Source organism: Crocodylus siamensis, chromosome 2, assembly GCF_052110815.1.
Source record: "Crocodylus siamensis isolate JL-2025a chromosome 2, ASM5211081v1, whole genome shotgun sequence".
In the NCBI taxonomy this organism is placed as follows: Eukaryota; Metazoa; Chordata; order Crocodylia; family Crocodylidae; genus Crocodylus; species Crocodylus siamensis.
Window position 1 is genome coordinate 240,146,029 of NC_143396.1, and position 72,089 is coordinate 240,218,117.

At 42.3% G+C, this 72,089-nt stretch overlaps 2 protein-coding genes across 3 annotated transcripts; both read left to right on the top strand.

Annotated features, from left to right (window-relative positions):
- Nucleotides 1-24,313: 24,313 nt before the first annotated feature.
- Nucleotides 24,314-29,654, top strand: ACTC1 (actin alpha cardiac muscle 1). Its single transcript, XM_090033523.1, has 7 exons — nt 24,314-24,465; nt 24,545-24,703; nt 25,553-25,877; nt 26,437-26,598; nt 26,719-26,910; nt 28,770-28,951; nt 29,318-29,654. The coding sequence occupies exons 2-7, from the start codon at nt 24,575-24,577 to the stop codon at nt 29,459-29,461; spliced, it is 1,134 nt and encodes a 377-aa protein (XP_089889649.1). The 5' UTR covers nt 24,314-24,465; nt 24,545-24,574; the 3' UTR covers nt 29,462-29,654.
- A 34,382-nt stretch (nt 29,655-64,036) lies between these two features.
- On the top strand, nt 64,037-66,900 carry GJD2 (gap junction protein delta 2). 2 transcript variants are annotated; one of them, XM_090034974.1, is made up of 2 exons: nt 64,037-64,708; nt 65,023-66,900. In XM_090034974.1, exons 1-2 carry the CDS (start codon nt 64,638-64,640, stop codon nt 65,864-65,866), a joined length of 915 nt encoding a protein of 304 aa, XP_089891100.1. In that variant the 5' UTR covers nt 64,037-64,637; the 3' UTR covers nt 65,867-66,900. The 2 variants fall into 2 exon arrangements, with proteins under 2 accessions (XP_089891100.1, XP_089891101.1); XM_090034975.1 differs by having other exon boundaries at nt 65,182-66,900.
- The last annotated feature ends 5,189 nt before the right edge of the window (nt 66,901-72,089 follow it).

Here is a 72,089-nt window from a genome sequence, read left to right on the forward strand (position 1 = left end):
CACTTGTTTCGAAAGCTACCTTTGAAAAATCAGTCACTTGGTAATTATTTTTCAGAAAGCAATAAGCCTCTAAAAACCAGTGTGTAATGAAATTCCCTCCTAGTCAGAATCCCAGAAAAACTATTGGCCACATGCACTTACTGTGCGATAGCCATGTAAAAAGCGCTTTACATGGTATTGAAGTTTTAGTGCTGTAGGTTAAAGTGATGCAATAAACACCTGTACAGATCCCATCATGACTCATGTTAGGTTGGATTCCTCTGGCAACCCATGGGACTTTAGCACCTTGCTCACCCTTCCTCCTCCGCCCTGCTCCAGCGTGGTGCTCTAAGCTTAGCCAGAGCTGGTGTGGTCTGCTTGAGCACCAGGCTGGTTCCGATCCTGGGATGCTAGTGATCTGACGGGGCCAAGCCCCTTTTTCCACCCCTCCCCGCTTTCTGTCTTGTTCCCTCCTGCCAGCAATGAGGCATGGTATTATTGCTCAGTGTGCAGATTCCATGCACCCCATATGGATATTTGGAAAAACTGCAGCTTTTTATTAAGTGCTGTGCTGTTTGCTGGACACTGCATTCACACAGGGCGCTGTCCAAGATATTCTTCTTGTGACATGTTGTTTTGAATAATCCACATCCAGATCTTGGTCTGTTAAGCTTGACCCGCGCTTCTCTGTCAAGGTCGTGCCCAGTGGGGTACTTGTTTGATGTTGGTATAAAATGCTGTAGGAATAGATTTCAGATCAGATTACTCTGAAAGATCATGTCATTGCCATTCACCCCACCCCTTATCTAAATTTAGTACAGCACCCAAGGCCACAATACCCAGCCTGCTGGACCCTCCATGAGCCCAGGAATTTGGCAGCAGGGGAGTAGTTAGGGTTTATCTTCCTATGTCACTTGGTCTAATGCCTGAGAGTACAGGGAACACATCTGCATGTGTGTAAGTTGTGCAGACTTATGAGTCTCTGCAAACTTAAGTACAGTGTCGAGATATTTGCTGTGACAACTTCTGGAGCATACAGGATCACAATCATCTGCTGAGGCATATATGATTGCAGGTGCGGTGGTTCCGTGTACTTTGAAGTTCTCACCTTATGTCATGATGGCTACACGTATTAGGAGAGTTATCCATACAGAGACTTTACTGGTGACCTTTTGAATGTGATGTTTATAGGTGAGGGAATGGTCTAATGTGACTCTTTGGTAAATTGGGATATGCTCATGTGGAAAGATATAGTTGCCTACTCTGATATTCGGTGTGCTTTTGGCTCGACAATTGTCCATATGCAGGACTGATGATACTGATTTATTGATGCTCCCCACTGACCTCGTGCGTCTCAAACACCCCCCCCCTCCTAACTCCCATACCACTGGCCTGGAATGAAGCAGAGGCACCAGGACTGGTACCCCCTATTGGTGTTGGGAGCTAATCAATTTGTGTTGAACTGAGTGGCCATAAATCATAATTGTCAACTGGCTGCCTCATCCCTCAAGGTCACATTGTTGACATGGAACCACTTCATGCAAAATAGTGTCCAAACAGACTGTGAAAGACACTGAAAGCTTTTTTTTTTCAAGCTGCAGAGCTAAGGTGTAATCAACAGTCACACCTGTGGGTTTTCACTGGTGCATCTTTGGGTGCTGTTTGGCAGAGTACCTACTTATGAGCACTACTTCAGGGAAGGCACAGCAGGAAACAGGAATTCCTGTTAACAACCCTGCTCCCATTGCCTCCCTCCCTCCCCTCCTGGAGACCCAGGGAAGGTTCATCCCTCTGGGCCCAGGTTCTTTGGTTCCAGTTCCCGCAGCAGGGAGATGGAGCACAGGCATCTGGGTTTTCCCAGCTGGGAGGTGGGATGTAGGCATTTCATGGCACGGTTGGCGCCAGGTTGTGAGCAGGTGTGCAGCTGCTGGCCCCAGGTGGGGGAAAAGTTCTGAACAGGGAACTCACAGTATGTCCCTCAATGTTTCCTTTGTCTGCAGACTCCACAACTGAGTATGGGAGGCCTGGTCGTGGAGCTCAAGATGTTGGATTCAGGATAGTAGGCCAGACACCTGCAGAGCCCTGGAGACATGTGTAGACCGTGCTGGCAAAATGAGGACCAAAGGGGACGCTTGATGTGGCCAGTTGGCCTGGACAGGTTGATGAACCCAGGCATCCAGGACATGCACATGCATCCATGCACATAGAACCCAAGCACTTGCCGTCCCTCCCACCCCCACTCAGACTTGGCCTTTTGTCTCTGGAGCCTTTGGGGGCCTAGGAAGCCCATAAGGCATGCTGGGAGGCTTGCAGGTCCCCCTGCCTGCTGGGGTCAGGCCATGCAGGCAAACTTTTGGCCTCCCACGAGGACTAACGTGTGTTCTGCTTGCTCCCGACCTAACCTTGGGCACTTAGAGTAAAGCTTGAAAGTTGGAGTGCTTATGCCTCAGGCTTCTTGAATGCCTGTCCTTAGCCATTATGTGTATGTTCTAGTAATAGTTGCAGTAACTAGTTAATTAGAGTCTCAAATGCATCCAAGAAATGTGTACATTTTAAAATTATTTTATGATTACACAACCAGGCCAGTTTTCTTTTGGAGAGTGCTGATTCCTTCTTCATTCTACTTCCATTATATGCCTTCTCAGTATTTTTCTCTGTACTATCTGGCATCCATATGAAAGGTACATCTTGTAATACAGCTGGCAGTCCTTCCAGGAACTAGGCCTGGCTGAAAAAAATGCAGTGTTTGCATTATCCCCTCATGGTTTTTTCTTCTCTGTTTCTGTTGGGTAGAAGTTAGAGCATTGGTAGCCAACTTACGGCCCCTGGGCCAAATCCAGCCTACAGAGCCATCGTGTGACCCACGGGGCTGCTAGAAGGGCTGGGGAATTTCAGGGTGTGGCCTACTGACTAAATGAAGGGCCATGGAGTTCAGTTGAGCATACGTGTTGGCATGGGGCAGTGAGCAGCAGGTGTGTTAACCCCTGCACACTTCTGTCACTCATGTAACTGCCACATTTGTATTTAGCCCATGAGGAGCCATACTGACTCGATCTGGCCTGAGGCTTAGGGTGAGTTTGACATCACTGAATTAGAGAATATTTACAACTGTAAGCTACCAAAGTCATCATGGTGTTCAGTGAGCAAAGATAGAAATGCATAAATATTTGCTACGTTGTCCTTCAATTCATCTTCCACTTTTTCTCTTTGCTTGTTCCCTATTCTACTTTTCTTCCTCAGTGCATTTTCCTTGGTTTTACTTTCCATTTCTGTTTTTATTTAACACAAACTTTTCATTCTTATTTATTTACGCACACTATTACCTTCTTCTCTAATGTTTGCTTGTCCTTTAACAGTTTTCTTTTCCTATAGACTTTCATTTATTTATGTTTCTGTGTTTTCCTCTTCAATCCCAGACTCTACTGTGTATTATTTTTTACTGAACTTCCATTTGTATATCTAAAAATATATTTTTAGGGCTCTTTCATAGCCTTTGTAGTATTGCATCTTCAAGACATTCCCCCAGCTGCTGTGTTTGGTTCCCAAGATACTTCAGCCCATGTTCTCTGAAGTTTCTTTGGGTCTGAATAGCATGATGGTTTACCATTTATCTCTAGAAGCTCGTATGATATTGGGAACAAATAGAAACTCAGAGTTCACATGGGCTCCAAAATCCAATCACTCTTTATTCCAGTTTGCATAAAAATATGCAGAATTCTCAACCTTTTTAGACTCTACGCACCCCCCTGTAACTCTTCTAAATTGAGCAACATCCCATTTTAGAAAATAATGTATATATTACAGTTTTACCACTTTGCATAAGGACTGAGGTGGGAGAAGAGAAATGATTAACCAAGGACATGCATATATATGGTCATCTCCTTGAACAAGTACTGGAAAGTAGGGAACTTGGGAGGAGGAATGGCTTGGCAGGGCCAGGCCTGTACTTTCCCTTCTAACTCATGGGTCAGGCAATGGGGGGAGGGAGGAGTAGCAGCCTTCAAAGGATCCTGTGGCATGCAGCACCCTGAGTGAGAATCACTGATGCAGACAAATAAATGTCTACTTGCATTTACTTGTCTTCATTTCTTTACCACTTTTGAGAATCCTTTTCAGTTAGGTCAGAGTCCTCTAAGGAGTCAAGGATCCTTCTTTTTCCTGTGCCACCTGTATTGTTGCTCCTTTGAAACATGTACAAAGGTTGATGCAATTCTCTAGTGTGAGTACAGGGAAGCCCTCATTTCCATACCTTCATAGTTTCATAGTTAGTAGGGTCGGAAAGGACCTGAGCAGATCGTCAAGTCCACCCCCCTGCCATGGTAGGAAAGAGTACTGGGGTCAAACGACGCCAGCAAGGTGATTGTCAAGCCTCCTCTTAAAGACCCCCAGGGTAGGAGCCAGCACCACTTCACTTGGAAGTTGGTTCCAGATCCTAGCCGCCCTGACAGTGAAGTAGCGCCTCCTGATATCTAATCTGAATTTACTGTCTGCCAGCTTGTGACCCTTATTTCTAGTCGCTCCTGGTAGCACTTGGGGGAACAGAGACTCCCCCAGTGCCTGCTGGTCTCCTCTGACTAGTTTGTAACAGGCCACTAGATCCCCCCTCAGCCTTCTCTTGTGGAGGCTGAACAGGTTCAGGTCCCGTAGCCTCTTCTCGTAGGGCCTGCCCTGCTGGCCCCTGATCATGCGAGTGGCCCTCCTCTAGGTTGAAATATGTTGAAGGTCTGCCTCAACTATAGCCTTGATCTGCTCCCTCCCATCCCTGGCTCACGCTGACTTCACTTCCACTGTGAGAACACTTTCTACAGGGTGTCAGGATACCATAGAATCAGTGTTGTGTCAGAAATAGTGATGTTTTATTTCTCACAGTGACTTATGACTTCCATAAACATAAGGGGTTCTCAGGCAAGGGATAATCTGGCTCAGAAAGCATAAGGCCAGACAAAAATCCTTTAAAACTCAGGTGATTTTTAAAGGTCAATTGAGCTACATATTAAACCCAGAAATCCTGACTCCTACTTCCATACCTTACCCACGAGGCCATCCTCCTTTCATTAGGATCAGGTTTCTGACTAGACTTCTTTTTACAAAAGAACTCTGTTGTACAATGGCAAAAGAAACATTGGTTTGTGGTCTTTTGAGCCCGTATGTAACCCTGCAGCATGAAATGATCCTAGTTTGCCTGAAGGAGGGAATTGTTGCTGAGTGCTGTGGTGCATTTCTAGATGCTTAGCAAAGCTGCCTCTGCAGTATTTCTAACTTTGCTGTGTCCTTGAATGACAGAGAGGCAGGACAGGAATTAAACTGAGATCTCACGTAACACGTATAGAATTCCGCCACTGGACCAATTAATGTTTGTATAATAATTTTATCTGTTTTCACTGATCTGTTTGACAGCAAGGATTAGTATGTATGGAATATAAATATAAACATATTTAAAATAATGACTATTTAAATTAATGTGTGGGACAAGTCAAATACCATAATTACACATGCATTTTACAAAATTCCTCAGTAACCTCCTTGAAAGCTTGTTAAACATTCTCTTCAAAAATAACTCCGTAAATTACATGTCACTTTCTCTCCCCCCCCCCCCCCCCGTTATCTTGGATATTCTATTAGGAAAACAGGGTCTTTTTCCTTTAGAGTTCATCTGCTTCAGCTGGTTGTTCCCGACATTGCCATGAGCCTGTTTATGACATCATATTAGTTGCTTTGGAAATAGTGACACTTTGTATGATCATTATTGGTCAGGACACATACGGAGAAACAAGGGCTTTTTTTCCTTTTTTTTTTTTAACAAGGTCCTTGTGTCATTCAGCGTACTTCTGGCTTTATGCTCTATTGAATTTGTGGGTCAGATTTATTTTTCATTTAAAAGTCTTCAGAGAGATCACCAGTTAAAGGTAAGCCTTTACTGATCTATTTTCTTGCTATTATTTGTCACAGAAAGTATTTATCTTAAAAGTGGAGTCTACTTCCTCAAGCTGATCCATGAGTTGAAGACTCATTTGCACAGCAAACCCCTTACATTGGCATGATTCTGTATGAGCACAGCAGTATACACAGCAGTTTACTGGAGAGGAGCTGGGCCTAACTTAACACTTCCCTTTTATCCCCGCATCTACTCTCATTCTCATACTCTTTAGGAAGAAAGGATGGTTAGTGGCACTCAAACTTTTTTGTCATACTCCTTTTCCAGTTTATTTATTTATTATTATTATTATTAATGATGTGCTCTTACAGTTGTGATAAATAACACTTTTTTTCATTGCAACCACACTGTGATCCTTCATTAACTTAAAAAGTATTTTAGAGTTTATTTTTCCTCCTTTTTTATGCCCCCCTTTCTCTCCTCCTTCCTTCTACTTGCATGCCTTCTAAAAGATTATTTACCTACAGGGGCAGGCATTTACCCCAGTTTGAGAATCACTGCTTCATTGAGTTGGGCATGAGTTGAATTCAGGACATTTTCTTATGCTCAGTCAGTAACATGGATGCTGACTCTGTGGGTGCTCTGGGGCTCAAACGCTCACTGAAAAAAATTTGTGGAGGCTCAGCACCCATGAGCTACAGCTGCAGGCTGCTTGTAGATGTTTAAAAAAACCCCCCAAACTGAGCTTTACTGGAAGAAGCAGCTTGTTACTTCAATCCAGTTTTGCAGTATCTGTAAAGATTGAACACTTTAGCAAGGCTTTTTGACCCTTTTAGCTAAACTTGATTCAATCAGTTATTAGATAAAAGTGCCAAAAAGGCCCCACTAAAGCACCTGATCTTTACAGACACTGGAGCCAGAGCCAGGTTGAACTAACATGCTATGCTGCCTCTTCTGGGCATGTGCGGGGTTTGGCATATGAATGCACTGAGTTTAAAGTACCGTTTTGGGGGTTTGGGGTTTGTTTGTTCTTTATGCCTGCAAGCACCCACCAGCAAAAACCAAAGTTGGTGCCTATGGACAATAACTTCCTGTAGGACCCTTGGGAATCTGTCCCAAGCTCAGTGCTGGAAGCTTAAAAGGAAGATAGAACTTCCCTACTTCACCAGCATTTTTGTAGCGTCCTTCAATAATTATGACCATATGTAAACACCATAGTGTGTTAATACCTAGGTAGACAGTTACTAACAAGCAGAGAATTAATCCATTTGCCAGGGAAAGACTGTTATAGTACAGTGTTTTTCAGTTTTGTTTCAAAGTACAGGGTCGTCTTCCGTTTTCTTAGGGAGACCTTTTCCCAGTCTAAATAATCCCATTTTCACAATATTTTTAAACACTATAATATTCTAAAATTCATGCTATTGTTATAAATTTCCTTGCACCTTATTAATAAAATAGTATTTCAGACAGAAATGACTAATATAAGAAAACTAAAGGAGTTAAGTGTCCAACTTCTATATGAAATCCTAACTAATTAGTCATTTAGGCAGCCTTTGAAAATAACAATTAAGGATTTATGGAACTTAAAATGTTTCATAATTAAGAAGTTAGAGTAAATTCAGTGGTAGTAACTTATACCTTGTTAATACAATCCTACATAAATACCAACAGAAGAGAAACATTTATCCTTGTATTTCACTATATATGCTAATCACGTCCGCTTTAATTTTCCAAAAAAGGAGTTATAAACATACCTCTCTAAGACTTTGATCCAAAGTCCACTGAAAATTATAGGGATTTTTTGTTGAGTTCAGTGGATTTTAGTTTAACCCTTTTGTATGTGTGAAACAATCTCTCAAGCATGCTAATAATTTATGGTGGCAGTGTTTCAACTTCCTTCAGTTGATCTCCTTCTTTTGGTTGAGTGCCTAGAACTGAATGTAATGTTCCAGGTTCAGCAATTTCATTTTTGTTGAAGTTATTTACACTATTCTTACGTCCTTGGTCTAGGGTCTATGGGGGGATCTTATCATCAGTGTTGGAAGAAGAAGAGCCTGATCAACCACCTAGTCCAATGTATGGAATATACATTTTAAGTGATTTGTATATATATATATATATATATATATATATATATATATAAAATAGATTCTAAGATCTTTTGGGTCAGCTCTTGTTCCACCTGTTAGGTGTATAAGGCTGCACCCACACATGCAGGCACATGTGGTTTGTGGTGCCACAAACCACGTGTTGCATGCAGTGCTGCTTATTTGTAGTATGGGGGGCACAAAGCACGCCAAAATCGTGTGCACAACTATAGCATCAAATAGTGTGCGCTAGGCTGCCAGTTCCCCCATCTCCATATGCTACAGAGACCCTATGCTGAGGCACACTGTGCAGTGTGCCTCAGCTTGGGAGATCTGCAGTGTGCAGAGACAAGGGCTGCCTGTTTCCCCCTTCTCCATGAGCCACTCCTGGCTGGCTGGGGTGCAGGGTGCCTCAGCATAGGTGTTGCCTGCCTGCTAGCCCTGTACTAAGTAAGGCTCCCCATGCCTCAACCAGCCCACCCACCAGCACTCGGAGCCCGTTCAGAGCAGCACGCCAGGAAAAGCCAGGCATGAACATTTTTCCTACAGTGGGACAATGTGTCCTGCAGCAAAGCTCACATGCAGGGGTGCATGCAATGACAAAAAGTAGAGGCACAAATTTGTGCCACAACTATTTGTGCTGCTGCAAGCACACACTCATGCTCATCTAAATGAGGACTAGAAGACTAACTAAGATTCTATTTCAGTCTGCTCTGGGGCTTTAAACACCATTGATTCAAAGGTGAAGGATGTTTGTCCATGGCTTAAGTATAATCATCAGCTGGCATTGAGACTGCCAGCTCCTTCTGGGTGTGTGCTGCATGAGTCTTGATCTGGTACGTGTGCTCTGAGCATGCCTGCTAGAATAGGACTGTGTCTAGGGGAATGCCTAGTTTGTGAATCATAGTGGGGCTCAGATTCCAAGTTGCTTGGTACTATTAGGATTTGGAAATTATGACTATGTCCAGCAGCAGAAATCTGAAACTATACTGGTGGCTAATTGGGCACTTTCAGGGTTAGGCAGCAGGTGAGGGTTTGGGATTTAATTCTGTATTTGGGTGCCTTAACAAGGCAAAAGACACTTAAGTGTCTTTATGGATCTAGTTCTTAGGAGTCAATTAATTACATTTTTTACCTTATTATAAGCACCTTTTCAAGGATTGAGTGCAAAACTCATAATGCAGGCCATAAGTGGCACATACAGAACTAGCAGACAAAAATGGTACTTGTTAATCTGACCGCTGTGGTCACAAAGCAGGGAGTTGTCTTTTGTTTGTGTTGTTTAGACACAAAGTAGCTTTGTAATATTTGCATCTGGATTTGCCAATTGCTGTATATTTTTTGTTATGTGTGTGGGTGTGCAGGGTGCCTTAGTGTGGGGGCTGTCTGCTGGCTAGCCCTGTACTAAGTAAGGCAAAGTACATGTGTGCACGCACACACACGCACAGAAAAATGCCATCTAGTGTTCATGGAACTAATCCCAATTATTTTGTAATGTTTTAAAAAAAAACATTTAGAGAAATGCTGCAGTATCTTATGGAGTATGGTTTGGCTGCTGATAATGACTTACCCCCACTGGCTATTCCCTTTGCCATCTTCCTGTAGGTAAGATGCCCAGATTTCCTGTGGCTAAGGGGCTACTACTTCTTGTTTCTTCTCAGCTTTCTCTCTCCCCTGCCCCCCACATTTTTTCTCAAAGTAATGGGTTAGGGGCCCCTGTTGTATCATTCACAAAATCAATCCAAAGGTTTCATGTACGAAATCATAATGTCAAAAGCATTATGATCTGTTGTAGTCTTTCTGCAACAGAGGAATTGCTCTATTATTTTTCTGTAATAGCAAAAGGAGTTAAAGTTATGAAAGCTGTCATTTTTGAGGGGTGCCTAGGCACATTGAGAACCGCTAGTTTAAATCCAAGACTTCCTGGTTTTGCAGACAGTTGGTTATAGAGGGTCTTTTTCTCTCAAAGGTAATATGTAGCTTGTTAGTTTTATTATTTACAAATAATTTTATTATTTATAAATATTGGTTTTAGATTTTCTTTCTTGAAATAACCTTTTAGTATTTCCTTAAGACTTTTCTTAGCAAATAATAAATGTAAAAACAAGGCATCCAAATTAAGCTATTTTCATGACTGAATCACCAGAATCAAGGTGGCAGATTGCAACTGTTTGCTCCACAAAAGATCCCATATTGGAGAGAATACTGAGATTTTTTACTAATGTAACCTCACTCTTACTATACTACTGACTGCTGCTTTTTGTAGGCACAGTTGACCTTTTGAATAAATGTATCCTTTCAATTTTAATCCTCATTTTCAGAAGCCCTCTGGGTTTTTCTAATGGTTTGAATCCTTGCCTAAGTTTGATTTATGGTGCCAAGTTCAGGACAGCTTCTGTTTGGGCCATCCATAGGAAGAACTGTAACACACACACAAAATCCTTAGCCAGTCTTAGCTGTGGTTTGGAATATAAGAGTATGTTTCCACTATCCACCATTTTTGCTTTAACATTTAACAGCTTTAAGCCAAACACTAACTTAAAATGTGACCTTTTCACAATAAAGGATTACTCAACTGTCCTTTAGATTTATTTATTTTTAGATGAGGCTGAATCTCAGCACCTATGTTGGTGTTATATTCAGTCATGCTGCTCAGAGAAATATCAACAATATTTCAGCATTTTCTAATATGGTATAACAGTACATTATAATTTTATTTTGTACATTGTCTTCTATATAGATCTCAAAATATATCACATAGTTAACTAAAGTAGGACACCACCAATCTTTTACAAACACAGAGGGAATAGACGCTCTGATTTACATGAATGCATCTCTGCTGAAGACAGTAATAAAACTGACAAGAGAATGTGGTTCATTATGTTGTAAATAAAACAGTAAAATGAGAGAGCAGAAGAAAGAGTTCCAGATAGCAGAAGAAGAGAGAATTTACATGGTTAAAGCAAGGAGAAAGCCATATCCTTTGTAACATGGTCTATGCAAGCATAAACGATTATTTGAACTGATCAAAATAATGACTGTAACCATAGAAAAGAAATGGCTCTGTTCAGTTCATTGATACATGAAAGATTAAATAGTAGTATATAACTACTACATATAACCCAACGATGAAAAAGAAGTTTCCAAAACCCTAGGCCCAAAGCTTGGTTTTAATCAGTTGATGGAATTAGAGAAGAATGTGTTTGCTCCCATCATATCTGGGACTGTGCACTTACATACAATTGCCACCCTGTTTGGCTAAGTACAGACAGTCAAATAGCCCAAGGCTGATTTCTGTTCAATCCTTGCAGGTTAGGCTAAAATGCATAGATTGAACCAATTAGCAAGTGAACAGACATTTGCTTCTGATTCTGGAAATACAGCCACATGCCTGTAGTGGCTCAGGCCAGAAGCCAGGGAGCACTAGAGCACATCTTCCTGCTTAGCTGGAGCAGACAGCTTGGTCTAAAGCTAGCTTGCCTACTCTGCAAGGGGGAGTTGTGGGGGAGGTGTAAAGTATCCTGGGGTGCTGGCAGACTGAGTTAACTTGAATCTGGAGGGGATCTAGAATAGAAGTTTAATAAACTGATGTAATTTAAATCCATTAAGTCTGATACTACACCTGTCCAAGATTATTCTAAACTGGTTTCAGCCATTTTGAAAGTGCTTTGTGTGCCACAGAACTTCTGTTGTGTTATAGATTTGAACTGGTCTCCAAACACTTATACTGGTTTACATGTAATTTCTGTTCTCAGCCTTTGTGTGACTGCGAGTGTAATTAGTATAGTACAGAATGGAGATAACTGAATTTAGGTCATGTACTTGTAGATAAGGAAGTGTTTTTGCAGTTGGGTATGGAAAAGAACACACAACAATGCAAAAAAGTTCTTTTATGTTCCTAAGTCAGATGCCTAGCAACCAATTCAACAAGACAGTGCTATGAGAGATCCATGTAACCAATTATTTGAGCAATCTTTAGCATTTGGCTGATGGAAGGAGCAATGCAGTCCTAATGTCATGCTGCTGCATCAGATGGTGACTGAGGAGTGGAATGCTGCCCAACTGTATGTCTGCACAGGCTGTGTATACCATATAGAGTATCCACGTCAACAGCCTGTTCTGTCCGGGCAAGACAACCTCTTTGGTTCAAATATTTGTTTTGATCAACAAAATCCCAATGAAACTGGGTGAAGTTGCTTTTCACAGCATTTTCTTCACTTCAATATAGGTTTCATTATAATATACAGAATTACTGAGAATTGATTCCTTGGGAGTCTGCTAGCTGAAGGATGAACTTTATATAGTGTACGAAGGAAAGGTGTGTATTCTGGGTTTGTGTTAAGGGAAGACCATTTGCCACTTCTTTAGGTCCTTGTTATCTGAATGGCAGTTGTTTGTTTCCAAGCCTGTTAAAATAATTACTTTTAGGTAACGATAAAAATCTGCCCCAACCTGGGGCTTATTATAGAGTATAGATTTTTTTATAATGCTTTTGATGTAAGATGTCTGAGCAAGGCTGAAGTGTTCTAATTATCCATAGAACAGATATATTAAAAGCAGTGCAGGCTTCTCCAACGAGACCTGGATGGAGCTCACTTAACCTGAGTACTAGTGAGCCTAGACAAGTGACAAAATTAGCATTGCTAGTGTATATTTCCTTTCTCTTTCAGGAATATTAATTAGAGAAACAAAGCAACATTTCTACCAATCTACCTATGTATTCAGTATTAATTTCTCTGTATCTTACAGAACTTTTATGTGAATATTTGGCTAAAATGAAAACAACAACATTGGCATTTCTGGTTAGTTTGGGAAAGTGGTTATTTATTCTTTCACGTTAAACAAATAAAAATACCATTTGCCTATTTTCAGCTGTGGGAATAACTTGTTTATTATAATCACGTTTCTACAGTAAAACTTGTAGGTCAATAGCTGACTGAAACTGCAGAAGTTTGTTAATGACTTTCTTCTGGTATAAGCGTAACATGACCAGATTTCAGATCTAAAATCTCTCAACCAGTACAATTCAGATGAAAGAGATAAGGAATGAGAGATGCAAAAGAAAGGTACAGACCTAGGAAATCCTATACACAGCAATTTACACTGTATTTTCCAGACATCATGAAATTATTTACAAATATAGTTCTATGATGGGAAAGACAAGTCGTATATGTAGGTTTTGGCTCTGAAATTGTAATTAGCTCATTTTAAAGGTTCCTTGCCAGATTCCAGAAAACTTTTATTTTAATAGGACACGATATGAAACTTTTAAATTGATGGATGGATTGCTTTGCTACTGATCCTTTACTTCAGTTTTACTGTGTTATTTTGGCACAACACTCCAATTAATTATAATTCCAATTTAATTTTAGGCTCAAAACATTTACTAGATGCATCTAGTAAAGATTAATAGATTGTAAGGCAGGAAAGGACCTCAGAAGATCATAGATCACCAGGCAGGAAAGACATCCGTCCAATCTCCTCTTGAAGATTTTCCAGGGTAGGTGATTTTCCTGGGAGCTTATTCCACAGTGACTGTGAAGAAGTTTTTCCTAATGTTGAGTCTGAAACGGTCTTCCAGGAGTTTGTGGCCATTACTCCTGGCTTTCCCCAAGGGTGTCCTGGTGAACAGTTGTTCACCAAGCCCTTGATGTACTTCCCTGTTGTAGTGGTAAGCTGCTACCAAGTCCCTTCTCAGCCTTCTCTTGTTCTGGCTGTAGATTCCCAGGTCCCTCAGCTTTTCCTTGTATGGCTTGCCATGCAAGTCTCTGATCATATGGGTGGCCTTTCTCTGGACTCTCTTAAGCTTTACCATGTCCTTGTTAAAGTGTGATACCCAGAACTAGATGCGGTACTCCAGCTGTGGTCTCACCAATGCTGAGTAGAGTGGAAGAATCACTTCCTTTGTTTTGCTGGAGATGCATCAATGGATGCATGCCAGAGTATTGTTTGCCCTGCTGACTACAGCATTATACTGCCGGCTTATATTCATACTGTGGTCTATTATTACCCCCCAGGTCCCTTTTGTTCATGGTGCTGGTCAGTTTGGCACCACCAAGCCTGTAGGTATGTAGGGGGTTATTAATCCCCAGGTGGAGCACTTTACATTTCTCAATGTTGAACTTCATTTGGTTCCGACTTGCCCAACTTGCTAGCCTTTCTAGATCCGCCTATATCTACAGCCTATCTTTCAGTGTGACCACACTTCCCATAACTTGGTGTCATCCACAAACTTGCCAGTGAGTTCTATACCCCCACATCTGAATCACTGATAAAGATGTTGAAAATTACTGGACCAAGCACCAACCCCTACGGGACACTGGTGGCCACTTTTTGCCAGGATAAGAGGCAAAAGATGAAGAATTTGATGCACAGCAGGGTGAACTGGACCTTGTCATGCATCCACAGGTGCATCTCAAGTAGAGCCAGGGAGGTGATCCTCCCCCTCTATGCGACGCTGGTCAGGCCACAGCTGGAGTACTGCATCCAGTTCTGTGTGCCCCGTTTCAGGAGGGATGTGGACAACATTGAAAAGGTCCAGAGGAGGGCCACCCGCATGATCCAAGGACTACAGGGCAGACCCTACTTTGAAAGACTGCTGGAACTAATCCTTTTCAGCCTTCACAAGAGAAGGCTGAGGGGGGACCTGGTGACTGTCTATAAACTCACTAGGGGGGACCAGAAGGGTTTAGGGAGACGCTGTTTCCCCTAGCGCCCCCTGGCATGACAAGGAACAATGGACACAAATTATGAGAGAGTAGGTTTAGATTAGACATCCGCAAGAACTACTTCACACTTAGGGCAGCTAGGAGCTGGAACCAACTTCCTAGGGAAGTGGTGCTGGCTCCTACCCTGGGGTTCTTTAAGAAGAGGCTTGATGACTACCTGGCTGGACTCATTTGAGTCCAGTCTTTTCTCCCACCCAGGCGGGGGGTCGAACTTGAAGATCTGCAAGGTCCCTTCCGACCCTGCTTCTATGATTCTATGACTCTCCAGGGACACAAGCCTGTTAGGGAGGTTGGACTTTTAGACCTCCAATCGCCAATTCCTGGGAGAAGAATGCAATTTCTACCAAAATAATATCTTTAGATCTGGTTGGTACCTGATAAAGAGGGATAATTCACTCTACCCTCCTTTGGCTACTGAAAGGAAGAAATTGCATTGGATGCTTATTTCTTCACTAGATTCCCAAGAACGTCTAGACAGTCTAGGAACAGTGAAGAGTAGAGCTTGGCAGAAAATGGTTTTCCCATTCTGAGAAAATATTGTTAAAAAATCATGAACTGAGTGGAAAGGCAAAATGTTGAGAAATAACCAATCTGGACAATAGTTTGGGTTAATCAAAATATTTTGTTTCAATTATTTCAGAATATGCCACTCTTAAAGTTTTGCTCTAATTAGCACAAATTTCTGAGTGACACATTGTTTTAAACAAGAAAACCAGAATTTTTCTTTTAGAAAAGTAAACATGGGACATATTGACAGTTTTGAAACTTAAACAAAAAAAAAAAAAGATTTTTAGAGTGAAACACTTTTCAGTTTGGATGACTGTCCATTTTTAATGAAAAAAACATTTAATTGAGGAACTCCAAACAGCTCTAGATAGAAGGGTTCTGCTACTTTCCCACTTCCTAAGTCTGCCAGCTACTGGAAGTGGGAGAGATTCCCCCCCAAGTCTTTACTTTATGCGCTTCCCCTCTGCATAGCTCTAGTGCCTATCTGATGCTGCTCTTAACTCTCCTAAGTTGCCTTAGGTTGGAATGAACATGTTTCATGTCATATTTGCCACTGTCCATAGTGTTCATAACAGCAGTGGTGAAATCAGCCAGAGACTTGCAAAATGCTGTCTCATGGGAAAGGAGGCGTTGGCAGAAGCTGTGGCAATGGGAGCTGTCTATAAGCATTCCTTAGCCACAGAAAGAAAGTTCAGCATAAATTCATATTTGAGAACAAGGCTACTTTTGTCAAAGTGGTGGACTAGGCCTGAGTAAATAGGGATCAACCCTAAACTTATTGTAAACTTCCTGTATGATTTGGGCAAGTCACTTATTTCCTCTGTGCCTCAGTTTCTATAAAATAAACCCAGCCAATCAAGTAACCAAACAAACCACCAACATACCACTTCAAACATACAAGCAAGCCACTCCATTCCTTTCTCTGTCTTCCTTAGCTAGACTAGTAATACAAGGCTTCCAGCTTTAGCCCACAGTGTACAAATTGCAGGCAAGTAGCCTCAGATAAGTCAGCTGATTTTAATTTTCTGATTTCCATAATTAACAAGTTTTTCTTCAGGGGCTGCAATGTGATTTCCTTTTCTTGCTGCACTTCTAATGCATCTTTCCCTAACTTGGTCTAGTAGTATGCGACTAAGAAAGATAAGATGAGGCATATCTACATGTTCATTAATGCACTGTAGTTACAGCACATGAAGTTTAGTACCTGTACTAACAGGTACTAACTTACTGCGTCGTAATTTGTGTATTAGCACAGATACATTTTTTTGTGTGTGATGCTACTGCACATTAGATTAAATTTAATGTGCATTAGCACGGGCTTTGCCTGCCACACTAATATGCACTAGAATTAGTCTTCTGTGCATTAAGTGTTTCATGTAAACATGCCACTGTACAATAACTTGTGCAGCAAATTGGTAGAGTCTGCTCTTTTCTGCTCATGTTAAAGTCTACCCATGTCAGTGACATCAAAATGCAATATCATGCAGATTGGCATGACAGAGCTAATTTGGGGGCTCTAAACAAGAGAAAGGAAACATTAGAGATATGCCAGCAAAGTTAATCAGTGTCTAGAGATCCCTGTCATCTGACAAGAACATGCAGGTCAGAGAACAAAACAGGAAGTATCATATTATTCAGAAGAATGCTACTTTGATTATTTGGTTCCTACTTCTGTTCCCTTCCCACTGGAAATTGTACTCACTCTGGGAGGCTGTCCCTGTGTAATCTGTTCACTATAGGGCTAAAGTAGTAGTACTGGGGTGCAGACAGAAGTGCAGCTCCTGGGTGCAACTCAGAATGCTCTGCAGGAACTGTTCTGAGTTGCAACGATCCCCTGGACCAAAAAGATGTTTATTGTTGGTTCCAGGGGCAAGGGGAATCTAGCCATTGGCTGCCAGCCTGCAGCAGTTTTCCTCTAGCAATGGCTTCCCTTTCCTCCTTGTCCCTGTTTTTCAGAATGGGAGGGGGGGAAAGGAGCAGAATGAGCTCATTCCAAGGTTTCCCCGGTTGGTGCTGGTGGATGGGGTGGGTGAATTGGAATCCCACCCCATCTTGAAACGATCTCAGAAATAGGCCTATCAAGAATGTCCAGTAAGTTGTCATAACTCAGAAAATTGCAAGTAAAGTTACAGTATTAGAACACACCAAACTAAATAGCTACATAGCAGTGTGCTAGAAATACCTCAGAAAAGGGATCTGGTTTTCTGGTAAAAACTGGGTAGTTCTTCACTAGATGGGAGCCAAATCTCAAGAGCCAGTACACATATGTAGCCTTGAAAGTCCTGATCATTCAGTACATAAATTCAGGCTCTGACTTTATGAAAGAATGAATTTGAAGAAGACTAAAAGTGAAGTGGGTATAAACTTGGACGACTACCTAACCCAGGTTCATACATGATAGCTGAACACTCTGATGTATTAATTTTATTGCAAAGGTTGGGTGATTGTTTTGTAAGTCTCACTTCTTTGTGATTGCATATATTGAGGAACTATATTGTAAAATGACATGGTCATTATATTGTCTGACCACTTAGAGATTTAGCATTAAATACTGGCATTCTGTGGAAATATTGCTGTTATTAAACATTTCAGGGTTGTTTTAAAAAAAAAAAATCCTCATATCAGTTTTTGTTCTGCTACCACTGTCAGTTATAGATTGTCTTATATTGTCTTTACATGTGTTATTTATTTGTATTGAGATAAAATGGGATCCTATTGTGTTAGGCATTGGACAAGGATAAGATAAAAAAGATGGTGCCTGCCCCAAGGAAAGATGCAATAAACAGGTGGAAGGAGTAGACGGTAAGTGTAAGACAGTGACAGCTCACCACTGTCTGTCTAATCATTGTAACAACAGACTTGAAAGTCTGTTCTTTTGTGCTGTTTTAAGTCAGAATTTTTGAAAGCCAAACAGCTGAGCCAAAAGCTAGAATCTGTTCTAAAATTATAATTGACACTCCATTGTGAAACTTTTATGACACTGGGTGAGATTTCATAGTCTTTTGGCAGAGAAACAGTGCAGAACTTGTGACCTAGGGGGAGAAGGATTGGCAGGGCAGGGGGAGGAGGATGTGCTTTGGTGGCCTTAAACTACTTTTGCACCCTTTTATCCTGGGCTACTCTATGCTCCTAATCTAATATAGAAGGCCTTGGGGATTTGCCTAAGTTACAGCAGCCTTTTTGAGCTGCATTTCAGGCCAGAAATGCCTGGAATCTTCACAGTGCTACGTGCTGGGGCCTTGCCCCTGGCATGAACACTGTGCTATGACTTCTGAGGGAGTCCTCACAAGGCAGCTTCACAGCTGTCTCTTGCAGTTCTGGAATTAAGGGTGCTGGTTCTCCCTTAGAACCTCACATTCAGAGTTTCTTTACATCTCTCCAGCACTTCTACCCAATGAAAAGTAGCAGGGGTTAGGATCTCAGCCTTTTTTTGCAAGCAATGTGCTGCCAATATCAGTTCTTAAGGGTCAGAGACTCCAAACTATAAATTCCTTATACTGTTGCTCACCTCCATCTATATTTGCTGCCCCTGCTTCTCTTAGCTTCATAGCAAAGATACTTCACATGCATTTCCAGCCTCCTACTGCCCACCTCATTATTCTGTCATTTCAATGTACTCTTGAACCACATTAAGATAATTATAGACATGTACCAGTGTATGAGTGAGAGAGAGAGACATGATAACAGTCTGCAACTATGTGAAGGGTGTAAACACCAAGGAGACAGAATTTATTTAGTATGATATGTGGGACTATAACCAAGACAAATGATACAACTGAAAATTTTAGATGGATATCAGGAGAAACTACTTGGCAGTACAGTTAGTAAACTGTGGGTTCATCTAATTGAAGGGGTGCAAAATCTGTCATTTGGTGCTTTTAAAATTGGGCTAGGATAAAACATTAGAGAATACATTTTAGGAAATTATTCTCAATTGTCCTTTTCAGTTTTAGCTTCTATGCCTCCCTTGTCTACATACACACAAAGATGCACATCTCACATCTGTGGTACTCATATTCATACATTTCTGTGCACCTTTAATATTCTTACCCATGTAGCTTGTGCTTGGGATACTTCTAGCATTCCAGCACCATACATGGCTCCAAACAGCTGCCATGGAACAAAATTAAACCCATCTGAGAGAAAATTCCTTCTTTTCCTTACAAAAGTAGAATTTTCTCTGGCCTGAAGCTCAGGAAGTGCAATACTTAGACCCAAACTAATGCCATGATCCACTGGGTTTACAAATAAGAACCTTATACTACTAGAGCTTGTCTATAGAGGTAAGCCTATTGATTAGCATACTATTGCATTATAAGTGGGCTTGGCAGGATTTGATTTTTGCCAATAGACATTGATAAACCTTGATTTTAACTAACACTCACAGACCATGCATGCATGTACACACACATGTGTGCACACACAGTGGCTGCTGCATGAGCTGGGGGCCATGCTGGTAAGGCTGTGCTGGGAGGGTGGGGTTGAAGGGGCAAGAGTGGTAGCAGCAGGGAGCCTGGTATCATCCGCCTCTCACTCTGCCCAGGTCCCAGCTGGGGCAGGGACCAAACTCTCCTGGAGCCTGGCCTGGCCTCTGTGCATGTTTGGCTCCTGCCTTGATTGCGCAGGGGCTGAGCCAGGCTCTGTGGGAGTTTGACCCCTTCTCCAATCACATAGGAAACAAACTCACCTGGAGTCTAGCCCCTGTATGATCAGGGCATGGGCCAAACTCCCACAGAGCCAGACTCAGTCCCTGCATGGTGGGGCAGGAAGCTAAACTCCCTCAGAGCCTGGCCTGGCCCCTGTGTATCAGGCCCAAACTGCCCGGGAGGCTGGGCCAGGTTGAGCTGCTCAGAGGTTTGGCCCCTGCTCCAGCTGGGACATGGACAGAGAAAGGGACTGGCAGCACAAGGCTCCCAGGAGCTACCAGCTCTGCTCCTCCAAACTCCCCTCCTGGCACAGCCTTGCAGGTATGGCCACCAGCTCCTGCAGCACTTGCCACATGTGTGTGCGCCTCTGTGCATTAAATTGATAACAATTTTAAAATGCCCCTAATTTTGTAGAATCCTGAAAATTTCAATCAATCTAAATAAATGCTTAAAAATAAACATCAATGTTTAGCCCCAAAATTAAAAGAACAAAATAAACCAAATTCTACCAAGCTTTTAAAACAAAACTATAACCTATGCATAAAGTATGGAAGGGAATTTTTAACAATCTTCTAAAAGATATGAATTACCATCTTTCTGCCTCTCAGATATCTGTAAAATTACACTCATTGTAATTAGAATGACAGATTTTACATCTGGAAGAATTCAATAATGGTATCAATACAATGTTTAAATCCTCTAAAACACATCTGTAACAGGCTTTCTGTAAAGTGTAGCATGCAGGGAGAGTTCATTGTGTTTTGAAGGTTGTATTGGCGCATACATAGCTCTCTGCCATTGTTGGATGCTCTAAAGCTGAGATCAGCAACCTATAGCCTGGAGGCCAGATCCAGCCTGCCAAGCAATTCCATCCGGCTTGCACAACTGGAATGTCAGTGGCAATTCAGTGGCAGGACAAGCAGTGCCTGGGTTAGAAGCAGGGCAGCTGAAGCAGCAGAAGCCAGGTTGCAAGAGGCAGCCTACCTTCAGTGTGGTAATTTGCCCTGCCACTTCAAAAAGGTTGCTGACCCATGCTCTATAGAACAATTTGATATAGGGTCTTATCTTCCAATGCTTAATTTTAGATGCAACATTTACTTTTATAATAGTCTTACTGAAATTTGCATTGTAATAAGTGTACTGTGCCTGGTAATGTTTCCAGGGTTAGAGTCTTAGTTTTCAGTTATATCCCTCCTTCACTAAAGGAAATTGGAGATGTTGAGGTATCTGGGCTAACCTGACCTGCCTTCTGCTTGACTTCAGACTAACATGACTAGCTACATCTAGACAGAGTGAGCTTTTACTTAAGGTCCCACTCGGCCTTCCCTCTCTGGATAACACTAAACCATAATTTTAACTTTTTCATGCCAGAGAGAAGATCCTAATAATGCTCTCTGCATGACTGCAGTTCTAACTCAGAGCAGTTCTAGTTAGTTGAAATATTACATCAAATTTAGCTTGCAAAGGAAAAGGAGACTAGCTCTAGGTAGCACCTGGGGTAGTGTGGTTTTCTTTAAAAAGTTGTTGTCACATATACAACGGGGAGAATCTTTTCATGTGTGTCGCATGCATTTTGCAGCACCTCGGAAGCCTTTGAGGTGCCACAAAGTACATGTGCGCAGTTGTGTGGACTTGCCCACTGAGTATATCTGTCAGATCTGTGCTCACAAGATTTAAGCTTCTCCATTAACATGCTAAACACTTCATTCTTAATATTCCTGAGGTGCAAATTCTTTTTAAGTGCATGAAGATCACCTCTGTTGCATCCTTCAGCTGCCTAATACTCCTTCCTGCCTGCTTTCCCCTTGCCTCTGGCTTGTTGCCTTGGCAGAAACTGTTTCAGGTGAAATGAATCCTGCAGGTGAAGAGACCCTAGCCATCTCAGGAACTGGATTTTTTTTTCCCCCTGGATGATGATACATACCACACTTTGCTGCATTTTTTGTTTGTTTGCTGCTGTAATGTCACTTTATGGCAGGCGCCAGGATGATTTTGGCCAAAGGAACGAGTTTATCTGGGTACTTCTGGAATGGCTCTGAGGGAGCAGATGCCATTTTGGATTTATATATACTGTGTGGTGCCCTGTTCATTTGACCTTGCACTGTACAATATGTAGGGAAGAAGAGATTTTTTTTTCCTCAGCTTTCAAAGGCATCAGGCTTCTATTTGTGAGCCCCACTGCATTTTAATTAGCAATTTAAACCTTGAGCAAATGGGAGTGAAATCAGATATGTGCTTATAAAGGAAACAAAAAGGAAGGAAAGTATAGGCACAGGACCAACTGTCCCCTGCTAGGTCTCCTGCACAAGTGCTAGCTCTACTTGTCTTGGCTTCAAGACAGTGTCTCTTTCTCTTTCCAGCCAAACGGAATGTAGGATGTGACAGGGAGGGTCTGATTGGGGAGGAATTCAGTGTGGCTATCAGTAACTGGCTTCTATGTAAATACTGTAACACTTCTGAATGGAGGGACAGCTGAGATAACATTGCAGGCTAATCTCTAGTGCTGCTGAAAATGGCCACTCTCTCACGTTACTTTGTTTCTATAGAAAAGATGGGCTTTGGGTCAAAGAGAAAAGTGGGCAGGAATTGCTTCCAGTTCTGAATTTAGTATATACATACATATGTGACAATTCCGCTGAATCCAAAGTGAATTGAAATGAAAAAAAAATGGAAAATAGGGTATGAATAACACCACCTCTGCGAACCTGTGTCCTGTGTGTGCATGCACGCGCTCTGTCCTATATATATGAATATACAGAAATAGATATATAGGAGCCCACTTACGTACCTGTAGCTATTTAAAATAGTATTACATTTATCACTATGCTGTTATATAAATTGTATACTCACTTTTTGTGCCTTCTTGTACCGGTATTTGATTTAACTCATTTTATATACCCAACGCTAATAAAGCTGAACATGAAATCTATTGGCTTCCAAGGCAGAGGCATTTAAAACATAGTCCTCCATCTCAGTGACCTCTTTTTGCTCATTGCAACTGATAACGTTCTCTACATGTAAGGACTATTTTTAAAAATTGTAATAATGTCTCTCTTGAAGCAGACTGCATCTACCCAAGGCATCTAAAGCAAAGCAGGAGCTAAGAGTGGCTAAGAAGTTTGTTGCTACATCTACATCAAAGTTGCATTCAGATTCCCCCCTAGATTAAATGAGGTGGTGATGTTGAGGAGGGCAGAACAGAGCGGTCACCCAGAGCTAAGTGCCTTATTAAGTATTTGCAGTATTAGAGAACAGAAACTGAATCCAGCTTCTGTTTCAAGAACAAATTTAAGGTCCATGAGCTTATGATGCCATCTTTAGATGCAATACAGAAAAGAGAACCTGGCTCCTCAGCAACTTTTACTCATCGTACCTTTTGTTACACCCACATCTTAATACAAAGAGAGCACAAGGAAACTGGTTGATTCAAACTTTCTTTTAGTGGGTAGATAGAAGGGTTTGACAGAGGCGACCCTTTTACAGCATCTAAAGTGTTTTGTGCACAACAGGATCTTTATCTGAGTGGCCGAGCTGGCTCAATGCATTTCTTTTTTTTTTTTTCTTACGAAGCTTGATCCTGGCTTCCCCAGAGTGTCTTGCATAAATGGACATTAACATGTCTGGGTATTTTACAAGCTGAGCTCCCAAAGGACACCGTACCATTCCATGTAATGTAGTTCCTTTAGGACACGCATTGACAATCTGCGCCTTTGCATACCAGGCCAAACCCACTCAAGGGATGCCTTTCTAGTCTTTCTATTTTTAACTGAACAAAAAAAAAAAAAAATCCTTTAAGATATATGGAGTTTTTTAGGTTCTGCCACTGGAACAAATGATCAATGTGGATGTTTCAACAACTGAGCAGGAAACCAACTGCCACATTACATTAATACCATGGCTGTTTTTTCATCCCAACTATTCCCTACTCCTCCGCCCCGCACATATCATTGTGCATGACTGATCCAGTGGGCACTAACAGGACCCAAGACGGGGACTTGCAACATCTGCATGTTCATGTAAACCAACAGCCCCTGCTTTCTGCCAGCCAAAAAAGCAGTGGAAAGGTTGATTTATTTTGATTTTTTTTGTATGGTGCTTTAGAGAGCAGTTGAGCACACGCTGCTTTCATAGCACTAGAAGCCCATGGGGGTCTTGCACCTTCCCCGGGCTCATCCATCACCCTGCTGCCATTGAGCCTGGCTTGGAATGAAAGCAGAAAGAGATTAAAGGAGACAAATCCCCAAAGCCAACAAGAGCAGCCCCCGGCGCGGAGGGGATCTCCCCTGTCGCAGCCTCAGGCAGATCTGGGCCTCGCGTCAGCCGTCAGGGGCCAGGCGGGCGCCCCTCTTTGCAGCCCGGGAGGAGGGGGCCTGGCTTTCCCCGCGGGTTCCCTATTTGGCCATCCCATTTGCTGCGGGCTCGCTACCCCTGGCTTGCCTTACATGGCCCGGGGCGCCCTGGCTCCTCTAGCCCGCGCGCCCCTCGCTTTCCCTCGGCTCCATGAATGGCCTCGCTGCTCCTCCAGGGCGTGAAGCCGGCCAAATAAGGAGAAGGCGGCCGGCTGCCCCCGGCTGCCGGGGGGGATAAATGGGCGCCTCGCGGCCGGGCTCTGCCCAGGACCGCCCGCAGGAGGTGCCGAGCTGGTGAGTAGGCAGCGCCGGGCACCGCGGGAGGGGGAGGGGGAGCCGCGCCGGGCACTGGAGGCGCCGCTTTGTGTTTCAGCCCCGCGCCGCCGCCCGCCCGCCCGCCGACATGTGCGACGACGAGGAGACCACCGCGCTCGTGTGCGACAACGGCTCGGGGCTGGTCAAGGCGGGCTTCGCCGGGGACGACGCCCCCCGAGCCGTCTTCCCCTCCATCGTCGGCCGCCCCCGGCACCAGGTGAGCTGCCTGCCCCGCCGCGTCCCGTCGGGCGCTCTGCCCTCCGCGCTCCCGCTCCCCTCCTGCGCCGCAGGGTCGCTCCCCGCTCCTCACGGCCGCCCTGCCCTGCCCGCGCTGCACTGGCAGCCGCCAGCGGCACCAGGGAAACTTGTAGTCGATTCGTTTTGGGCCAACTTCCCCTGCAAAAAGTCTGCCGCGGGGGTTGGGAATCCCGGGATAAGCCTCCCAGCTGCCCCGGTGACAGGCAGGGATGGTGTCTTCCTCTCCCGCTCCTCCCTCTCCCCGTTATCTGGTGTCTGTGGAGTGGTTTCCAGGGGGCAGGTGCTTTCTAGTTTGCCAATGATCACCACCGCTGGCGGGGACGCATTTCACAGGCCTGGAGATAAGGGGGAGAGTTTTCCCTTCATTCATTCATTCATTCATCCAGCTGTACTGAATCCAACTGGATTCATTTATCCATCCAGTTCTTGGGACTGGATGGTTTGGTTTGGGATATCTGAACAAAAAAATGGCTTTTCTGGGGGTGTTTATTTAATTCAATAAAATGAAAAGGGATTTTTAAAAAGAAAGATTTAACCGCACCCTGGTTTAATAGTCTTGGTAGCTGTATGTAGCATTTAGATTATGGTTTGTATAGGATGGCTTGGAGACGGATGATCTTGCCTCAAATAGGGGATTGGACTAGATCACCCCTGGAGGTCGCTTCCAGCCCCACTCCTCTAGGACTCGACAGCCACTTTTTGGCATGGTTCTCCACATATTCCTCCCACTTCTTTGGCATGCTTCTGTCTCTGCTCAGTGATAGTACTTCTACTCACATAAAAACTCTCTCTCTCTTGTCTCCTTTAGGGTGTGATGGTTGGTATGGGTCAGAAGGATTCCTATGTAGGTGATGAAGCTCAGAGTAAGAGAGGTATCCTGACTTTGAAATATCCAATTGAACATGGCATCATCACCAACTGGGATGATATGGAGAAGATCTGGCACCACACTTTCTACAATGAACTGCGTGTGGCCCCTGAGGAACACCCCACCTTGCTCACAGAGGCCCCCCTGAACCCGAAAGCTAACCGTGAAAAAATGACCCAGATAATGTTTGAGACCTTCAACGTGCCAGCAATGTATGTTGCCATCCAGGCTGTATTGTCTCTGTATGCCTCTGGTCGTACCACAGGTAAAAAGACAACTGGCTGTTACTCCAATTCTCTCATATAGATTTCCAAAAGAAAATTGAAATCTGGCAGCAAATTCTGAAGTGTTTAATTATCTAGAAACAGTATAATTATATTGATCATGGTAAAGAAGCCAAAAGAGTCTATTGACAGAACAATGTGAATTAATGCAGATTGCTTGAGGAATGAGTCACTGGAAATCGGTAGCAACACTTGAGTTGTTTAAATTATTCTGGTGTAAAAATGTATCAAAGACACTAGCGCAGATGAGATGAGGAAGAGTCAACTGAGATTCTGTGCAAAATAAATGGAAACCATCTGTTTGAAGTGAATGATCACTCTTGCTCACTGAGAATAGCTATGTTGGCAAAGACAGAAATAATGAGCCAGATCCATTGCAGTCATTGTCGACAGCAGAATTATCCTGATCTGTGCTAATGGAAAATCTGGTCTAATTGTGACCAATTAATTTTGAATGGTATATTGAAATGTCATAAGATTTCTGAAAAATGTGTTAGATGCTCCCACTTTTATCTGAGTGTAGTCATTTCTCCCTTCCAGGCATTGTTCTCGACTCTGGTGATGGTGTTACCCATAACGTACCTATCTATGAAGGTTATGCTCTGCCTCATGCCATTATGCGTCTAGATCTGGCTGGCAGGGATCTGACTGACTACCTCATGAAGATCCTCACTGAACGTGGCTATTCCTTTGTGACAACAGGTAAGTAAATCTCATCATCATGATTTCTTTCATAAACGTCTTGTTTATGTAGCCATGCAGGAATTTCTTCCCTTATCACCTGTGTCTTTAGACCCTGACCTGCTTTCTGTTTGCCTGCAGCTGAACGTGAGATTGTCCGTGACATCAAAGAGAAGCTGTGTTATGTTGCACTGGACTTTGAGAATGAAATGGCCACTGCTGCATCTTCCTCTTCCCTGGAAAAAAGCTATGAATTGCCTGATGGTCAGGTGATCACAATTGGTAATGAGCGCTTCCGCTGCCCTGAGACTCTGTTCCAGCCATCCTTCATTGGTAGGTAGCCTCACAGAATGCTTCTTTTAGCAGTAAATATGAATAAATTGTAAGGCCTTGAAAACACCACCCATTTTCTGTTTATCCATCTCAGCTAAATTTGCCATAAAACCACGCAAAAACAATGGTTTAGATTCTCCAGTCCAGCTAAGTGATGCAGGGGAGAAGATCATAGGGTAGGTGGCTGCTAGCTGAGCACTATGCCAGTCTCTCAATGCAGATTAAAATACCCTTCAACCTGTAACTGATGAGCTGTCAGCAACCCTAACGGAGCATTCTAGCAACTGTGAATCCCCAGACCACATGATCACTTCAATTAAAGAGGCCCCTACGCTGGCATTATAGGAGCCACTATTGTTACTTTATGCTACACAGGAAGAATCTACTGGCTCCACTGCTTTCTTTCAAGCACTTTATGGTAGGAGAGTGACACAAACAGGCTTGAGAATCTGGCTTGTTGATTTACGATTTTGCTTTTTCCATTCCAGCCTGATTATCAACCAGCTACATAAAATTCACCTCCACTAAAAGCAGACTGCTGTAATTGTATTCAGAAAGGTCTGTAACTAGTGTAAATTCTGATACTCAGTTCACAGAAGCTTATTCTATCTATCTATCTATCTATCTATCTATGATTTAGATTTAGTTAGTCTAAGCTGAAAAGCAGGGTGCACATTTGTCCTGCTTTCCAGCATACTACCTGATGATCTTGCCCATTGTTCTTAAGATATGATGGGGTGGGGGCAGCACCAGATATTCATCTCTCAGATACCTAATTTGAAGTAAGTAGTCCCCGTTGCACTGTCATGTTATAATTAAAGGACTCTGTCATTGTAGAAATGTTATTCACCAGAGAGAAATTTCTGAGCATTAGCAAAGTGTCACTGTTTGCTTTGATGTACTGAAGATGAAAATAGTTTTCAGGGACAGTATTTGAAGTATTTGTCTAGTTAAATGTTTAAAAAATATGTGCATCTGCGTAGTGTTTAGTTACACACAATTTAATTAAATATAGTCAAAGCCAAGATTGTAAACTTTGACCTCTGTTGTTGAGCCAGAAAAACTTGATGGATACAGCAAGTGTTTATAGTATAAGCTCTGAGTGTTAAATGCAGTTGTTCCTCAGCTGACATCTTGTTGTGGATCTGGTTTCAGCCCTTTCAGGAAGCACCTGTTGAACTAATGCATTGGAATGTAACCTATGAACATTTGCTTCTGATGTCTTTCTCCTTCACACTCATTGCTAATACCCTTCTCTATATCCTGATCATGGTTTGCTTTGATAACTGTACCTTCTCTGGCCTCTCCGTTTTCCTTTTTTTCTAGTCTATCCGAAATACTACTGCTAATATTTTCTTTCTTCTGTCCATGTAAGTCCACTCTTTGAAAGTCTTGGCTTTTTTACTGGATTGAATTAAAAGCTTTTCTTTGTCACTTTGAAGACCCTGCATAATTTACCACTTTTTATTTTCATATAATATTTTTCTATATAATATAGTTATATATGTTTTCTGTGCATTTATATCATATGTACATATCTTTTTTTCTTGATCCTCTTATTGCTCTTTGCAGTTTCTTGGTAAACCTGACTTTTTTGGTCTCCTGCAGTAATTTAAAACTAACCAGTAATGATATCATTGTTCCACAACCTTCTTTTACTTGACTCACTCACTCATGTTTTGTTTCATAGTGTAACCACTTCAGGATGGGGATTCTATCTGTTGCTGTGTTTATTATTAAATTAGCTCTTATGGAATTATAATAACACTTATGAATAGTAGCTGAAAATGCTAACAGATTTGCTACACAAAACTCATCTCCCTAGTATAATATGCTGATCAATCATCTTGTCTTTCAAGGTATGGAATCTGCTGGTATTCATGAAACTACCTACAACAGCATTATGAAGTGTGATATTGACATCCGAAAGGACCTGTATGCTAACAACGTCCTTTCAGGTGGTACAACCATGTACCCTGGTATTGCTGACCGCATGCAGAAAGAAATCACTGCACTAGCTCCTAGCACTATGAAGATCAAGGTGAGGGATTTGTTCTATAAACTAGAAACCATTTTTCAGAATTTGGCAACTGTCTAAATCCTTGCGTTGGGAGGGGTTGAAGAACCAGAGGCTGTAAATGAAATTAAGAGTAATTCCACTGAAGTCAATAGAACTCTACTGGGGAGAACTTGCCAGGAAGAGGAACGTTACGCTGCAAACTGCCCTTGGGAATATTGGCGATAATACTTGGTATTAAGATAGGAACATTCTTTTATTTATTTATTTCATTTTAAGAGGTCCTTAGTAATTTATTAGGTTGTATCATTTCAAAGACAGCATATATAAGTAGTTCAGAAATTGAGAGCTTGAACTGATGAGGATTTTTGTCAATTTATCTTTCCATAGATCATTGCCCCACCTGAGCGTAAATACTCTGTCTGGATTGGTGGCTCTATCCTAGCATCTCTGTCCACCTTCCAGCAGATGTGGATCAGTAAACAGGAGTATGATGAGGCTGGTCCATCCATTGTCCATCGCAAGTGCTTCTAAGCACCTTCCCCTCAAATTTACCTCCCACTCAGGATGATGATATTATGCTTCTTGGAGTCTTTTGGCAATCCTTCCTGAACTCTCTTCAGTCATTGTACAGTTTGTTTACACACCCATGCAATTTATTTGTGCTTCTTCTTATATTTATTGCTTTATAAATAAACAAGATCTGGGACTTGCGACCTACAAATGATCTGCCTTTTTTTGTATTATTTTTGTTGCAAAAACTTATCTGTAAACAAAAAAAGAGTTCAGAAACTACTGTTGAACACGTCAGTGTCTTCAGTACAAGGGTGTCTCTCTCAGCTGATCTGATTATGGGCGGCTTATCATATTTAGACACAAAATACAATTAATTCACTCTTCCTTTGGAATCTGAAAACAAAAGAAATATCATTTGAGACCTTTAAGAAGTAGCTTCAGGGTAAATTCAGTAAGTCGGGCAAGTGAAAGAAAACCTTTTGCATTTGTTTACTGGTTTTAAAGATGAATTTTAAATTGCATTAGTAATAATCCAAGTATTTTAATGCCAAAGTCCTGCATACCAAACATTGAAAGAGGATAAATATGTTAATATGTTCAGAATGTTATTTAAAACTAATTAACTTAGGACTCTTCAGGATTTAAGATTTTAAGATTGTCTTCTAAAGGCTATACACAATTGTGGTAAAACATTAATCTAAACTGACAACTTGCTCACCTCCCCATCTCTTCAAACCCACCCTAAATCCTGAAAAAAAGAAATAAAGCCTTTTTGTACTTAATTCAAAAGAAGCAAGCAAACCTTTGAAGTACAACATACAATTGCTGTAATGACTATTTTTTGCATCATCCAGAGTGTCCTAGGCACTTTTTAATTCTTAATCTGTATATTTATTATCCTTTTGACCCAGATACTGAGATGAGACTATATCTAGTCTTCACTGACTTTTTTGTTTTCCTGTTCCTTACTGTTGTTTCCCTAGCTATACTGCTGGCTAGTTATATTTTAGAAATTAAAAAATGAAATGCATAGTAAAAATTACCTGGGAAATGCACTAAAATATCAAAGCCAGTCAGTTTCCTGTTACAAAATATAAAGATGAAGCTTGTCTATTCTTAATTTAGAAATGCACATAAACACATATAGAAATTTAAGTAAATGTTTAAATACAAGGGTCTTGTATCAAGGTCCTATAAAATCACTGGGTTTTAAAGAGCATAAAGATCATGTTAAAATTGATTTCAGACTACTTTTGTATTCTTCATCTGCTAAACAATTTAATGATTAGTAAAGCAAGCAATGGTATGTACCTTTATTATCAGAGAATGAATAAAATCATGGACATTTGGATATGGTTGGTGGACAAGCAGAATAACACATTTTTTGCTAAATAGACACATTTAGCCCTTTGAATATATGAAAACCTTTTTGTTTCTATTTTTTGCAGTGCTTTATAATTTAATGTATAATGGAATTGCATGTATAAAAAGGCGTCTACCTCAGTCACACCCTTGGGCTGTATTAAAATAAAGTTTATCAGATACTTCCTCAGTTCTGGTCCTAGAGCTTTAGGGCTAGGGACAGACATTACACATAAATTTGTTTAAGTGATCAGAACTGGTTTAAAGCTAAACAGATGTTCAGTACACATAAACCGGTTTGAAAATAGCTGAAACTGGTTTCAGATAAACCTGGTTGAATGTAATATCAGACTTAACTGATTTGGTTCAAACCGGTATATGCAATGTCTGTCTCAGAACCTTTGCTGGTTTAAGCTCTCTGGGCTGGGCGGGCTCTCTGCTGCACAGTAGAGCTGGCCCCTCTCCTCTGCTCCCTGGCCAGAGCTCTGGTAGAGACTTGCAGGCCCCACTCCACCTCCCTCTCACTACTTGCTGCTTAAGTAGAGACCCTTTCCTCCTCTCTCCCATAGCATGGATAGTAGCCAGCATGTGGCATGGTAGCTAATGCTGTGTAAGGCAGATAGGGCAGTGTCCGCTTAGGGCTTTTTGGAGACAATCAACAGCTCAGATGGTAATGTACCTGTATTCCTTCCTTCCTTTGGAAAAAAGGCTGTTTAAGAAGAGCTTGTAATGAGAGAGTCTTTGTTTTCTGATGGGGTGTTACATGCTGATAACAGAGCTGAAAAATGCTCTGTTATCAAGGGGAGGACCCCCCCCCCCCCAAGTCCTGGTGGCGGCCTGGCTATGCCCCCCTCCACTCAGCTCTGGGGAAGGGAGGGCTGCTTTAGCACCATTGGCAATGTGTAGGGGGGTGCACACAGGTGCATGTGCACCACCTGAGATCGCCTATGCACCCCCTGGCAATGCCAGCTGTGAAACCAGAGGTGCCACTGAAAGTGCACTTCTGGTTTCACTGGTTTTGCTGCTGGCTTGGCAACTGGCTGCTGGGAGACCCTCCCCAGTCAGCAACCAGCTTCTGGGGGAACCCCCGCCACTGTCGCGATCTGGTGCCCCCCTCCCCCCCGACTCAGGAGGCACCAGTTGTCCATGTCTAGTGCCCCCCAGCTTCTAGCCTGAGCCACTACAGGCATGTGCTTGCATTTCTGGGGTGTCTGTCTGGTTGCAAAACTGATTTATCCTAGTCAGGTTAAACCAACTTGCAAAGATTGAATCAATTCAGGTTCAGGCTTTTTGCATGTCTGTCTCTAGTCAGGGGTGAAGGTGGTTATAATCTTTTATAAATATCAATGTATGACACTAATGTATAGCATTATCAGACACTTCCCTCCCCTTCATACACTTAGTAAGTAATAAGCCTTTTAGTACAGTAGCATTTTGTTAATCAGCTCCATCATTTGCATACAAAACCAAGCTTCCCAGTCTGCACAAGAATTTAGTAACAGAGCACCATTGTGAGGCTTACATGATTAAGAATTTAGTATAGCTAAAAATATAAAAGGAAAAATTTGCTAGCTTGTTGTGTTGCATAAATATGAACAATCAAAATTATAGTTGCTAATTAACTAATTACATATTGGGTGTGTCTACACATGTACCTGACTGCACTGTTTTTACTGTGGAGTCAATTAGTACTTGCTAAAGCAAGTACCGATACTTGCTTGTTCTTACTGCACAGTTATTTAGTACTTGCTAAAGCAAGTACTGAATGACACCAAAGTAACTGCCATTACTGCACAGTCCTGGTGACATACAGATCGTTTCCCACCCTACTGTGCAGTAGGAATGAGCTACTGCACAGTAGCTTGTTGCTACTGTGCAGTAGCATTGGTGTTATGGTGCATGCCCACCAGTGCTACATCCCCATAGTGATGAGGTGTGTCATTGTAGCTCATTGCTACAATGATGTAGCACCTCAGGTAGATGTCCCATTGTCATGCAGAGTCCTTGCTATTTGTTTGCCCTTGCTAATTTGAAAGATTCAGTCAGTCACAAAGGTCATCCCAGGTATTAGTGTGGGAATGTGAACTGTACACAAACTGCTTCCAGTGAAATAGCTAACAGAAGCTCAAAATGTTAGGCGGGTATGCAGAGACAATGAGTCTGTGAATGGCACTGACATTTGAGTTAGGAATGGCAGACGTTTAGCTGAAAGCACTTTTAAGACCCTGAGTAGGAGTTCATAGCAATGGGCCCTTGAGCATATGGGGATGAAGGGGGAACTGAAGAATGCCACTTATAACATGATGGTACTGACAGGATTCCCCTGCAAAGACATTCTTGGATTCATAATTTATGGCTTATGGTGATTGTCATGAGCAGCAAAGAACATGCAAATATATAATGAAATGAATACAAGTCAGAAACAAGGGAGAGAAATAATGCTTTTGTTCCATCTCTCCTCCAAATGGAAGTGTTTCATCATATATGTATATATTCACATCTATCTGGATTTTGCTCTCATGAATAACAGAAATTTGCAGTCTTGATATGGTGAAACTTCTAATTAACTAGGATTAGAGGCCAGAAGATAATTTAAAGAATCAGAATTTTGGCTCAGTGAGGAGTTTTTAAGTGTAAATAATGCACCTCATGGATTTAATTAATAAGAGACTTTAGAGTGAAGTTCATACAGTTGAGGATAACTATAAGTTGATCATTAAATGAAATAAACATGTTAAAAGAATACTGATATTATACAATTTTCTGATATTAATAAACATTAGAATTAAAGTTATGCCTAATGGTAACCCCTTTCTGCAATACAGGATTTAACATATATATTTTAGTCTGCAAGCCAGCTGCCTTAATGTATGCAGAAAAACCAGAATGTTCCTTTGGGATAATAGGTAAAATGCCCATATGAATAATCTTAATAGGAACACATTAAATGTTCATGGCCAACCTTGATTCCAGTGTGTACTTTTGAGGGACTGATTTTACAACTTCAACATTTTCATAAGATAGATTTGTAGACATAATTGTGTCGGTTTTTGATAAAAATAGAAATTCCATGATATGAAACCATATTGACTCTTTCAAGCCCCATATGGATCATCACTAGGGTTTGAACCCAGAATCCTTTCTGGCTGAGGCATAGATCACCAGCATCCCAGCAGCTACAGGAAAAATAAATGGTAAAGAATCAGGAGGCTGCTATTTACTAGATAGCAGAAAAATAACAGCATGCCAGCTTCTGATTACTTGTCAGGGACTCTGATCTGGCAGACCTGCCTGGGCCAAGTACTGAGCACGCAGGCCCACGGCAGGCCCACATGAGCCAAGTACCACAGCAGGCATACTTGCAGTAAGCCTCAGATAATGATTTCTGCCCCAGTTTAGGAGCAATGAGTGCTCCAGGGTTCAAGCCTCTCTGAAAAAAATTAGCAGGTGCTCAGCACCCACAGAACTGCTTGCAGATGTTAAAAGAAAAAAAACAGTGCTTTACCAGAAGAAGCAGTGCGTAACTTCAACCTGGCTCTGTGGTGTCTATAAAGATCGGGGGCTTTTGGGTGCTTTTAGCTAAAGCTGATTCAATCAGCTATTAGATAAAAGTAACAAAAAAAGCCCCACTAAAGTGCCCGATTTTTACAGACACTGCAGAACCAGGTAGAAGTAATGCATATGTAGGGCTCGGCACAGGAACACACTAAGTTAAAAGTGCCTTATTTATTTATTTTTTAACATCTGCAAGCACCCACTGGCAACAAAAAAAAAGTCAGTGCCTATGCTGTTTATCCATTTAACACCAGCTGGGGGCCTAGTTTTGCAAGGTAGTCAGCAGTTTTGTTGTGACTAACCTCCTGGTTCCTGACCCTAGTTTTCAGCTTATATTGGTACTTCGGCTTTGGATTTCCTTGTGGATCTGTTTCCTGACTCCTGACCTCGGTTTGGCTTTGTTTTTTGGAGTACGCCCTGTGGACTGCCCATGATCTGAAGATCTTGACCCTCCACTATGTTGTGAACTCTGCTTCTGGATTTCACTCTGGTTTGGGTGTTTGGCTTGCACCCTCTGACCCAGCCCTAGGCCTCTGCTTTCCTTATGTAGTCTAACCATTAGGCAAGACTGCCTATATCCTGGTCCCTTACCACTGGATGTGAGCTGGCTGGGAGGGTATCTAATAATTGCAGACTGTTGAGCCAAGCATAAAGATTTGGCATGTTCTCTTTGAAAGACCCCCATCATTAAGAGGGTTTCGAATGGTGAGAGCACCAACTCCTAATAACTGCAGTAGCAATTTCATCTGTAGTTTCAGGTCTTTAGTGTATCACTTATTGGTATTCTAAAAGTAAAAATATTCACAAAAATGTCTATCTTGAACCATACAGAATTGCTACTGTTAGAACTATCTGAGATTATACTAAGAGGCATTAAAAAGATGGCTTTCATTTTATGATTGAGATATGTAAAATATGCTGTGAGAGTATAATTGCTTGCATGAATTTAACAGATATCATAGCTAGTTAAAGTACATATTTGTAACCTCACATTTTCCAGAAACAAACCACCTGTAAAATATCTGGTTGGTAACAACCAAGCATGATGTAAGGGATGTAAAGTTATGTTCTAAAACCTTTTTTCATAGATTTTAGGGCTGGAAGGGACTTGGCGAGATCATCAGGCCCACTGTGGGTCAGATCACCACAGCAAGGTGAGCATCCAGGTGTTTCTTGAACGTATCCAGAGTAGGTGCTTAGATCGCTTCTGGGGGTACTATTCCAGACTCTGGAGGCTTGGACAGTAAAGAAGTTTTTCGTTATGTCCAGTCTAAAACGGTCTTCCAGCAGTTTGTGACCATTAGACCTTGTCTTCCCTTGGGGTGCCCTGGTGAACAGATGTTCTCCCTGTTGCTGATGCACACCCCTTATTTACTTATAGCTTGCCACCAAGTCCCCCTGAGCTTTCTCTTCTCCAGTCTGAAGAGTCCCATGCCTCTCGGCCTTTTATTTTATTTGATCATTTTACTTTACTTGATTAGTTTCGGTGAAGCAACACTTATGCTAAGGAGCAGGTGGTGGGGAATGGAGGGGGTGGCTCTCTAGGAGGACTGGCTTTCTAGGACCCAGATAATATTCAGTCCTATCACTGTGCAACTGCGTGACATGGGGGTGTCAGCAGTGACTTCCAGATATTTTGTGAACTTTTGTGATAGGACTTTCTCTGTTCCATCCATCCCCAGTTTGTTTTTCTCAACTGTACTCTGATTCTCTTACCTTCTTGGCCCTTTCCCATTCTCTTTTTCCCCTTTCTGTTTAGCTGATCCCCTCTTAACTAAATCTTTATTTCTCCCCCGCCATGGGAGTAACATGATGTCTGCTGATATCACATATGTGATACTCTCAGTGGATGTGTGTTAAACCGTCCCCCATTGTGATTCAGTCTGGTTTATTTAGACTGTGAGCTCAGAGCAGGGACTAAGTCTGTGTTACATAATTCCCAGCATAATGGAGCCCTGTGCTTGCGTGACCCTTAGGCACTATCATAATAGATATGATCAATAATATTAGAGTGAACACTTGAATGAAACTGTGGGTTTTGTTTTTTATGGAGATACCCTACCTCATGAATCTTGCTTTCTGTCTGTAATTTTAGTTTAGCATCACAACTTTACCTGCAAAGTAAATAAGTAATATATCAACCCCCATTTTCAGTAACAGCAGGTACAAGTAAAAATCACTTACCAGTAACATTTTATCTGGAACCATTTTTCCCCAGTATGTTTGGACTACGGGTCTAAAACCTGTCCTCTCCAGTTTGAACAGTGGCCCTTGAAGTGGGACTCGCCACCTCTAGAAAACCATATGGAAGAAAAATATTTTCTCTCAGTCAGCTAGCAACTCTGAGACAAAATGTTACTCTCTCTTTCCTTGATAGGCCATTAAGGGACTGGCTGAATGGTGCAAGGCAGCATGGCACAAAGATACCCCGCAGGCTGTGCATGTGCTAACTTCAGAAATGGAAGGAAGGAGAGCTGTAACAGTGCATTTACTTTTATTTCTCAACAGAGCCAGTTTTCTTCAGTGCAGCACTTTGCTAATGCTCCTGGTTCTGAAACTAATGTACATTGAGCTTGCTAAGGTGTCTCTGCATGGGGCTGCCTTATGTGGTGTGACATAGCCTTACAGCAAGAAGTGGTTAGACTCTGGTCATTGCTTAATTTTTGCCTGACCAATCTGCCACTATTTGATAGAGTCTGGTGGCCTGAGGAGCTCTGACCACAACACTCTTTTCCCCGTTTCAGTAACTGCAATAACATGAGCCTAAGATTCCTAGGAAACAAGCAAAATGGAGACCACTTTTTGGTTCATGGGAGAGATGTGCTCTGTGTGTGAAGAAGAGACATCCCTAAATATGAACCTCAAATCTCCTCAAATTGTCATTTAAATTAGCAACTTGTATAAAGTTAAAACTGTCATTTGGAACAGTTGTTGTGATTCAGTAATCAGCAATCTTGTCTCATTCTGTAAAGTGAAATAAGGAGGAGGGAAAGTAATATGAATAGAATAATAACTATTGTTAACAGCAGCAAAAGAATTGGAGTAGTGAGCTAAAAAGAAATTGCTTTGGTTATTGTACTTCCTTAAGACTAGCCAGGTTTTGAGTTCACTACCTGCCCTCGGCATTCTCTCTTGGTCAAGTGGCTAAAACCAGAACAGACGGTCATGCCCTTTACCAAGTAGGTCAAGGCCACATTTGTGCATATAACAGTCTTTAGGATTGTTGATTAAAGCAAAACAGCTTTACAAATTCCTTATACAGGTTTAGCAAAAAGCAACTATTTCATGTGTTGAATGCATGAGTTGACTACCTGCTGCATTAATCTGATAATTAAAATAATTGCTGATCTAAATCAGCATTATTAACTCATTGAGCTATTGATTCAGTATCAGTTGTGATCTTGGTTTGATCATTGTATCATTTCATTCAGTATGGGTATTCAGTATGCTGAGTTTATAGTAGGTTAGCCTACTTGGTATGCGTAGTCACATTGTAATGTTTGTTCACTTATTCTTTCTTTAATAAAACCCATAAAAATAAATGCAGCAGTAGTTTATTTTTCAGATTGTCATATGAACCAATACTTCAGAACAAGTGTAACATCGACTTGTAGAGATACTTTCTTTGGCCATCTCGTTTAATTCAATATCTTTGCTATTAAAAATATGATAAATCCAAGGAAAAATATAAAAAAAATGAAAAAAAGCAAGCAAAAGAGATAGATAAAAATAAAATAACTAGAGAAATGTGTGGATGTTCATTTCTTTCCCTTTTTACCTGACAGGAAAATGTATTATCTATTTCTAATAGAATTCGGTATTTCTATGGATTTCTAATGGAGTTCTGACAAAAGTCAATGCTAGTAAGCCTAAAATTAGACTGGTCAGCTTTGTCTGGATTAAAGAATGCACGTTTTGCAGCTTCCTTAGCCTGCCTGCTTATTGCATGTATGCGAGCTGGGAGAGTATTAAAATGCACAAGATCAATCTTTAAATAACATACATTGTTTTGGTGTGTTGACAGATATTTCAAGTTCTGGAGGAAGGTATGGGACAGATGTTTAGAAACAAAACATGCTTACATACTGACTTTTCCATAAATTATATTTATGCATGAAAAATGGAGAATCATGCATACTGGCAGGCACTTTGGCAGCTGCTATTGCAGTGCATGAAAGTCTATAAAGGTGCCTCTTTTTAGGGAACAGTGTTTGCACAAGCAATGTGAGGATGAGCTGCACAAAAAAAAATGTTCCTCGTGTCTAATTTTTCACAAATGTCTAAGCAATTTCAGGAATTAAGTTCCATATTTAGAAATAACTCATCTATTTGTGGGAACATGTTCACATACAGATCTGATAACCTTAAAATATTACTGTCCATTTGAAGTTATTCACTATGTAACAAAGTGGCCTCCTCATTAGGTCTTTGCTGGCCGCCCTGCTCCTGTCCGCTTTGCTGATCGCCTTGATGGAAAAATATGAGAGTTGTTACTAAGGCGGGAGGCTACCCATTACTCACACTGATGACAAGGGCCTTAATACCTGCTCCGACCTCCCTCCGCTGGCTCTCACCCACCCCATTTCCTACTGCCCTCTCCCAGGGCCAGACTCATCCCACCCGGTCTTACCCGGCTTTTGGCTTAGCTCTCCTCACCTTGGTCAGCCCCGGCGCAGTCTATTGGGTGTCTCCCACTACCCTCACTTTAGCATTGACTGAGTGTTTCTACAACTGCTGGCCTACTTCGCTCCTGGCCTCTTGCTAGGCTGCTATACCCCACTGGGCCTCCTTACTTGGCACTACTCACGGGGACTCTACTCACTTGCCGACTCTAGTCATCACCCCTCTCTCACAGGGTCTCTCTCTAGTTGTCGCTACTCTCTCTCAGGGTCTCTCACACCCCCAGGCTTTACCCTGCCACCTGGGCATGGCCCCAGATCCCTCCTCTGGCCTGAGCTCTGCCTCAGGGCTCCTTACAAGCCTGGGCTCCCCCTGCTCATTAGAACACCACCACGGATGTGGGGTTGGGGTTAGAAGGTGCCCCGACCCACCTTTCACTGGGGAGATAAGTGGCATTTCCTGGGAGATCCCATGCCACTAGGAGCCCCACCAGACCACCCTTCCCCAGCAGTGTGCAGTTTTATGGACAAGGGGTCACCTCCACCCCACGACCTCTGCCCTTGCCTCCTGATATTCCCAGAACAGCCTCTCAGCCTGATGTTACCATCTTCCTTTCTGCAACAAACTGCACCCCAGCTTATATCACTGGGCCAAAATGGCTGCCCTAATCAGGCACCTGGCTGCTTCCTATTTTCTGCCTTAAAGTGGCAGGAACCAATGGTACACTGCCACAACAGTAGTTTACTTTTAAATTGAAATATCTTTTGCAGTATAAAATGACACAGGTTTCATATGTGGTGAACTGCTTTACAAACATGGCCTCAATGAATAATAGCTGGATATGAAACTGCTTATAGACCAGCTTTGGCTTTGGGCTCTGTCATTGAGTCACTGTTGTGAATTCAGTTGAGAGAGGTGATTTTTGGTTCCTATTGAATAGTTTTTGTTCATTGAAAAATGCAGTTTCAGTCAACCTGAAACTATTCACAAATTCAGATTGAATTCAACAACCAGTTTTGGCTGAATTAAAAGAAATAACAACAATTAGGTATGTTAATGAAAAACAAAACAGCATTCCAGTTAGATTCACAAGGGGATGTAGGCCTCATTTCTACAAGAAAATAGTAAAGCTGTCTCTCTTCCTTTAGCTCAGTGGCTAGGATATTCACCTGAGTGAGGGCTGTGATCCTGCGGCCATGTACTACCATATACACTTCCCAATTCACATATTGTTCTTCAGGGAGATGCAGGCTGACCCTGTTCAGTCTGGGTTGGCCAATCAGGGCTGCCATGTGCACTGCTGTCATCTGTCTCCAGGCAGACTGAGGAAGCTTATAGAGCATGCTAAGATGTATTTACTGCCCCGCTCCTAACCTCCCTCTCCCATGTTTCTCAGGGCCTCAGCATTCAAATGTCAGTTCAGGCATTTTAATTCTGTTTTTTGTGTTCCCCCTTCCCCCCATCAGGAAATGAAACCTGACATAATTCTCTTCAGATCATTTGAATATGTGTATACATCTGGGTCTTCATGTTCTTTTTTTAGGTGAGAGGCACAACCACTACTATAAATTTGTTAAACAATGTCCAGTTCTCTTGGGACTCTAGCCCTTTGTTTTCTCCATGCTCTCAAATGAGATTATTTATTTTAATTTATGACTAAGCAAAATATTTTTATTGACCTACAATGACTTCTTTTTTAAAATTCCTGAGAAGTTAGAAAAATTTCAATTGCTGAAGTGAAAAAATTATTTTCATGGCTCTAGTGATCCTGAGCAAGTTACTTAGGCCAACATTTTCAAATCATTCAAATGGTTTGATACCTAACTTCTAATATTCTTGAAATTAGTTATGCCCCTTGCTTTAAATTAGAGTTTTAAAGATATATAAATAGCATTAGACTGCTGCTTCTCTTTGTAGGTGAACTTATTCACAGGCTGATCTAAAGATGATGAATCAATAATTGTGCGAAATCATGTAACCAAAGACCATACTTGAAAACATAAGACCTTGTTGTTACACAGGAATTGGTTCTTGTTTGTGCAGCAAGCAGTAATTGCTATCAGTATGCTACTTGTCTTTCAAGAACTCATTATATAGATTTTTTTCCTGTGTATAGTTATGACTATATAAGAAGACCAGACTTGACAGGTTGTTGGTGAAAATCTGAAAAATGCTGAAGTGACTTAGGATCCCATTAATAAAATCTTAGTGCTAAGTCAAGAGGAATGTTCCCACTGACAGCAACATGGTCAGGATTGCATCTTAAGTAATATTATTCAAAAGCAATTTAGGATTAGATCCAAGAGAAATCTCCAGAAGAATTTTGGCACCACGTCTAAAACAATGACAAAGAGTGTGTTTACACGAGCCACATTAATGCGCATTAAGGGTGCATGTCTACATGTGCGTGTTTTTAATGCACATTAAAAATGGTGGTATTAGGCTAATCATGCCTACATTTGATGCTTGCAAATAAAAGTGTCAAATTTAGGTGCAGGTAGTTAAAGTGCATTAATGCATGTTGTAGATGCAACCTGGCACTAACTTTAGTGCCAGGTCTGCCCAGCTACTAGGGGCACATGGCAGGGTTGCAGGGACTTGGCCCTAACTTTAGTGACAAACTCCTGCACGTGTAGGCAGCTGCCAAAAATTGCTTAATGCTCATTAGGTTTATGTGTTTTAAATCTAGTCATCCTTAAATATACATGCAGACATATCCGTAGAAACCCAAAGGCTTTGCTAAAACATTGGACAGAGTAGGCCTGACCAGCAAACCTGATCGAAACATAAACTCCTTAAGTAAACAAAACTTGGCACTTGGGTCAGATGTGCACTTCTGCCAAAAGAAGAGAGAGGGAGATGTGTACACAAGGTGTAAGATAACCCAGTGTCTTCATGATAAGACTAGAACAAGATGCCTATGAAGCAAAGATACAGATGGAATGTAATCTGTATTTTGTTCTGATCACTGTATAAAAGGAAGGTTGATAAGTCTGGGAACTTTGTAATAGCTTAGAGAAGCTTGCATGGTGTTATGATGACTACCTTGTCATAGGTAGCTGGCACAAATGCATTAACACCTGATCCAATTACTTGTTAGGCCAACGTGTGTTAGGGATGTGCTTGTAGATGTTGCACCCCTAATGCCGGTGCACCCTTGACCTGTGAGCCTGGGATGGCACGACCAGCTTGGCGCGAGGAGGGGGATTTATAACTGGACAGGTGGGTGATAACGGTGAGCAAGAGTCAGATGATTTAAACACAGCGTATTGGTTACATAGAAAGTTTATTTTACTTACGCTACTGATGTGATGCAGTGTAGGCAGAGGAGTTGATTTATTTAGTTACAGCATGCAGATATCATGTTACCTAGCATTTACAGGGTAGGTAAGAGAGTTGCTTCCAAGCGATTCACACAAGCCGTTGCAGTCTGCAGATTACTGAGAGCTCTTGATAAGAAAGATAACGACAAAGATAGATGGGCCGGCAAGACGGGGGTACACCAGAAAGATACGTAGGCGGAGAGATAATATTTGTTGTGCACAATCTGTTCTTCTTGAGTGTATATGCAGTTCTCTGCTTTGGGCGGAAGTTCTTTCAAAGTTATACTTGGCAAAGTGACCAATTATTACACGCCAGGCATGAATAATTAACGAGTTGGCACTTCTGCTGTCTTTGTTTGCTCAAGTTTCAGAAAAAAGGGGGGTTATTTTTACTTGGGTGGCACTGGTCCTGTTTAGTCACAGGATGTTATTTAATTTTACAACTTCACTAAAGTAGTTTCATTTTTAACTGGTCACCACAGGTACTGATATCTTTTTTTGACGTCACGGTACCAAGCTGCAATTTGTTCAAGGTTAGTGTGGGTCTGTCTCTCTCATGTGGGAACTCAAGTGATTTGAAATGAGGCACAGACAGGGGTGTGTCTATGCAGCACTGTTAATACAGAGGGATAAATTACAATTGCAGAGTTTGTTGTGTTAGCCTCTGACCTTTTGCCATCTGACCTTTTGCCATCGGCATCTGAAATCAAAGACTTTGATCTTTGACAGTAGACAACAAACTTGACTTCATCTTTGCCACAAACTGAGCCTGTGGTCACTCTTTAAGACAAGACTGGTGTTGCGATCCCTCGGCTGTGCCTTTTTGCTGGTACTGCAGTTCCTGAAACTTCAACACTAACAACACATCAGTAACACCTGATGAGGACAACAGCAACACCAGGTTGACCCTGACGACACCAGGTACTGAAGGTTCTGCTTGTGTGCTTGCTTCGGATTGGCTCATTCTCAAACACACTTTGCAATACTCTAGGCCATACAGGATACAGAAACTAGGCATTCATCTGCCTTAACCCATGAAGGACAGCATTCAGTAGGCTGAACCATGGAGATACAAAATACAGTGGCAGCTGTTGCTTTCTTTTTAAAGAACAGGAGGAGAATGCAGAGGTTGCTCTTTTGGTACAAAGCAATCTAGAGTACATACCTATGATGTAAGAGGCATGGGTTCAGTTTTCACTGTTGATGGAGGAGGTTCCAATATACATCCTGAGTCCCAAGGAAAATGCCTTAAATACCAGACTATACTGAAGTGGCAGATGCCTATGGATCCTGAGTCCCAAGGAAAATGCTCCACTGTGTGAAAAAGAATTTACTGTGTCATAAAAAAGATATAGATAGAGTGTGAACCTGTATTCAGGCAGGTAGGGCCCCCACTTAAGAGAATTCTGAATTCTAGTCCTAGAACTTAGGACTGGCTATATATTTTTATCCAATGATTCTTTTCTGTAAAATGGTACTACACTCAGGAACTAATTCTTGGTAAAGTTAAAACATTTTCCCTTAACTGCCTACTTAAATGGTATGTTAGGTCTCTGTGTAGTGGCTATTCATTCTCATAGAAGCTTCAGTAACAATCAGTTTTGTGCCCAAACAACTGCAGTTCTGATAAATTGGTTATACAACATATTTGGATGACATTGTCAGTAGTACCTCTGGGACTAAGGGTATATTTCCACAGTAGAAGCAATGTGTTTTGGCAGTGACATTCCTGAGCACACCGTGCCCATTTCCCTCTGCTTGCTTGATCTAAACCTGGAAATACTTCATTTTGGCCACTCTAGGGGCACCCCCTATGGTTGTGCTTAAGCCCCTGGTCTCTGGAGTCATCATTGGCAATCCCTCAATATGAGAATGACTTCCGTATTTACTGAAGACTGTCATTGATGAGTCTGTAGATGACAGAGGCTGATCTGAGATTAACTGCAGACATGGGAAACAGTTCTGGAAGGAAGAAGTAGATCCTGATGATGTTGGATCACAGCTCTTTCCCTTTATCTCTCCCATCTATCCACTAGGGTTGTGCAATGCTTTGGTAGCCAATTCAATTCGAGGGAGGAGATTCAGCTCAATTCGGCAGCTGAATCTCCAAGTCCAAATTGAATTGGGAGACCCATTAAAAGGTCCCGAGTTGAATCAAAAGCCTCCAAATTGTTTTGGAGAGATTTGGTTCCAATTTGGAGATTTAGTCATAGACTCCACAGGCAGTCCTTGACGACACTGGACACAGCTGTCTCCAACTGCTAAGTCTGTTATGGTGGGCAGAGGGAAGGGGCATGGTGGGGAAGATCAACACCCCCACAGTGGCTGCACAGCCTGGAGGCGGGGAACTGGGGCTAGCCTCCCAGAGTGCAGTCCAGCCCGCAGTCCAGCCCGCCCTGCACAGATCTGGGGACGCATGCCCTCTCCCATGCCCTCCCGGACCAGTGGTGAGAGCCACCAGAAGAGCAGCTCATGGATCAGCAGCACATGGTGGTTTACAGTGGCAAGAGCCCCCCTTCCCAAGTCTCATGCCCTCCTGTCCCAGCTGGGCAGCTGGTCCCAGCCCCAGCCCCAGCCCCAATCCCTCCCTCGCTATGGGGTCACTGATCTGCACCCCCCCATGCCCCTTCCCTCCCCTCTCTGCCCACCACAATAGACTTACCAGCTGGAGGTAGCTGTGTCCAGTGTCATCGAGGACTGCCTGTATAGTCTACGGCCAAATCTCTAAATTGGCGACAAATCCTTGAATCCAATTGGCTGAATTGAATTGAGACAGTGATTTGAATCACCGAATCAAATCACTGCCCCTCTGAATCAGCTGAATCTGAATCCAAAGCAAATACTTGCTGCTTCGCATAGGCCTACTATCCACCTCCACTTGTCATACGCAATAGCACCATTAGGGATGGTTCAGTGCAGGAGTCTCTAGGTATAGATATTAATATTGCCTTTCTGGCATGCTTGAGTGTGACCATTGAAGACAAACCTTGAGTGGCTGCAACAACATATTAGCATGTCTGGGACACTTGAGTGGGGACAGGAACATGTGAGATGAGGATGCTTGGGAATGTCCTGTAAAATATGCTACCAAGGTGGTGTAGATATACCTGAAAGCACTTATATTTAATTTACTTTTCAAGTGTCTTAGGTGGTGTTGAAAGTATGACTGTACAACAGTATGGGGCAAAGAGTCCTAATGCTTAAAGGTTATCCTAGAGTGACAGCTTTGTTGCTTGTCATGATATCTGTCATAATGTCATGGTAAACTGGATTTTTCTTACACTCTTTAATGCTAAAGAAACAATTTGTCCCGAGAATTCTTACCTTCATCCCAGAAATATTCTAGTGCTTTAAGGCATATGAAGGGGGCAGGGGTGGTGTGGGTGTTAAGGTGCACAGTTGATAGCCAGAGATTGCAAGGTCAAGGCCATAGCAGAAGTGCTTATGGCGTGGCCTGTCAGATCCAATGAATCTGCAACTTCTGCTAAATACCTTGTCACAAGGACACAAAAAAGGGAAAGTAAGGAAGGGTATGTTTACACCATGGTGCTAGCATGCTACAGATTTTCACAATCCATGATGATTCTACAGGCACATCCTGAGAATAACACTTCTGGAGAGGTTCTATAATTGAAATAGGAAGAACAAATATTTCATCACAGCTTTCCAATCTCATTCAAAATGTATCCATATTCAGTAGCCTGATTTCCAGGGCAGCACACATCTACTTTGATGTTCTGCTTAAGGGAGAATCTTGGTAGTTGGGGTTTACAAGAAAAGGCAAGAACTGAACTATTTTAGGTGATAGTGTGAAATGTAATTCCTTTAGCATAACCCAATGCCAAGTGCCATAAAATCATGTTCATACAGTGCATCCTGAATGTATAATTTACTGCAGTAGGTGTAAAAAGTCCCCAAAGTAATGTACAAAAGAAGTTCTTAACACACTGTCACACCCACTTTCTTAAAAGAATGCACAAATGCATTTTATATTATCTCCTGTCCTGATCTAACATAGCCTCATTCACTGACAATAATTGTGTGGACAAGTTTGTCCTTTTGCTTTCAATATAAGAAGCCATGACTTCGGCTCTTTGTTCCAATTCCTTACAGAAATAGCGAATTATTTTCAAAGCTTGTATCTTGTCTGTTTACAAAAATGAAACATTCAGGTAAAGCTCCCTGCAGGTTCTTCACTTTGTCAAAAGATATACCACAAGGCTTATCCTTTGGGCAAACTTGTGTGCACTAATGTAAAAACAATGGAAATATATTCTTGCTTGGTGGGACAAATAATTCTAAGTAAAAATAAGTCTCCTTATTGTGTGCTTCTATACAAATAGTTGCACAAAGAGGGTTAACATGCGAACTCCAAATAGGGCTATGTGGCTACAGAGAGACACTAGATGCTATTAAAAGCTTGACATTTATCACTAACAGAAGTTAAATTTACAGTGGTATTTACAGTATCCACCCATCTAAGTATAGAGAATGCCACAAATACCATAAAACAGATAATTGCTGGAAGGTAAAAACATGTTGAGATGTTAATGGTGCTCACTGGGCTATGGTTACTCTGAACTGTAGAATTATATCACATTTTATAATATTTTATCACATTTCAGCTATATAGAAACTATATTACAAAGTTTACTGGCTAACTGTATGGGGTATCTCGATCGGAATCACTTTGGCCATTACTGAAAGTAAGCACCCTTAGGATGAAACCCAGCAAGTGTTTAATACTGCAGAACAACAAAGAAGTTTACTATGGAAGAGAATACCATACACAAATGAAACAGGAATTCTACAGGAAGGTTGAACTAATGGTTAAGGCACTTGAATAGATTTCAGTACATTTGGTTTTTGCTCTCAGTTCTGCTGTAACTTTCTGTGTGACCTTGAACAAAACATTTTTAGTTTTCTGTGCTTCCCTTTTACCTTTGTAAAATGACACCTCCTTTCTCCCACTATGCTGGGGACTGGCTTATGACTACCTCAGGGATTAGTCACTCTGAATTTGCACTACTTCTTGCAGCATCTGCATTTTCCCCTAAATGCCTCCTATACATGCTTTTTGCATGACCTGTGCCAGAAGCATCTGAGAATTGAGGAGAACAAAGTTTGATTTTTAAGTAGCTGTGGGAGCTGTAGGAGCTATTTTATCTGAATGTTTAGCAACGTCAAACCCCTACAAACATACAGGATACAATTAAATATGTTTTATGGGTATGTGTAATGCCCATATTAACTATTCCATTTAAGATGTTTAACCCATTTTACCATTTTAATTAGTGGTTTGGAGGACACATGAATCCTTTAATACTTGAGGTCTTGTATCAGCTCAGTATCTGGAGGCACAAAGGTGGTGTAAAAATAATCTTTTCCCCTGCCATGATTTCTGTCAGTGCAGAGTGGAAGTAAATGGCCAGGACCAGTAGCCAAAGGATGCAGGCATTGGGGCTCAAGGGTGTTGCTGGAAGCCATGCCAAACAATAGGGCTGTGCAGAGCAGGTAATATTCGATTCAACAGCCGTGTTGAATATTAAACTAGGTCCCGCTTTGATTTGCTGTCAATTTTGAATTGAAGCAGGTCCGCTTGGACTCGAGGTCTAAGCTCAGTCGGATATTTGAGTTGCTTTGACTTCTCCATAGGCTATAATGGGGAAGGTCGAAGCAGGCTATGACTGACATTTCTTGTCTGATCTTGATGAAACTCGCAGGAATGGTAGCTCCTGAGGAGCCCACAAAGCCTGCCAACTTTCAACAAGATAGGTTCAGGGGGTTTGGAGAAACAGCACCCCAAATTCTTGAGAGAAAACCTCCTGTGACTTCTGTGTGGAAAGCCACAGGGAGGCTTGCTAGCCCCTGAGGAGCCCACAGACCCTGCCAGCTTTCACAGTGATAGGTGCAGGGGTTTGGGGGAAACCGCACCTTAGGCTGCTGACAGATAAAACTCCTGATCCGGACGCAGTGAGGAGGGCGGCACTCGCTCCGTCTGCACCTGGCGCTTGGGGAGCCCCGGCAGCGGGAGGTTCACCTTGAGGAGCACCAGCTGCTCCCAAACCAGGATCCAAGCAGGTGTGGTGGGGCGTCACAACATCCGCAGCCATGCTGACCACCCTCTCACTTGGCACGCTGCTCGGTAGACAGGACAGGTATTCCTGGGCGACTGTGGCCAGATCCGGCCACATCGGGCTGCGGGTTGCCCAGTAGGCCAAGGGGTCACAGTCCAGGGGCTCCAATGCTCAGCAAGATAGGCAGACACCACAGTGTGAGGGCTGTCTGCCTGATCCTGGGGTCTGGTGGTTCTGGACCCCCTAACGTTTGCCATGGCCTTAGCCCATATTGGCAGTGCCTGTGCTGGAGGGGAAGACTGGCTCATGGATGGCAGGCTGGGTTCAGGCAGTGGATCCCCCTGTCCCACTTCCCCCCGCCTCTGCCACTCCGCCTCCGTCACTTTCTTAATAAGTACCTCCCTCCAGTGACTCAGTGTCTCGCTGCCACATATGGTGCCCTTCACCCTTGGGTCACAGATGGCGGCCAGCATATGCACTGTGCTGGACCCCAAGGGTTCAAGCCTTTTCCTAAGGCCCTTCTTCAGCCGCCTCACCGGTGCCTGCACATCTGGTGAAAATGGCCTGCCCCAGCCAGGCGTATTGGCCCCCAGGAAGCTCTCCATTTAGCTGCGGAGCTCCTTCACTGTGGGGACCACCTGGCTGAGGAAGGCATCACCGGCACTGAGGGTCTCAGTGGCCTCAAGGAAGGGCTTGAGGACCAGCAAGATCTGGGAGACAGCATCCCACTCAGCTTTGGTCAGGGGGCCGCTGATCCCAACCTCCCCAGGCAAGGCCAGCTCATGGATGGCCTTCTGTTGCTCCACCAGCCTCTCAAGCATCAGGTATGTGGAGTCCCACCGAGCCTCCACATCCTGGATGATTCTGTGCTATGGGACATTTAGCTCTGCTTGTTTGTCCCGCAGCATCTTGCCCCCCCGATGCTCCGGTGGAAGCAGCCTGCCACCTTCCTGCATCTGGAAACGAGCCTGCTGGTATTGCTGGCGCCATCACCGGCAGCCCTGTCCCCCTCCAAGGCATCCCTCACAATCAGATGTAAATTGTATGCCACACAGCAAATACCAGCAAAGTTGGCATCACGGACTGCCTTGACCATATGGACCCCCTGTGACCATGAAGCCGTGGGTCAGCTCAGCCTGCCCAACGCCCAGCCACCCCTACACCATGCGGTTCATGGCCCCCCTTATCTCTGCTGCTGTGTGGGACTCATCCATCACCTTGGCATGAAGGAGAGCCCACTGATGGCCTGACTGGCCACACCAGTGCCCTGTGAGGGAGAGGTCCACCCCGGCTGCTCCAGATGTCTGAGGTGAAGTGTATGGTCACCTGCAGACCTGCCTTGTGCAGCTCCTCCCTCAAGTGCTCCCTGCATGCTTCATATAGGGAGGGCACCACCGTCCTGCTGAAGGCGGTGTGTGCAGGCACCTGGTAGGATGCAGCCAGCAGTGCCAGGAACTGCCTGAGCCCTGGCCACTCAACAAAGGTGAAGGGCTGGCCATCCAGAGCAAGCATCTCCCCAATGGTTTGGGTGACTTTGCTCGCGTTTGCAACTGGTCCCTTTTGCTCCCCATGTTCCAGGGTGCCCCGCCTCTGCTGTGGGAGTACAGGAGCTGTGGAGTGAGCGGGCGCCATTCCTGTGGCAAAGCGGTGGTACCTATGGAGATGATTCAGCATCCCCAAGGTGGTCATGCTCTTTGTTCCCTTGCCCCGGCTGATTTTGGCTCGGCAGTGCACGCAGATAGCAAACGCGGGATCATCTGCCAGCTCGTAATGATCCCCGACCATGCTAGTACTAGGCTTTTCCCTCTGGCGTGCGGGTGCATCTATGGATGCTGCTGAACTCTCCCCCTCTTCGGCAGTCAGAGGCACAGCAAGAGAAAGAGCGGACTCAGCTGAGCCACTTGCCTTCAGCTGTACAGAGGCACCTTCTGAAGTGCCTTCTGGGAAAGACATCATGGCTTGAAAGGAAAAACCTGAGGGGTGTTGAGACTAAAAAGGGGAGGCGAATACCTTCCAGCCCCATATCTCACACCAGTCTCTCCTCACAAGGCATGGCCTGCTCTATCCTACTTTATTTTCTTCTGAGTTCATCTAAAAGTGAGTAAATTCCCTCTTCTATTCATAAGGCTTTCACTTTCAGTTAGGAGTTCTAACCACCAGACAATTTCTTCTTGGATCCCCTACTTCTGTGACTGTGGAGATAGTAAGCAGGAGGAGGGGATGGGACTTTTTCAAAAAAGTGGGAAACCTTTCTTGAGGCTGTGCCTCTCCTTAGGCTGCCTCTGTTATCTGGGGGGCATGGTCCCAACCTTATCTCTGTTTACCTGCCACCTTATCTTCTGCAATGAAATACACAGAGCTAAAAATGTTTTCAGGAAATGGGACTCTGCCTGCGTGGTCTGGATGACTTGGCTACCTATCCAGTTGGTGATTTCTAAATTAACCAATCTATCCTTGAACTCATGTTTTCTCTTATACCTTGTTTGTATGTGCAGCAGTCACATTTTGATTCCACACTTTCATTCAGCTGTATTCAGCAAATGCTCAAGGGACATTTTGCACTGATGTTTCAGGTTGCATGACACTGGATTCTGATACTTGGTTAGTATAACTAAACTAAGTATCATTCTCAAATATTTATTAAAGCTCTGTCAAAACCTTGCTCTCAACATAACTCAGAGGGTAAATTATTCACGATCATTTCATTGACCGTCTTTCAGGAAGGAAAGATCCTTAAGCAATGGTGGCTTTCTGTAAAGATGATAGTTAGCACACTTAGACTGTGAATTTATGGTTGGGACTCCAAAACTGCAAAATTAACTAGTGATTTTAGGTTCCTCAACTGTTCAGTGTCCAATGTCTGATTTCTTGAAAAGACCTGGTTTTTAGAAAGTGTGGATCCTTTGCCTGCTATATATCAGGCCTTCAAATTACTAGTCATGTCTGAAAATGCAGTCTGGGGAATTTTATTTATTTTGCCATGATAAAGCCCTTATTAAGATTAGGAAAACTTGGCTGCACAGATATCGTATAGTAAGAGAATTGCATGACATAAGAATCAAACTCAGATGTTCATGTTTAATCTCCAAAGCCTTATCAGGCTCTCACTCGCTCTCTCTCTCAGCTATGTGTGAATATATATAGTTAGCCACATACACACACACCCACCCACACACACCCACCCACCCTCACCCCTATGTGTGCACGTGTGTGTGTCTACTGCAGAACAACAAAGAAACTTACTACAGAAGAGAATACCAAATACAAATGAAACAGGAATTCTACAAGAAGGTTGACCTAATGGTTAAGACACTTGAATGGATTTCAACAGATTTAGTTTCTGCTCTCAGTTCTGCTGTAACTTTCTGTGTGATCTTGGACAAATCATTTTTAGTTTTCTGTGCCTCCATTTACACACATACACATACACCATACATATATAGCATGTTATATACACACGCAGCCCCCCCCCTTTATATTATATATTTACACACAGACACTCACACTGACACACACACTATATATAATATTTTAGTGTACATAGATTTCATAGACATTAGGGCTGGAAGGGACCTTGGAAGATCATCGAGCCCAGCCCCCTGCTCAAAGGGCAGGAAGTCAGCTGGGGTCATAGGATCCCATCAAAATAAGCATCCAATTTACTCCTGAAGGTGTTCAATGCAGGTGCTTGAACCATCTCCAATGGCAGGCTATTCCAGACCTTGGGGGCTCGAACAATAAAGAAATTCTTCCTTATGTCCAGCCTGAAACGGTCTCTCAGTAATTTGTGACCGTTCAACCTCGTCATCCCTTGGGGTGCTCTAGTGACCAAACGTTCCCCCAGATACTGGTGGTCAGCCCCTGATAAATAAACTTATAGTATATATATGTAGTGTGTTTGTGTGTATAAATATATACAATGTAAAAAGCTAAGGTAGAGGACATTGAAGGGTCCTGTAGGACCAATAAAACTTTTTCTGTATAGCAACTGTTTTTTGCTGGTATTTCTTAATGATTACTTGTCACACTGAACCGTTTTCCCCTAAAGACACTCACAGTTATCAACTCTAATGCAGCTTCACTGATGGAAACCATGGAAATTTTAAGGAAAGGAACCACATGCAACTCTGTTGCACCTTAGTCTTAGAGAATGAAAGTATTGTGGATAAAAGATGCTTGATACAGTCAGGTAGAGTGCATCTTGTTTGCTCTGCAGTGATCCCTATGAAAGAACAAGTAGTTTCTCTGTTTGGCTAAAAACAGCATTCTGGCCAGCTTTTGTTTACTACATGAGTCCCAGCCTGATAAATGGGTCAGAAACATGGAAAATAGAGATTACCGTTGAGGAGTGAAAAGAAAAAATCCTCTGAATGTCTGGTTTTCTCTCATTTTTCTCACATGTATACACCACAAATAAAAGGAGGCACTCTGAAAGCTGGAAAATAGCACATAGCCTGATACAGTTTCTCAAGCCAAGTGTTAGTAAATAAGTAAACAACATCTGATCAAAAGATATAAATGGGTCTTTCAGATTCATACTATTGACTATATTGATAATATTTCATTGGCATGAATATAATGCACTATTTTTACTATAACTTATCGCTTTTTTCAGCATTTTAAGATTCAATTCAGTTACTGTAAGTGAGGCATGAAACAGGCGTTTACCAGGTCCAAGGATTTTTTTTCCCCCTGTGAACCATCTCCAGTTCAGCCACATTCTTCATAGAAAAGGTAGTCACCAGTTTGTTACCAAGAAATGTGATGGAAGAGGTCGCAACCAGATTCAAAGAGGAATTTCTAAATAAAAAATGTAAAATAAGCACTCAGCTAAAAAAACGAGGACAAATTTGCATAGGATGTGTGTAAATCAGTGGAGCCCTGGAGCAACTGTGACCTATGTGTGAAATTACGTGGGTTTCTCTGCTATCTAGAAAAATAAAGTGTAACTTCCACTGCCATGGCAACATCGTGCATAAGCTGATTTCCTTAAAGAAAAACACACAAATCTATCATGCACATTTCTATATGCTGATGTGTGTATCACTTAATTTTCAAATCTTTCTTACTTGGCTCTTTCTTGTCTATTTCAAATGTTCAAGTGACACATTTAGAAATGCTTGTGCTTCTGTTTAAATTTTGGCATCGTAATATTTCATAAGATAAAGCTTATTACCAAATGCAGATAAGGGAGTACAGTTTCTGGGGAATATATGCATTTAAAATATCATTAGAGCTGGATGAAACTTGTGGTTTTTTCTTTTATGGGAAATTTCATTGGTGCCTTTAAGTCACAAGAGGGGGAGAAAATAGGAATGTGAGGTTTGCCGACTTTCAATAATTCAAAATTTGCTGAATGGTGAAACATTTTCATTTTGGCTCTGATGTATATTCTCCAGGAGCTGACTGCTAATAGCAGTGATGAAAGTGACAAAGATGCGAGTTTAACTCAGCAGCTGCTGTAGATCACCACGTCCGTGACTCTGGAACAGACCCACTATGTGAGGGAGTGTGTTAGTAAAAGTTTGCTGAATTCAAGATGTTTCTATTAAACTTTTTAGGTTTTATGAATCAGCAGTTTCAATGATATTCTTCTGCCTCAAGAGTTATCATTTTGGCATCTAGCATAATTTTAAGTTACTGGAGCATAACCCGAGGAAGTCCATTTGCAATCCACTGGAACAATGTCAGAAGGGCAGGAGGTTTCGAGTGTAGTCTCACAGGGGTCTGTCCTGGGGCCGGTGCTATTCAACCTGTTTATTTATGATTTGGATGCTGATGTAAGAGAGCTTCTTGAGCAAGTCTGCAGATGACATGGAACTGGGAAGGACTGCAAAGACGTTGGAGGATGGGAGCACAATTCAAAGAGATTCTGGCAGATTGGAAAGCTGGGCTGGAGCTAGCAGAATGAAGTTCAGTGCTGACAAATGCACGGTGCTACACTTCCCACAGTGGGAAGAATAATAAGAAAAATCCCACAAATGCAAAAATGAGAGATATGCAGCTAGATGACAGCACTACAGAGAAGGATCTGAGAGTCTTGGCAGATCACAAACTCCATATGAGTCCACAGTTACTAATCATAACTCCCTTTGAGTCCACAGTGTGATGCAGATGCACAAAAGGCAAATGCCCTTTTAGGATGTGCCAACAGAAGCATTAGATGCAAGACACTGGAGGTGATGTGCCTCTCATCGTGGCACTGATTAGGCCTCATTTAGAGTATTGTGTACAGGACTCTCCACAGTCTTAAAAGAATGTGGAGAAGTTAGAGAGGATTCAAAGGCAGGTGACAAAAATAATAAGGGGCTTGGGAAGGGAAGTCATCAGGGAGCGGCTTAAGAAAATAGGGATGTTCAACCGGCAGAAAAGACACTTAAGAGACACTGATACGCATTACAGAAGATAGCAGTCTTCAAATACCTGAAGGGCTGCCATAAACAGTAGGGAAAACACCTTTTATCTCTTGCTGAATAGTAGGACATAGACCAATAGCTTGAAGCTAGGTTTAAATTGGATATCAGGGGAAAAAATGTCACTTTTAGAACAGTGAGGCAATGGAATAGATTTCCTAGGGAGCTTGTGAAATCTTCATCACCACAGGTGTTCAAGAAGGGATTGAACAGGCATTGGTTCAGGATGATATTACTCATAATATTTAGGAGTAGCTATTTTTATGCTCTACTATGGGTATTTTTCCTCCTTCTGGGTTTTGCTGGTTGCCCCATGGGGCCAAGAGGGAATTTCTTCGCCTTCTCCTGTTACATGTATCACAGGTTTAAGGTTGTTTTTTTGTTCGTTTTAAGCCTTCCTCAGACCTGGGTGTTAGCTGCAGACAAGGCGAGGGCTTTTAACTGGGGTGTGCCATTGAACCTTTTGGGACATCTGTATGGTTCTATGTTTTTAAGAAACCAAGTTAAAGACCAAATTTTCCCTTCATATCCATTGGTTTGAGTCCCTGAAGTGAACTGAAAGATTCCTGTGTATTTCAGTGGCTTTCCATCAGGCTTTAAATCCAGAGTAACTTTATATAAACTTACATCAGTATAATTGAGGCAGAATTTTCCTCATAGCTTAAAAATTCCCTATTCTTAGGGAGACTCACTATAAGAGCAATTAAAAGTGTAGTTTAAAATAATTGGTATTTGTTGGGGTGACAATATTTGGATTTTGGTGAGCACTGGATTTGCAGCTGAATAAAGCCTAGCAAAGCTGCTAACCACAAGGCAGAATGATAGTTAAGCCAGCCATTTGCTTATGTTAAGTAACCATCTTAATTGTGTTAACCATTTTCTGGGAAAAAGCAGCAAGTGAATCTGTGTGCTGTGAATGAGGTGATGTTTTAGGAATGTGGAAAATGGTACAACATGAGACTAAAAAACAGACTGGAATGTGGAAAACAACACATAATTGGTAAGAGAATCCGAGATGAACATATGCAAAAAAGGTGAATGGTGATTGGTGAAGAAGCCTCCAAAAGCTTCCAGGTTTTAGTCAAAGTCCGCCCATTGACCAAAGAAAAGAAGTCAAGGTCTTAGACATTTCCTCATAGCAAAAAAACATGTAAATGAGTGAAAATGCATAGGCAATTCCATGCTAATGAAGCAAACAGTAAACAGAGGTGAAGCTTGAGATGGGAGGAGAAATGGGTGGACAGAGGTGGAGTAAATGTTAATGAGTATAAACCAAAGTGTATAAATGTGAGAAAAAAACTATTGTTCACTGCAGGTCCCTGGTTTTTTGGGGACCCAGCCTGAAGCTGTCTCCATTCTGAATAAAGCTGTTGCAAGCAATGTGTGCTGGTGTTTGCTCCCTGCTTGCTCTGGCTAATGAGTAACGGGATCCATGGGCAATTGGATTGTTGTCTCCCTAGTCATTGGGTACCACAAGGAGTCAGGGTCTAACAGTATTTTTTATAAAGATCTGTCAGTTAATTAAATGCAAGACTCCATCTCTATGCTGTGGGGAAAACCAAGGGTGGGGTTAACAGGTAAGAAATCTCTGATGTTCTCCTTCCAATACTTCCTCCCCAATTGTTTCATTAAAGGAAAATGGCTTTTTTTGTCTCTGACTCCCAGTGGACCATGCTAGAGAGAGATCCAAGAGGATTCATAACAGGTTAGGACTTTTTGCATTACCTTCTGCTACAGCTCTAATAATGTCATACTGCTAGGGTTTCTCTAGCTAGCAGTTGGGTCCAGCTTGCCTAACAACTGAGCATGTTGGAGTTCATGGAAGAGTGAAGGGGCTGATACACACACATTACCTTTGCCTTGCCTGCATGCCATTTGCTACTTTCCTGACTAATCTACTTCTTGCCTCTTCCTCCATCCACACAGACACTAAGCATTCTAGTAATTTCATTCTCTAAAACAGTGGTTTTCAACTTTTTTTTAGAATCGAGGCACTCCTGAAAAAATGCCAACTCCTAGTTTTCACTTGTTTTTGACTACACAAACATAATAGAGCAATTATTTTGTTAAAAAGAGCTCAGAAAGAGCACAACAGGACAGCATGTTTTTGAACTTATGGATCAGTATTTGAAATCTCTGAGTTTATTTTGTGAATAATGTGCTGTGGCACCCTGATTGAGAATCATCACTTTGGAACTTAGTCTAAAATTTTATAGAATTTAATAATATCCTTTCTGTTTAGGTTCTTCAGATCTTCCACAACAACTTTATAGTAGGGAGAGAAGTTTCTGTTAAACATAGCATGATTTTAAAAAAAATTCTAACTTTTACTAGTTAAAGGACTGCTCCATACTACAAATAACCCATTTTGTGTGTACACACATCCAATATAAATAATTGCTTTTCTCTTTTTCACAGTTTAGCTGCAGAATTCTTGAACAGCAAAAAGATGTAAAAAAAAAAAGAAAAAATAACAACAGCATTTTTCACTGTGCTTCAGCTTTTCACCCCAGTTCACTAAAATAGTTTACTTTCAAATCAATCACTGCACTGCCCTAGTTATTTCAATGGATTGCTTCAGCATGTCTTCAGTAGGACTGCTTTAATATAATGTGAATTCTCATCGGAGACTGGTGAGATGGGGAGTGAGGGTGAGGGTGAGGGGCACCAGAAATACTGAAGGCATATGGTGGTATAACAATCAAAACAAAGGAAAGTAATTCTGCCATAAATCATGTTGCTGAATCAAAAGCAGCTGGGAGCATGTAGGGATTCAGCATTTGAATGAGACAAATGTAGACAGGTCAAAGCAAAGCACTTGGTCTAAAAGAAACATTTCATGTGACTGAATTTATATTGAAATATTGCAGAAAGGCTTCTCATAAATAATTGTCCTTTCTCCTACTGAGTACAAGAAGCTTATAAGAGAAGACAAAAGCTTAAGTTCAAAGACACAGAGCTCTTTCCTCACTATTACCCTTATTTGCTACTATGCAAGTTCTTCTGTAGCATTCACTAGCTTTCTTATGTTTATTTGGCCACTAGAGATTTTAAAATACACAGCTTAGATTCTAAGAGATTTCAAATCTTGACCTCCCTGAAGCCAGTGAGACTTTAACAATGCTTGTTGTGTCATTGACTTTAGTAGGGACAGGATTCTAATACAGTCTACTCCATTAGGATTACTAATCATAACTCCCTTTGAGTCGCAAGAGAAAAGAAAACAGGAATGCAAGCATTGCCATAATTAGACCTTATTTAATTTAAGGCCTGGTGTTGGCATTAGTCAATGCCATACCCATAATGCATCTAGCCAGTCACATACTGCTGCATTTGTTTTGAACAAGCACTTAAAACAGAATAGGATGGAATATTATTACAGCTGTGATGGTCCAGGAAATATTTAAGAAACAAGGGTTTTTGGGGAGGGGATGCGGGGGGAGGGAATCTTTTATTGGACTATCTGTACTTGGGAAAGATATAATATAAGCTTTCTGGCTTCTTCAGCTCAAGGGCCTAAAAGCTTATCTAACATTGCTTACAACTATACAATGAGTACAATAAAAGATATCACCCCAAAACTCCATGCCTTTAGCTTGCCAGGAGGCAGCCAATTTTTCATTAGAAAAAAATTGCGTGTTAAGGATATGCTGTCATTACAATGCATGTTAGTTGGCACACATAACTTGGTGTAGTAGTAATGTAAAGGTTTATATACAATCAGATGGCCATTTTTGTCCAAATATTTCAAAAGATATTCATGCTTTAATGAATAAGAAATATTAATATGGGATGTAATTGGAACCCAAGCTAGATTTGTTTAGAAAACAACTCTCACATGTGCCAGATAATAAAATAGATTTAACTCCACTGCAGTCACTGGGCATGTCTACACTGACTGCACAGTAGCCAAAACATACTGCACAGTAGTGTGTCACAGCACGGACAGTGCTAATATGCTACTGCACAGTATTATTAGGCTACTGCACCATAGCATCACTTAAAAGACATTTGCCAGTGCTACTGCACAGTAACTCCAATTACTGTGCATTTATTTAGTACTTGCTAATACAAGCACTAAATAAATGTGAAGTAATGATTGCACAGTAGCATCTTGTGTAGATTTGCCTGCTGAAGAGGTACCAGTTTACTCCAACTGAGGATGTGAGCTGTGACCAGCTTCAGATTTTTAGGTTACAGCCTGTAGCCTGCTTCAAGAATAGCCAAATAATTCACAGCCCATTTATCCAATGACTGTTATCTCTTAATTACTGCAGTTTGTCTGTAATCAGATCATGGTTTACTTGCACTACACTGGGAAATGCTCAGCTAGCACAGTCATTAGTGATATATAAAGGAGATCAAACTGTTATTCAGACTAATTTGCCAAATAATTTCTGAGGAAAACCCTGGGCCTGTAGCTTATTTGTGAATAGTTCCTTGTATCTCCCTGTATCTGACTTGGGTGTAGAGGACATGGTATCTTCCCTTACTAGAATAGTGTAACTTTTACAATTATGTTTACAATAGAAGCTCACATTTAGATATTTTTTTGGTTATTCACTTAAAATCTATATTTTCCATGATATTTTCTGCTATTAAATTCATTTGATAGAAGTTGAGTACATCTACATATGACACTTTAATGCACATTAGCTTAAGTTAATGAGTATTAAGCATGTGCATCTACACGTGCACCACTAATGCACATTAAAAAGGGCAAATTTAGGCTTTGCAGGTATCAAATTTAGGTGTGAATCATTCAAGCACATTAATAAATGTGTAGAGATGAGAACACAGGCAAAGTAACGTTATTTAAAAACCTAATTTAATATCCATAAAAACATTTTTTTTACTTTTCTCACCTAGAACACTATTTGATTTGCCAAGAGACTGCTGACATGACAATTTTCAGCTGCAGATGTAGTAAGTGGACTTAACATGGGCTGAGGTTTGGGGGGTATTCTGGACAATGTTATCTCTCCATGTAGACCAGCGTAAAATTCCCAGTGTTGTGACCTTAGCCCCTTATGGAATTCATGCAGTGTGATTTAATATGTGTGAAAATACAGTTTATATGCCATTTTTATCACAAATATGACCAGTGGAGTATTGTGTCTGGTTTCAGTGGTGGCCAGGTATTGACTAGGCATGGAGAAGGGACTGCCTTTCATTGAGGGAAAAAAATGGCAAGGTAATGGAAGGGAAAGCTTGTATTGGCACTGTACTGAGGATAGAGGCCTTCACTCCTGTCATTTGGTGCCATTCACTTGAAAATTGTAGATGGAAAAAGATGCAGCTAGTGTCCCTAAAAGAACCTTGACTGAAGGAAAAAAAAAAAGATTTCTCTTAATGTGGACTAACAATACTGATTTTTAATAAGCAGGCAGGCAGGGGAGATTGTGTACCCAAATATTCATTTCATGCAAGAGAAAATGTAAGTGGAAGCAGATGACCTAGATGATTTTATGAATAAAAGATATAATCTGATGCAATCATTTCATTAATACACACATGGAACCAAATGAAAACACAGCAGAGCAGATGGCTACCAGAGGTCTTAGATGGGTGTTTCCAGTTTAGTAGCTAACTACTTAGCCTTTGTGGATTATACAAAATACTATTGGAAAAAGAAGTGTTCCTCATATCAAACTTTCAAAGAAAGTTCTACTGGTTCATAAAATAATACTAAAAGGAATTATTTCCATTGTCTCGGTTAGGATGCGAAATTACACAGCATAAAGAAGGCAACACATAGGTAGGTTTTCTGTTTTCTGCACACAAGTTAATTGCTTACAAATATTTGCAGCGAGAGATACTTTTTTATACAATTAATGTACTTCTGAGGTCTCTGAAGTTGTGGATTCTTTGAATCTTGATTAATTTATTTGCTGTAAACAACAACTAATCTTATTAAAATATTTGATAGGACAATAGTAAAAAATAAGTTTTATTTCAATAGACAGGGCTAGAGTCACTACTCTGTCCAGTTTTCATTGTACACAGCATTGGATCATAAGGATGACTTGAGCAAGGATGGCTTGTGACTGGTTGCAGTAGCTACATGTGGGGCTACTTCTACTCTGGCCTCACTATAATGTAGATGAAAGCAGTTGGGGGATGCTCTAGTTTATGGTGTTGGGAGTGATATCAGCTAGGGATTTCCAGAGTGCACTGCACTCCATTCAAGCTGTAACTTCACTCTGGTGTGTCACCCACAGTGGGGGTTGCATGGAGTGCAAAGGGGCTGGATTTCTCAGAGAGAATCTGGCCTATAGCTTCTTAGAGACAGATTAACCTCAGTTTGGCATCTCAGCTGAGGAGATGTACAATCTCACTCTCCAAACCTAATCCACAAGCTTTTCCAACTATATTATTACTCTTTTAATGTAGAATTTGTATGCACTTCAAACAGACACAGTCTCTACAATTTTTTATGTATTTGAAGAGGCTGCTTAAGTACAGTAGAGTAGATTTTGCCCATAGGAGCAAATTCTTTTTTTTGTTTTTGTAAACTTAGGCATTTGATCTTAAGGAAAGATATGCTGTTGCTTTTATGCTATTTTGCATGAAAATTAACAAAATATTAAACAGGTCAGGTTTGACCCTGGTAGGAAGCAATATTGCTGCTTCATTAAGAAACCGTTCTTTGTAAGCCAGGGGATAATGCTTTGATAATCCTAGATGCTTGTGAATGAAATGTGGGATGATTTACTAACACGAATGCTACATCCAGGACAGTTTATATCCATAGCTTGCTACACTGCAAATTCTGGTTCCATAATAGGCTGATGCATTCATGGGAAGAGTATAAAAACTAACCTGTAGAAACCTCCTGTGTCCTATTTATCGATGTCTACTTATCACAATTGTTTAATTACAGCAGCTTTCAATTACAATTAATTTGGTAGACAATTTATCAGATAAATCTACATGCATTTAATACTTAGATTCATCATGGAAATGTGATAACTCGCATTTATTAAATGCCTTAGAGTGTCTCACACTCTGACAGCTTCAACAGTTCCTATCATTATCCAGTGCATAAAAGCCCCAACTAGGGCAAGCACATGAGGACTTCTAGCATACAGAAATCCTGGGAGCTTTGCATACTTTACACTTCATTTTGTTTTAACAAAGATGTACTGGAAGAGCTTCTCTGCCTTTCATCCAAGTGTGGAAGTACTTTCCCCAAATTACACTCACTCCAGGCTCAGTATTCAGTTCCAGCTCAAATACCTTGCAAGTGAAAATTGGTGGGTGTCATTAGCATTGGAAAAGGAAGAACCCCTGCTCTGAAATGAGGCCACAGTAGAACCCACTTTATTTGACCTTTAAACTTATTCGCATTAAAAGTGATTTTAGGTAATTTTCTAGCATTTATTAATTGTATTTTTTTCTCCTTTCAGTGTTTCTATACTTGACCTCACAAGAATAAAATGGGTTCAATAACAAAGATCTGTTGACCATTCATTTGAAGTCCAGTGTTTGATTTATCCATAATTGTACTTCTTTTAATTACTATTTATTAACATTCACAGAAAATGTGTGGGGTTTGTCCACAAGAATATTTGCAAAAGAGCTTTCCTTTTATATGGGCGTATTTGTCTTTGAGCAAATACACCCATATTTCTTCTCTATGGCATTTCTGCTCAATGGCATGGCCCATGGGATGGCTTCCTAGAAATTTTTTAACCAGTTGCTGGAGTTAATTAAATAGGAGTAGGGGTGACTTAAAGGAAAAAGCCAGTGCCCAGTCTTTGCTGCTGCATATAATTGATTATGTCCATACATTTGTTTTAAATCTATTTAAAGCTATTCAGTAATTAGTGCAGAGGAACTGTGAGAGGCAGCTCAGAGCATGAAGTTGGACAGAAAGGAAAGCCATTGACTAATCAGGTGGCTTAATAATTGCAAAAAGCAAGGAAAAAAAACAATCCGATTGTTCAATGCCTCAGGTAATTTGGATACCTGGTTGACACTTAGGGGAAATTGACCCATTATTGCACAAACAAGTATATTCCTCAGCTCATAATTGATAATTAACAAACTGAATATAATCATGTATAATCAGAAAGTAGACAATGTTATGTGACCTACATAATCAGTCACTCACTACAAGTAACAGGAAGCAAATCTTGAATTGTTTGAGTAACAAATGGCCTTTACACTGAAGAGACTTCATCTCAAGTATTTAGCAAATACTTAATGTCATTTACAAAAACTACAACTGGTTCATGAAAGTCAGAAAAAGAACAAAGGACTCAGTTATTTACATTAGTCTGACCAGCTGTCTGACTAAAGCAGCTTGCTCTCCCTAGTCCAACAGTGTAAACAACAGTACCCACAAACAGCCTGAAATATTTATTCAATAGCTTCCTGAGAGTAATTTATGGGATGTGCAAAAATTATGACTGGGTGGTATGGTATAAAGGTGTGATTGGTATTTGACTGGGGAAAAAAATAACTCACTGTTTGCTTCACCACTTGAGACTTCTGTAGTCAACCCAAACTCACATCAAGGTAATCTTTACATGACATCCTCCTTTAGCATTGCTCTCATTTTCCAATCATCTATGACACTGAAGGGGAACATATTAAAAATAGTTGAAGTATTTTATGATAACAAGATGTATGGATTCATTCCAGTCTAGGCATTCATCCAAGGAAACACAACCTTTCTGTGATTTGTGTAAACTGCTGGTGACACCACTCAAATAAATACACAGTTTCTCTCTCTCTTTTATTCTAGGGAATTATTAGAAGTAGTGTATGTATTTGAACCGGAACAGAAGACCCTCTGCTTTGAAATGAGGCAGCATTTCAAATGAGTACCCAGGCATTTAATGGGTCAGACCACAGGTCCACCTTGCCCCATCTCCTGTGCCACACGGAGGCAGGGAGCAGATGCTGACCGGCAGAGTGCACCGGGTATGATTCTCGCCAGTGTCAAATCAGTGGCGACTAAGATGTACACGCACATCCCAGTATCTTCCAAGGTGAAGACGGAAGAAGAAGAAAGCGCTGTAAAGCCGCTCTGGCCTGAGTGCTGGGTTTCCGAGACCTTTGGTGTCACATCCCAGGCTGGCTGGAGCACAGTTGCTACCTGGTGCCAAGGTGCTGGAGGCCCAACCGTGAGCTGGTGTCAGAGGCGGCCCTGAAAAGCCAGAGGAAAATGACTACAAGTGATAAAACCATAGGGACAGGAGACGTGCCACTGGCGGGGTCAGGCGTAGGGGTCAGCCCCCTCTCCCGTGCAGCCTCCAGCTGGGCGAGGGACTTGCGAGGCGGAGTTTCCAGTGCCCGCAGGTCCCCTCGGCCCGGCCCCCAGAGCCGGTGCGGGTGCCCCGGGCGCGGCCATGCCCGCAGGCCGAGGCAGCACCGGCGGCTCCGGCCCCCGCCCGCGCCGGACTCCCTGCCCCCGCGGGGCCGCGTCTTTCTTTCCCCCGGAATAAATAACATGGAGAAAATCCCCGCGCCGCTCTTGGCCGCGCTCCCCCGACCTGCCTGTGACGCAAGCCGAGCCTACTTAAGGGCGGATTAGCGGCAGCAAGACATTAAAGCCCAACCTGCCTCCCCGCCAAGGCGGGCTCCGAGCGCACCCCCGCAGCCCGCCGGCCGCACCCCGCGCTCCTGCCCGGCCCGGCCCGGCCCGGCCCGGCCCCGGCGCTGCGGGGCGGCGCACAGGGAGGCGAGGCGAGGCGAGGCGAGGCGAGGCAGGGCGCTGCGGAACCCCCCGGCCCCGCGGCATCGCTCGCCTCAGCCCCCGGGGGACCCCGGGCAGCGGGAGGGAGGAGAGCCCCGCCGCTTCCTTCCGCAGGCTCCCGGCTCCGGATGCACAGCGATGGGGGAATGGACCATCCTAGAGCGCCTGCTGGAAGCGGCCGTGCAGCAGCACTCCACGATGATCGGGAGGTAAGGGCAGGACGCCGGCCCGGCCCCGCTGCCTCGGGCCCGGGCGGCCGCTCTGGGGGGCGCCGGGGGGGGCAGATTGCAGGGAAAATTGCGGCAAACTCCTCGCAAGTCCGCCCCCGCCCTCCCCCGCAATGCCTCCCGGCCAAAAAGTTTCTGGTGGCGCCGGAGGCTGGCTCCGGGCGCGCCGGGGGGAGCGGGAGGGGGCCGGAGCCCGCGGCGGGCGCGGCGCGATCAGCACTGGACAGCTCCCGGCGGCTCGGCCCTGCCCCGCCGCGCCCGCGGGCCCCGGGCACTGACGCGCCTCTGTGTTGCAGGATCCTGCTGACCGTGGTGGTGATCTTCAGGATCCTCATTGTGGCCATTGTGGGGGAAACGGTTTACGACGACGAGCAGACGATGTTCGTGTGTAACACGCTGCAGCCGGGCTGCAACCAGGCTTGTTACGACCAGGCGTTCCCTATTTCTCACATCAGGTACTGGGTGTTCCAGATCATCATGGTTTGCACCCCCAGCCTCTGCTTCATCACCTACTCTGTCCACCAGTCCGCCAAGCAGCGGGAGAGGAGGTACTCCACTGTCTTCCTCACCTTGGACAGGGACCAGGACTCCATGAAACGAGACGACAGCAAGAAGATCAAGAACACCATTGTCAACGGAGTGCTGCAGAACACGGAGAACTCCACCAAAGAAGCTGAGCCCGACTGCCTGGAAGTGAAGGAAATCCCCAACCCGGCCATCAGAACCACCAAGTCCAAGATGAGGAGGCAAGAAGGCATCTCCCGGTTTTATATCATCCAGGTGGTCTTTCGCAATGCGCTCGAGATCGGATTCTTAGTGGGGCAGTACTTCCTCTATGGCTTCAACGTCCCTTCCATGTACGAATGTGACAGATACCCTTGCATCAAGGAAGTCGAGTGCTACGTCTCCAGACCTACAGAGAAGACTGTCTTCTTGGTATTCATGTTTGCGGTGAGTGGGATTTGTGTGGTGCTCAACCTGGCTGAACTGAACCACCTGGGCTGGAGAAAGATCAAAATGGCGGTGAGAGGAGTACAAGCCAAAAGGAAATCCATATATGAAATCCGAAACAAAGACCTGCCAAGAATGAGCATGCCTAACTTTGGCAGGACTCAGTCAAGTGACTCAGCTTATGTGTGAGCCTGTGACAGAACTGAAACACTGTGCCAGGTGGAACAGACCCAGACAACATTAGGGAAAGGTACATTGCTTAGGCAAGCATTTTATCAAACCACCAAGAAAGCCATTAAGGTATCAGATCTACACTTATTGAACTAGATACAAAAATGCAGTACTACATAAGAGACTGAAGAAACAGCTATAAAACTATGCTTGATCTAGCCTTACAGCACAGTTACTTTATTGCTAATGATCCAATGTTATCTTTTGACTGGAGCAGTTTGTTTTGGTTATCATTAGGGTGAGATTACAGTCTGGACTGTCTGACTAATTGTTGTAAACAAGTGTAGAATGTCCATATTTAAAAAAAAAATTGCAAGGATACTCTTTACTGGGGAGGGAGGGGATTGTTGCGATATGCAAATGTAAGCATGCTCTAAAAGGAGGGTAATTGCACTGTTAGGCACCTGACCACAAATTCAGCCAGTACATTTTTGCACTCCCATCTCACAGATGTCTGACTTTATTTCATCCATCCAGGTCACAGAGTTTCTTACTGGTGTGTATTATTAGCTATTTTCAAATATATGTTTGTACAACAGTTAATTACACTATACAGAGTAATGCCGAATATTATTTTGCCATTTTTTGTTTGCCTGTCCACACACACCAGAGACCTTAATCATCTTATGCTAGTCGTGATCCACAAAATTTGTCAGTACATTTAAAATAATTCCCTGTGCATAAATGTGTATAAATGAGATGGAATTAATATTCAGCCAAGTTATGTATTAACCTATGATGATCTAACAGACATACCAAAGGAACAGAGTTTGTTGCTTTTAACTGTGAATATGTCACCTTCTTTCTGCTCTTATTTATATAAGTGCCATACTTGAAACATCTAACTCTGTACTTTGTCAAAAGGTCGTCCGGGGTAACAGCTGGAGTAATGTGGTTTTACACTCTCCTATGTTTCTTTTATGCTATTTGTTTAGTCATTGCAATGGTGTAAAAAAGCAGCTAATAATTCTATTGATAAATAAAGTACTTGCCTTTTTTTTTTGTAAAACAGAGAAAATTGCTCATCTTTCTTGTTATATGAAGTTGTAGAAACACATGAGGTCAACATGTTAAACTCTTAAGAATTACTTCTGCTAAGTTTAAGATGCTCCTTTCATGCTATAAATGCTAAGGCACAACAAGATTACATTTGGCTATATTTCTCAATGTGGTAGGTATTTGTGCCTTCTAAAGCCTATTGGAGTCAATTGGCTTCTTTCTATGGCTATCAGGGTGCACTAGCGCAGCTCCTGAGCTGGTTGTCAAACTTATTCTATGACCTGGCTCATTCTGTAAATTTACTCGTGACTAAAACTACTGCAACTCTTTGCCATGGATTACAAATATAGTCTCAGCAAAATGCCAAGTCCCCTAGGACCTTGGCTGAAGAACTGCCTTTTCCATATCTCAGCAACTTACTATTGAGCTGTTAAGTCAGTCACAAACAAATATTTCATGATGATTTAATGCAACATACAATATATTATTGAAGAACCTACTCCAACTGCATTGAAGTCAATGGAATAAATCCTACTGACAATCTCTGGAGTTGGGTCCAGCCCCAAAAAACACCATAAGTCAGTTTCTGAGTATAAGACATCTGTGCTCTTTTTAAAGAAAGGGCCAAAACTATATGGGAAGTTTTAAGAATATTGTAATGTGTGTGCGGGAGACAGGGGCTGGGTTTTGCAAGTGGTCTGTGAAATAGATGTTACTGTATTTTGTCTTAAAAACTGTATACATTCATTTGCCCTTATCCCTTTCCTCACCTTAGCTACCCAAATAATTTAGAACTAGTTGGACTTTTTCAGCTCTGGCAAATTTAAAATGTCCATTAATATTTATACAGTGCTTCTCTGCCTTCAAACATTAATACCTTCATCTGTGGAATATTTACCTCAACTATGAAACCACATAAGCTTTTTGTCCAATATACACTGCGTTTTTAAAGGTATGTTTACCAGTTTCCTCATGTCAAAATGGATTGTTTATTATTTTATTGATTATAGAATCCTGCAGAAGGGCTTCTTGGATGATTTGTTGATATATGGATGTATACTTACATTCTTGTTTCCTTCCATGTTAACTGTACAATCATGCATGCTATTTTTAGAAGGACAACATGGCAGCTAAAATCTCCATCTGCAATATAACAGGCTTCCAAAGATTATTATTTGACACGCAAAACCACTCCAGGCAAATCTGATCTTTGTTTCACCAACTACTGGGATGTTCTGTAAATTCTCCTTCCAAGTAGGTTTTGAAGGGAAAATGCTGTTTAGCGGTAATAAGCACGATTTCAAAGTGAATAAAATGGGTGGTTCTGAATGAGATTTGGTCTCAGAACTGTTACAGTTAATGGAAAGACTCCTATTTACTTCATCTTAGAACAGGTTCAAAATGATTACTACTGGGTGCAATTAATGCGACACAATAAATTCCAGAGCTGCTGCATTAGACTCAACAGCTCCTGGGTGCAGTATGCATGTGCACCCTGGGCAGCAGCAGTTTGAGCTGGGGGGAGCAGCCCTGAGCTGGAAGCAGGCTCAGGGGTTAGCCTTGGGCTTTGGGTGGTGGTGTCTGGTTGCAGAGGGGCTGACTGGGGCATGAGAGTGCTAAAGTGTGGAGCCGTGTGGCATGCAAGCCCTGCTCTTTAGCATCCATGTGCCCCAGCCAGCCCCTACCACTGCCTCCAGGTGCATTTTAGCAGAGTAAGTAAGTGTGCTGTAAGATAATTCTGTCCCCCTACTGTGGAGTTAATTAATGTACTGCACCTGAATACTGGTGCACGTGTAGAGAGTGACACTTTGCTGTGGAGCTAATTAGTTTTCTTTTTCCCTCCTCCCCCTTCAGCAGCAAACATTTGGAAACTGCTCCTCCACCGTGTATTGCCACTGCCAAGGGCACAGAGCTGACCAGTAATACCTCTGGGTCCTTAGGATGGGTCCTATTTCTGTTTTTGTTTTAATGTAATTCTATCTAAGAATAAATATGGGTAAAGGTAAAGGTCTTTATGTAGGAAATGAGATAGGAAAGAGTTGGATGTGTAAGAAAATGAGATTGGGGCATACTTCTTTCATTTATATCAGTTTGCTACTGCTGTAACTCTGTTGACTTTATCTGAGGCATTCTTGATTTAAGCATTGACAGAAGAATCCAGTTCTGCTCTCTTTGATATCCACAGCAGATCTCTTATTGGCTTCAGTAGAAGCAGGAGAAGACCCTTAGTGAGAGGATTATTAAGCTTATTATTCACTGCATGCTGAACCTCTGACCTGTGGACCAGATCTAGCTCATGGTACTGTGTCATCTGAGCAGTGGGGCTCCCTATACATCCAGAAATTTGGGGAGTGGTGGTAGCATCAATTTCTGCCCTGCTGCTACCATATTTCTGGACCTATAGAGATCCCCGCAGACTGGACATGGCCTTGCACCCTAGAGCGCACCAGTGTGCAGTGGGGCTGGTATGTGGGGTTGGGATGGTAGACTACTGGATCTGGCACCAGGGTTTGAGCCAGGTCAGGTGGCTTGCAGAAGAGCACTCCGTGTCTGGATTTGGTCCATGCATTGGCCCTGTGCGCTTATCCAGCCCACAGGGAAGGAAGGTTGAGCACCCCTGCTCTACTTCTATATTTTCCATCTCTCACCACATATTTACTGCTAATGTTTCTTATGTTATGTTTTATGACAAGTTCTTTCAGAGACACATCAGGACAGTATTACCTGTGGGCCTAGAGTTAGACAGCAAATCCCACCCATCTTCTTCATGACTGAAAGCTGTAGGTGACAGTTCCATGACTGTGGATGAACGTTCCACGAACAAAACTTGTGTTATTACACTCTTTGACATGCCTCACTATAATCCCTTGGTCATGAAATGAGTGCAGCCAGATGATGGTGATCTCCAGAACTGTGAGCAAACTCAAAATATCTGTGCATTTCTAAACACTTTCAACATCTAGCTTCTTTGGTGCAGATATGTGTTCCATTTGAATAAGTTCAAGTTTGATTTTTTTATTTACAAAATATTTAATCTTCCTACAGTGTTGTGCAAAATATCAAAACTCTCAAGTGTTAAATGTTATTATTTACCAGCTTTATTATTTACATTACTTACTTCTAATGAAGATGTTAAATACATTCAAAGGAATAGATAACTAGAAAAAGGGTGTCTATCATAGTGAAAATCCCTATGCTCTTATTTTTTTATTCTACAATTAATTTGTATGTTCCCAAAAAAGTGTGAGATTGGTATTTGCACCCCAAATTGGCCAGCTATATGCATAATCTGCCATGTGTGTGTGCAAAGTCCGATTTACATGGACAACCATAACACAACCACTAGCACAAATACAATTCAGTTGTGTGCAAACTTTTTCATATGTGTAAGTGCACTTTTGAAAATTAGGCCATTTTACTTGCATGATGTTTAGTGATCATATTGATATTGAGGAGAGAGGGTTTCTCTGGTTGCCTTTAGCCTACTGCCCTGAGCCAGTACAGTCTTTTTGTTCCGTGTTTGTATAGCACCAAACACATGGTAACTAGGGCTGTGCAAAGCTTTGGTCCCTGATTTGATTTGGCAGAGATTCGGCCCCATTTGGTGGCCAAATCTCCGAATCCAAATTAAATCAGAGGACCCTTTAATCTCTCCAAATTGAATTGGAACCCTCCAAATCAGTTCGGAGAAATTTGGAAAGATTCAGACATTCGGACATAGAGACAGCTTTAAATGTTTTTTCTATATATTTCTACGTAGCAGGGGCTCATGAATGCTGTGATGCTGGGGCACATGGAGTGTCCCACAGAAGCATAAGGGGCTCCCCAGCATGCTCAGCAGCAGACCCAGAATTGGACCGGAAGCACTTCTAGTCCACTTCCGGGTCCTCCGGGAAGCGCTCTGGGCCCCAACTCCACTTCCCCCTGGCTCTGTGACTGGTGCTTCCTGGGTCGGGGGGGGGTCACCTTGTGGCTGATTGCTGAGCTGGGGAGGTGTGGGGGGGGGGGCCCAGCATGTTCCCTGCCAGGCCCAGAAGTGGACCAGAAGTAGTTCTGGTCCACTTTTGGGTTTGCCACTGAGCACATGGAAGTTCCTCCTGCAGTCCTGTGGGACGCTTCATGTGCCCCAGCATCACAGCGATCATGAACCATGCCTGGTACCTTGGAGTATGTAGAAAAATCTTTTAAAGCTGTGTCTGTGTCTGAATCGCTGATTTTCCGAATCAGCATTGAATCTTCAGATTTGGATTCAGCTGAATCAAATCAGGGACAGTGATCCGAATCAATAAAACAAATCACTGTCCCTGATTCAGGCCAAATTCGAATCCAAATCGAATAGGGCCTGCTTTGCATACCCCTAATGGCAACCTCTTCCAGGACAGAGGCTTCCACATACAGTCTGACTCAGAACTGTTACAGTTAATGGAAAGACTCCAGTTGCAGAGGGGCTGGCTGGGGCATAAGCGTGTTCTTTTACAGTACAGTATATTACATACAGTACTAAGAATGCTAATTCTTACATAAAAATTGCTACCAATAACAATGATATACAACTACATGAATCAGAAAGAGAATGTACTGAATCCTTAACATATGCAGGCAAGTTTGCTAGAGCAATTTGCTCTAAACTAGATAACAGCATTATGGACCAAAGTTTCAGATACAGATGGATGAGGTATGCCCACAGAAAACAGCATGTGCAGCAAGAAAGGGCACCAACAATCTGCATTTGTGCAAGCAGAATAATTGTGCACCTAATTGTATATAAATTTGCCCAATAGCTTGATGGCATAAGTAGGCATGCAAATGCAGGTATCTCTGGGCATGCTACTTTCCCTTTGTAAACCTAAACTGTCTTCTTTTGGAAGTTTGAACATCTGATCTGTATTAACCGCTGCAGTAAATCTGTGATTATTTTACTGTATTGTATCAAAAGACAGCACTGCAATTCTTCATTGCATTGAACTACATCAGCCTTCTGTAGTGATGAGTAGAGAAAGTGAGAGCCAAACCGTAAGCTGGTATATATCAACATATTGGAAGGAAATATTGGATCCTCACTGATTCACACCAACTGAGGTTCCAGACCATGTGCTAGGAAATCTTCCCGTAACAACATATTTTTTCATCTTCCCAATTCATTGTGTGTACATTGTAAATGTGGATGAATAAGAGACATAAT

Excerpts from the sequence above, each read along its gene's own strand:
- GJD2 (XM_090034974.1), top strand. The coding sequence starts at position 64,638 with ATGGGGGAATGGACCATCCTAGAGCGCCTGCTGGAAGCGGCCGTGCAG. Across the intron at positions 64,709-65,022 it reads CACTCCACGATGATCGGGAG|GATCCTGCTGACCGTGGTGG; the intron begins GTAAGGGCAGGA and ends TCTGTGTTGCAG.
- ACTC1 (XM_090033523.1), top strand. The coding sequence starts at position 24,575 with ATGTGCGACGACGAGGAGACCACCGCGCTCGTGTGCGACAACGGCTCG. Across the intron at positions 25,878-26,436 it reads TGCCTCTGGTCGTACCACAG|GCATTGTTCTCGACTCTGGT; the intron begins GTAAAAAGACAA and ends TCTCCCTTCCAG. Across the intron at positions 28,952-29,317 it reads CTAGCACTATGAAGATCAAG|ATCATTGCCCCACCTGAGCG; the intron begins GTGAGGGATTTG and ends ATCTTTCCATAG.